This window comes from Porites lutea, chromosome 6 (genome assembly GCF_958299795.1).
Source record: "Porites lutea chromosome 6, jaPorLute2.1, whole genome shotgun sequence".
Classification (NCBI taxonomy): domain Eukaryota; kingdom Metazoa; phylum Cnidaria; class Anthozoa; order Scleractinia; family Poritidae; genus Porites; species Porites lutea.
Genome location: NC_133206.1, coordinates 34,609,823 through 34,678,654, shown reverse-complemented (window position 1 = coordinate 34,678,654; position 68,832 = coordinate 34,609,823). Strand labels below are relative to the sequence as shown.

The following is a 68,832-nucleotide window of genomic DNA, read 5'->3' as shown; positions in this document are numbered from 1 at the left end:
GCCAGATAGTTGGAAGTAGTTCGGCAAAGGTTTCCTTGAAAATAACCCGCTTATAATTTGTGAAACACACGCTCTCCTATCCATTACCACTGTAGCTTACTCCTTCAGAATTGCTATTTTTTCCAGTCACAGTCGAACATGATTAGTTAGTCATATGTACTACTTAAGGCACGTCACTCCGCGCTTTTACTTTGATTAATAACGTATATTACTTTATTTGCATTTTGCAGTATTTTTTTCTTTTTTTTTTGAGTGTGATGTAATAACAGAATAGGTTGCCGAACTCCGCGAATGGCGATACATTATCTTGTTTTACCTTCTTTTGTGCTGATTTACTTTTTTCTGAAGTCAAAATCTAATCAACATAAAGTTACATAGCCACTTGGTGCACATAACCGGACGCTGACATCAAAGTGAACACCATCTCTCCTTTCTGTCAGGTAGGATGCAACTACATGTAGCATACACAGTAAAACTGTAATATGAGTTTATGCAATGACTTGAAAGCCTTCCGAGTCCCAATCCACCACAAATAGCCGACGAGTCGATGACTCTTCAGACTCTACAGTACAACATTTCCAGTTAATAAGACGTGAAAGGCACGTGATGAAGTGTATTTGTATTTTGTATTTTACTTTTACTCCATCCGATAAGTAATACATTAGTTGTACAATATTAATTAGTACAAGGTTGTTTAAACTACGTATACATATCGATACATAAGAAAAAAAAAGAAATTATAGAATGGAGAAGGGTACTTATAGTAAACCTAATTATGGCCCTTTAACAAGATTGACTTTATTCTATTATAGCTTTGTTATTCACTGAAAGACAAACACGCACGCACGCACACACACACGCGCACACAAGTCAATATTGAGCAAGATAATATTTTTTAAGTGCCTTTTTGAACATAATTTTCGATGATTTATTGCGGATAGAAAGGGGGAGATCGTTCCTTTTTTTTTGACATATTCAAATAAAAGACACAAAAGGGAACTCTTACTCGAAAAACTAAATTATTTAAACACACAAAAAAGGCAGCAAATAACACTAAACTAGCCAGCTTCAAAAGACGCAGCCATCATCATCGCTGACCGCTGACCGCTTTCAGCTTTCGTGATCAAGTGGTACAACAGGCGGGCGACTTGAGAAAGTCAAATTATTCATGATACGATACAGTACTTAAAGTGGATGACTGATGTAGGAGAGTAGTTTGTGCTTTTCTGGTAAGAAGCCACTTTTTTAAACGTCCTGTTGTCATTGAGTTTTGTAACAGCCCATGCGCGTCATCTTATTGACTTGGCGTAATTTGAACGTTAAAAAATGTTCTTATTATAAACGAGTCTTGTTGACGTTTTATGATTCACTTCCTCTTGAGGCAAATAGATAACATTCCATGAACACGTGACAGTCTGATCATACAAGGCTGGGCACAACCAGCATGGCTCTTGGCAGGGGACAATATACTCACCCCACCCCGTAAAATATCGAGTTTTTGATGGTAAACTCATAGTTATAAATTGTTTTGGTTTTGTTTGCTGTACTCCTCACTCTAGAACTGAATTATACTAAGGATACTTCAATATGATATATTTGCAGACAAATAACAAGCCCACAAATCATTTAAAAATAAGATTCGTATTTTATGTTGAGTGCTTCGCGACTTCTGATCACAATACAGTGTCTGTATTGAACAAGGGCAATTTGCAAGATTTTATTACGGGGTTACCCTGGCAACAGCGATCCTGTGGTACAATTTAAGGTTAGTTAGCAGCGTTTGGTGCATGAATGGAATATCAGTCTTTTATTAAATACATTCCTTGATACCAATTTTCGTTTCACCTTGAAGGATGGTTACCTTCACGGAACGCTGGGGGCAATAACCCGCTTCAGCGTTAACAGGAAGTATCTATCACAATAGAAAGTTGGTTGGCGAAAAGGCCGAAATGAATGAAAACTAAATTTGAAGATGTTTAGGAATGTTACACTAGAATAATTTCCCAAATGATTAATCAAATAAGTAAAAAATGCATTAAGAGTACACTGGAAATTGAAGAATGATTCTCGGTAAAACCAATTAGCAATGGTGGCGCACAAGCAGCTTTAATTTAGCTAGCTTTATTTTCACATAATAGCTTATATCACAATGCCGGATCCAGGCCTTGAGATAAGGGGGGGGGGGGGGGGGGTCATCCAGACCCTTAAAAAAGGGGGGGGGGCGGTCTCTCAAAAAAACTTTTTTGGCCCTCCTTCGGGCCTCATTTTGGTCTAAGAATAAGGGGGGGCGCCCCCCGGGTGCCTCCCATGGATCCGCCACTATATCATGATATTCGGTTCACTGCTGTTGGTATTGATCGCGGTTTGGTGGTGCATGGGGTAGGCCAAGTCAGCATGCAAATACGCGGCACTAGCAAGGCCCGGAAAGCTTAGGACTTAGCTAAAGGTTAAAGTACTGATTCAGCTGCAGAATGTTTAATCACGACCCATGAAAGGTTTATTTTGCAAATATGAAGCAGCCCAGATGAACTTTTTACAAAAATGATAATAAAAAGCTGTGGCTTTCTTCTTTATTTAACGAGGGGTACATTTGGTCAATTCTCATGGCCCTCGACATTAAACTACAACTAAAAAATTTTAAAAATCACAAAACCGTAGACAAAGTACTACTATAGAATTAAAATAAAGTTGACTTCGTGCAATAGGAATTAAAATTACACTGCGTGAAAAACTAAACTAATTTTTAATATTTATCAGAAATACAGTGTTTTATCAACTGAAGGGTTGACTAGGCATTTTATTACTATATAGTTTTGCCTGACTACACGATGGTGTAGCACTCTTCAGATAAAATGGCCTGTCATCTGAAGAGTGCCTAGTCAAACCTTCAGTTGATAAAACATTGTACTTCCGGTATTCTCGCTCTAGTCCCTCTATTGAACACTCTGACAGCAGTTCTGCATCAGCTGAAATCAAGTATTAATTAATATTTATATTTGTGCAAAAATACGTTTGTAGAAGAGGGTCTTAAAATATATTGAATGAGTTCTTTTTACCCATTCTACAGGAACACTGTTCCACAATCTTCAAAGGCACTTGTCACCTCAAAGATTCTTCCACCTTCAGTCTTTCTTCTGAATTTAAGACACACGCCTTGAACTCTCACGACTAAGACTTAAAAAAAATGTAACTGAACTATTTTAAAAATCCCCCTTCATTTAATATACAGGCAAAAATAACTAGCCTGATAATTTGTAAATAGGTTGGCGAAGGTTACCTTAAAAATTGCCTTAAGCAAAAAGCTTTCTTACTCGCGACACCTGCAGATAATTCCTTCAGAATTACTATTTTTTCCCAGTCTCTGTAGAACATAATTACTTAGTCAACTGATACGTACTACTTAAATCATGTCACTCAGCTTATTTACTTAGACTGATATTATGTGTATCACTTTTTGCACTTTGTACTATTTTTGGACGCTGCCATCAAAATGGACTCCATCTCTCCTATCAGTTAGTTACTTAGCATGCGCGCGCAACTGTAGCATAAACTGTAAAACTGTAGCATATGAGTCTAGGCAATGACTAGAAAGTCTTCCGAGTCCCAATCCACCACAAGTGGTCGAGGTATCAACGACTCTTGAATACAACATTTCCGGGTAATGACACGTGAAAGGTACGTGATGCAATGGTACAACAGGCGGGCGACTTGAGAAAATGCACAAAAAACTACAAGAAGGCACAGCGCCAATGGGGCCAAGCTGAGGAGGCCAATCTCAATCCACTGTAAAGCATAGAAGAGGTCTTTGCTTGGGCCGGAGGGATCTATTCCCTGGGAAATAAAAGTAGCTTCGGTCAAACTGAACATGCAAATAACAACTAGGCTCAACAGAGAAAAGCCTTCACAGATGTTAGCTTTGCGTTCACGAAAAGGCCTGACTGTGAGGTGATGGACCAGAATAATAACGCATGCGCAACTGAGGCAGACAAAGCGTATAGTGGGATCAGTAGCAAATGTATGGATCACCAACAAGATCAATCTTCGTCCAGTCAGTACACTTTCCCAGTATAGGGTGCCATGATCTTCGCTGGAGCCTCCGCGAAATGGGCCGTGGAGAACCTGCTTTATTTCTTCCGCATTGTGCACTTTTTCAGCGTCAAGCATTTGTTGATCATCTTTTTTTCTATATTTACGAAAAAACCAAATGAGAAGACAAGGCAAAGGGAATGCACAAGCTATTAAAAATTCCTTGGCTGTCACTTTGTCTTTACTTAGTTTCAGTGATCCCCAGAAGAGAACCAGGACGAGGGGGATGATGAAAGACATTATGAACGAGATCAGCAGGAACTGCCACCACTGCCAACACGCAATGTGAGCATCAACGAAAAGACGCCAATCTTTTTCAACAGGAACACAGTGCATAAGGTTAAGGGATGTATCAGCAAGTCTTTCATAACCAAGCAACAGTGTTTCTAAAGCAACAGCCAGGTATAGTTTCATTGATGGTGGAGCTGTGTGCAGGGACCTACTGGTGGCTCGATGAATCGCATAGATAAGACCGATGGAAAGCAACGTTCCTAGGAACTTCATACACTTGAACAGTTCCTTGGTTACGACAGTGAGACCAGCATGACGAGCTTTGAAGCGCGAAAAAAATTTATGCAAATTAGCTGGCTGCACATTCAATGTGCAGCCAGCTAATTTGCATAAGTAATTCAAAACCAAGGTCTGACAGCTCTAGGCTCTTGAGGTGTCGGCTGAATACCCTAGGACTTCCGTAAATTGCCCACAAAAGAGTAACTCAAGCTACCATAAATTGAAATGAAAGTAACCGCAATATCCGATTAAAGCAAGGTTTAAATCTTTTTCTGCTCGGCTAACCCTCTTCCGAGGCACTTACTATTTTGGTAATAATGTAACGTCATAAACATTTTACATAGCGCCTTTTTCAGTCTCGGGCAGTAAATTATAGTATGAAAAGGGGGTAAACTCAAGAATTCAGTTTTGTGACTGCCCTGCAACTTTGAAACTATTTAAGCCGCTTCCTAAAAGGCCGGGAAAATGTTTTTCGTAAAATTCGTAAAAGTAGCTCCTTATACTTTAATTTAACATTACCAAATTTAACAAACGCGCTAACTACTTTATGGTCCTGTATCAGTATGTAAAGGCATCAAATCCTTATAAAGCCGACAGAAACAACAATTAACAGACAAGTACTAATATGATTTAAGATTTTTTTGTACTGCTTTTATATCAAGCAAATGAAATAGCCCTGGCGATATGTCATTATCGCAAAATCGCCAAATTCAGAGGTTCCTAGATCACTAACACAAAATACTGCAATACATGTTCTTATACTGCTCTTTTACTCCGCTTTGTTAAGGCAACACTCGTGCCAAAATCAAGTAAGATGGATCGAGAGAAAGCTGTTAATTGACCATGAATATTCAAAAGAGAAAGAGTTGAATAAGATTATCACCTCCATAAGTCAAATAAGTCAATGTTATGTATTTTTCAGCTATACATTAGCCGGGATTCTACAGCATTGATTAGAGTGTTTTTGCAAGTTAACTGTAGATTTCAGGTATACACTACCCAGGATACTACAGGAATAATTAGAGCATTTTTGCAAGTTAACTGTAGATTTCAGGTATACACTACCCAGGATACTACAGCATTGATTAGAGCATTTTAACGAGTTAACTGTAGATTTCAGGTATACACTACCCAGGATACTACAGCATTGATTAGAGCATTTTTACGAGTTAACTGTAGATTTCAGGTATACACTACCCAGGATACTACAGCATTGATTAGAGCATTTTTGCAAGTTAACTGTAGATTTCAGGTATACGCTACCCAGGATACTACAGCATTGATTAGAGCATTTTTACGAGTTAACTGTAGATTTCAGGTATACGCTACCCAGGATACTACAGGAATGATTAGAGCATTTTTACGAGTTAACTGTAGATTTCAGGTATACGCTACCCAGGATACTACAGGAATGATTAGAGCATTTTTGCAAGTTAACTGTAGATTTCAGGTATACGCTACCCAGGATACTACAGGAATTATTAGAGCATTTTTACAAGTTAACTGTAGATTTCAGGTATACACTACCCAGGATACTACAGGAATGATTAGAGCATTTTTACGAGTTAACTGTAGATTTCAGGTATACACTACCCAGGATACTACAGGTTAATACTATGCAACGCAGATAACAAAAGCTCAGGAAACAAGGGGACCCTGCATGACCCAGCGAGACTACTTGTCTGCGAAATTTTTTTGAGAAAAGAGCTGACTCTCTCGAGTGTTGAACTAGAATAGAATAATCCAGAATTATAATTTTAAACATCAAATGTTACTGATATAATTATTAAGTTTTCTTACCTGTCTGGAGTCTCTTCCACTGATGTCAATGATCTGAGCGCCAAACAAACGCACGCGGTACATATTTCCCGCCACAAATAATTAAAAGCACTTTCATGAGACGGTGATCAAAATGCAAAAGCAAAATAGGAAAGCCGGCGCCAAATTGCTAGAGGCTAGCGATTGTTTGTTGGGCGGCGTGTGATAGAGTGAAACTGATAAAATATCGAGAAATCCTGACAGAATCTTTTTGTAATACATTATCAAAAATTATGTGAAATACATCATCAGAGAGCACGTGCGAAAAAAAATAATTTCCGCTCGATATTTTTTCTCGGTATTTTTCATCGACAAAAAACCGAAATATTAAAAATCACAACTTACCATCAATTGCTCGGCTAAACAAAGCTAAACTTACCGAAGTCGATAACCAAGTAAGGATTTCCTACAGAAATAATTTGCCACTCTCGTTTAGCAGTGTAGTGGTCGAACTTGACGTAGGTTAAAACGGATTCTTTTTGCCGGCATCTTCCCGTTAAATTAAAGTAGATTTAACACTTGCCAGGCGTAATTAGAAATCTAGCCATTTTGCTCATAGCTTCGCAAATGCAACCAGCGTTATACAGTAAAGCGACAGAAACTTTAGCGAAATATTCACGTGCGACAGTCGCGACAACCTCATTAAATCTAACAAATGAAACAAGATACTGAGAGAAAAAAAGGGCTTCATTGATTGTTTCCGGCAGGCGGTGACAAGTACTTTACGAGATTAGAAGACCTCCTGGTCAGAATTTTTTTTGTAGCCTAAGCCCGTCATGGAATGGACAGCCAATGCTACCGTCCAATGATTTGACCTGGAAGTTAAAAATTGCAATGATGGGAGGGATAATTGGCACCAGATGAAACGTTTTCTCCGGAGTCTTAATCATTACCAGTTCTACTACTTGATGAAAATAAAAGATGATTTTTAGATACCCAGAATCCTGTTCTTTATCTTCTTCGCATGTTCTCTGCTGATCACTCCGGACGGGTTTATTTGCAAACCAGAGAGTGTGTTCTAGCAGCTTCGAGAAAATGGGAGGCTTGAAGACAATGTAAACTGCAAAGGCAACCACGTAAATCCCAGTCGCCAACCAAAACCAGTTATTATTACATTTATCGTTCTTTCTACACGAAGTTGAATAGAGTGCCTCACTGTACCCATCAGAACACTTGCCACAAAGAACACCTTCCCTTTTTCCATGACAGCTGTTGTAGCTGTGATTATCAGAGTGGGTGGAATGACTTGATCTGCCGCAGTATTCAGAAGGACAGTGAAAAAATTTCAGATTCGGTGGACTCGAAGAATTGTTTTCCAAGCCCCAGAAGTTCTCTTCGGCTTTTATGATTCCGTTTTTACACGACGCTCCATATGGACATTTGAGACATTTATTTTCTTTAGTGTTATTTAAACCAGATATAAATCCTCTCTGTAGACTATAAGATCCAGAAGAACACTCTTCGCAGAAGAGTTTGACATAATTGACTTTCATCAAACACTTTTCGCTTACTTTCGTAAACTTGAAAACCTCGGTATTTTTGTTGATATCCATTTTGAGCCACTTGCCAGACGGACACTTAATCATAGAGGTAGCATCTACTCGTATCAAACTGCTCTTAGTGACAGCTAAGATCGGGGAGAACTTCTTATTCATATTTGCTGTAAATGACGAGTTTCTAATGATGAGCGGACCAACACTATCAGAATACAAAAAGCATCCATCATAAGAAAATTTCCGCTCTGCATTGAAATGTTGATTCAAACGTGACTGTAGGAAGTTGCTGTTAATGATGTTAAGTCTACCGTAACCGATCTTCATTTTAATATGCCCACCCAGAGTTAAACCTTCGTTGTCCTTGAAAGTGCAATTTTTGAAAGTGATATTTCCATTGAAGAAACTCAGTGCTCCTGAGATGGCAACGTTGTTCTCGAATATGCTGTTTTCAAACACCACCGGAAACTGAGGTTTGTTATTCCACAAATTTTTGGCGTTGTGGTTCGTTTTGAGGCATTTCGGAGGGTCCTCCTCATCAAAAACCATCTCAACAGTGTGTTGTTCTACCAAGCGATAAACAAAATTAGAATTATTCAGAAACTTGCAGTTCTTGACGTATATCAGGCCCGTTAGATTCTTTCGCATTTGTACATAGAGTACGCTGTTATGAAATTCCCGAAAAGTAACGTTTTCGAGTTTTACTATGCCTTTGATAAAATTAGGTCTTTGTAAAGAGGGTGAGTGTGTTTCCACTTTTACTCTGATCGCGTCACCGAACGCTTGAGCATCGTTTCCTCCGACGAAATGACTGTTATTCACTACTAATATTTTGCTATCTGGTGGGCAGGTGGTGCTGAAGTTCAGGCAATTAGTAAGTGCCATTCTTATTCCAATTCTATTGTTTAATAGAAGGCAATGGTCCAAGGATAACGATACATCAGGAGCCCTGGCATTTATTTTTGGAGGACCACCGCCCATTAAAGCATAACCATACGTAGAATTAATTGTCACATGGCGTAGCTGTACGTGAAATCCGCCTACCACCGACATGGCATTCTCATTGCGTAGGAAGGTACTGTTAGATACTAATAAACGTCCAGTGTCATAGATGCCATAAGACCGAAATGATAATGCAAAGCTATTGTCCTCGTGACCAAGGTCTCGAAAAAGACAGTCAGTAACTAAGCCGTCTGCGAATACCGTGTTTGTCGGGTATCCTCTGTACTTGATGTATACCGCTGCTTTTGTTAGTTTATTACCAGAAGCTCCATTAAAACGTCCTTTCGTGCCCTGATAGACACACCTCGAGATTCTTAAGGTGAACAACCCATTAAACAAGATGGCGTAGATGGACATCTTATTGAACAAGAATTCGCTGTCGGTGACGACGATGGAAGATTCTGTAAAGTTTTTCGATTCTTTCTGTAATATAAAAACTGATGCTTTGGAGCTGGAGTTGTTTATAAACCTGCAGCTTGATATCGATACATTGAAATAGCTCAAATAAAATAGATCGACTCCATAGCTGTGGAATACAAGGTTGTAGAGAGTTAATTTAAAGAGGCGATTCTCAGGATATCTAAACATAAGATTGCCATAGCGTGGATCACATGTAATGTGCGCCTTTGTGAACAAACCGTATATTGCGACACTTTTGCCAAACTCTCTCAAAACAATCCCTCTGAAAAAACAACTGTAAGGATGTCTTTCACTGTTTCTTCCATCCAGACAGATCTTTCCTCCATCCCCCACCAACAGCAGTGCTTGTGGCAAAGTTTGGCACGGCTCGGTCCAAGAGCCGCACTGAGGTGTGTCTTGGCCACTTTGGTGCGAAACATTAAGACAATCAATTGGTGTTGTATCACCGCCTATGGAATACAAGTGAAAATATTAGTGAACAAATTGTGCCTGCCTATAAGCTGTATGCACACGAAATGAAAACAGTTGTCAAAGGCTTACTACACTGTGAAAGATCGGCTGCCGGATGAAAATAAGCTGCCCGTTGGGGACTCAGCAATTATCTTTGCTTATCAGTTAATAATTGGTAAAGCGACGAGTTGTAGTGGACTAGTGTAACTAAAACTATAACGTAGGTACGGTAAGCATATTCATTAATTTATGACTAACTCCTCAAGTGATCCACCAAGTCGTAAAAACTTAATGTTTTATGATATTCCAAAACAATGGATGAAATAGATCAACAATCTACTTAAGAGAGGATGGAAATGAAACCTCTAACTTACTGATTTTGTTTATAGTGAGTACCAACAGTAAAGAGAGTAGTTTAAAGAGCCACCAGTAGCAGCGCAGATGAGAATTCATGTCGACGAACATAAGATTACTACGATGCGCAATGCTGCGCTGGATAATTTGTAGTAACTCTTATTTCAGAGCAAGGGACGCTTAAAGTATTTAATATTTGGCCACAGCACTAAGCACCACGTCATTGTTGTTATTTCTGGAACCACTGTATATCGCTTCTAGTGTTAAAAGTACTTTGACCGAGATTTTGAATCGTACATATAGTTTAGAGAGCAAAACATTCTTCACATGGAAACAGTTCTGTCACTAGTTTTCCAACTTCATAACGAACTAAAAGGAGTGCAGAGTTATGAAATAAAAAGTGGTTTTGTAGGAGTGACGCGTCCAGAGATCATTCATCAATAAACACACTATTTTCATGATTAAATATTAGCTCATTTCAAAATGATTAAAATAATTGTTATATTAGTTCGATACCCTATATTTTTCCGTGCACGCGTTTGCTTATTTAGGACCAACATATACAATACCTAGACATCATATCTAGCCAAACTAGATTGCTTTTGATGGCAGGATATTGTCCTTAATAAAGCGGCTGTTTAATGCGGAGGATAATGCAGAGGGCCCTGTGCTTCACCCATAGGGGTGCTACCTATAATGACATATACACGGAAGTTCCGCCCGAAAGGGGTACCTTTTTCAGACACCAGGTAAATGAAATAGTAGGGGTTTCACAGTTTAAAGAATTTGAAAGGGTGGCTTAAGTTAACCCTTATTAAATGTTCTTATTACGTAACAGTCTCTGTAACGTTTCCTAATTCACTCGTCAACATTCCAAGAACACGTGACAGTCTGATACAAGGCTGGGTACAAACAGGGGGCATTCTTCTCCCCCCCACTCCTTCCCCCCCAAAAACGTATTGTCTTCGTCATAAACTGGTACGAAGTAAGGTCCATGTTGTTTTTGTTTTGTGCGAGCTCGGCTTGAACGGCTGAATACTAAAAATACGATATATTTGTGGTCAATAATGAGCTCGCATAAATCAATAATCTTGAATTTCAACCGTAGTCTTGCCGTTTAAAACTAAGACTGGTCGTGTTACATAATGAAATAATCATGATGACTGGTTGACCTGTTATCACAATACAGTGTCTGTATTGAACAAGGACATAGTGCAAAATTTGATGTCGGGGCTACCATGGTAACAAGTCAAACATTGCAAAACAGACTATTCAGTGAGCTCCAGAATTGTATTGGCTTTTATATAATATTCTTCCTAATTTTTACATCTTCAACTCTAGGTGGTTAATAATTTAATTTTTCGAATGGAAATGCGATTAGCTGTTACTTTTAGTGCTTACCAGGAACGGTTGTCAAAGCTGTTTGCAGTACAGTTCAGGCAGACATGAAATGTACCGCCCCTGTTATGATAGTCATCCCAGGGTCTGCGCTTCATCTTGCAAAACACGTATGTTTTTAATTTGTCTTGATAATACCTAGTAGTAGCAGTAACATGAAACTAACAAACAACCACGTCAAATTAATTATGAAGTACTTATAAGCGAAGATTATTTCATTTGCTGATTGAGGGAAACTGGTTACCTCTGGATCTCGGATTTACAAATAGTTTATTGTTCTTGTACCAGTTGTTTTCATTATAAGCAAGGGGTTAAAGCGCGAATGCAACGGAACAGTTGAGTTAAAACGAATAACACTTCTTTAGAGGGTGTAGCTGACAAATGATATTCCTGGCCGATTACATTTCTTACTTTCAACGCACAACATGGTTAGCTCCTTTCTCTTCAGTGCTTTACAGCTCACCACGGTAATGGTAGTCAGATTACGTAACTAACCAAATTGAATATCCCTAATCGGGTTAATAAAACTAATCTACCGTTTACATACAGAAATGAACTACATATATCTTACATTTTGGCGTTTTTCCACGATTTTAAAATATTGTGAAAATTAAAGCTTCGGAAATAAAATTCGCGAGAATTTTAACGCGAAATTTAATATTATCTTATTACACCCATTTTGAAATCACTTTTTATCTTTGCAATCTAACTTGCTCTAAGTAGTATGATTTATTTACGAATTTTAGTTTTTTTGTTCTAAATCGCAATATTTCTGTTCAAAATCGCATCATGTTTGCTCTTATATCGCATTATTTTTGTTTCGCCTAGGAAATAAGATATATATATAAAGGTGCTTCAATTTCCGCTTTTTAACCAGCTGCTACATAAACAAGACGCTATGGAAGCGTACAATTCGGCGTCGTGGTTGTACGTTAATTGCGAATGCGGAGGAATAGTAAGAAATCATATTTTCCCGGATACTCTTCCATACAAATACCCTTACTTTTCTCCTTTTGTGTAACAGACGTCTTAATAATAATAATAATAGGTCTATAGGTTATATCCTGAGATTCTCTGTTGTTGGTATTATTGCTCCAGGTTTGGTGGTGCATTGGATGGGCCAGGCCAGCACGAGAACAAGCGACACCAGTAAGGAAAGCTATAACTTAAGTTCAGTTTTAAGTATCATTCAGATGAAAAGTTTGAAAATGTTTTAGCAGTACCATATCTGCGAAGCTTTCACAGCCCCGAGGATGTTTTTGCAAAAACAATAAACGCTGTGGCTTCTTTCTTTTTCGAACGAGGGTTACATATGCCATTTCTCATGGCCATCAACATTAAACTACAACTAAAGATTTTGCAAAAAATCGCACATTTATTGACAAAGCACTACTGGAATTAAAATAAAGCTGACTTCGTACATTAAGAATTAAAGTTACTCTGTGTGAAAAACTAGAATTACTAGATTAATTAACATTTATATATTTGGGCAAAATATGTTTGTAGATAGTAGTCTCAAAATGAATTGAACGAGATTTTTTACCCATTCTACGGGAATACAGTTCCACAATCTTGCACTTGTCACCTCAAAGATTCTTCCACCTTTGGTCTCTCTTCTGAATTTAAGGACACACGTCTTGGAACTCTCACGGCTAAGACTTAAAAAAATATGTACCTCAGCTATACCCCCATTCGTTATTAAAAAACAGCCCTTAACTGATTTATATCACTTTATTTGCATTTTGCAGTATTTTTCTTTTCTTTTTTTTTTTTAGTGTCATGTAAAAAAAAAAGGGGTGCCGAACTTCGCGAATGGCGATACATTATCTTGCTTTACCTTCTTTTGTGCTGCTTTACGTTTTTCTGAAGTCAAAATCTAATCAACTTAAAGTTAAGTAGCAGCTTGGTGCACATAGTTGGACGCTGACATAAAAATGGACGCCATCTCTCCTCTCTGTCAGATAGGATGCCACTCCATATAGCATAAACAGTAAAACTGATTAATTTATGCAATGGCTTGAAAGTCTTCCGAGTCCCAGTTGATCCCCCACAAATAGCCGACGAGTCGACGACTCTTCAGACTCTTCAATACGTGATGAAGTGTATTTGTATTTTGTATTTTATTTTTACTCCATCCTATGGATAATACATTAGTTGTACAATATTAATTAGTACATAGGTTGTTTAAACTACGTGTACATAAGAAAAAAAAAAGACATTATAGAATGGAGAAGGGCATATTATAGTAAAACTAATTATGGCCCTCTAACAAGATTGACTTTATTCTATTATAGCTTTGTTATTCATTAAAACACAAACACGCACGCACGCACACACACACGCACACAAGTCAATATTGAGCAAGATAATATTTTTAAGTGCCTTTTTGAACAGGATTTTCGAGGATTTATTGCGAATACAAAGGGGGAGATCGTTCCTTTCTTTGACATATTCAAATAAAAGACACCAACAGGAACTCTTACACGAAAAACTTAATTATTTAAACACACAAAAAAGGCAGCAAATAATACTAAACTAGCCAGCTTCAAAATACGCGGCCGTCATCATCGCTGACCGCTGACCGCTTTCAGCTTGCGTGATGAAGTGGTACAACAGGCGGGCGACTTGAGAAAGTCAAATTATTCATGATAAGATACAGTGTTTTCAGTGGACTGCTGATATAGGAGAGTAGTTTGTGCTTCTCTAGTAAGAAGCCACTTTTTTAACACGTCCTGTCGTCATTGATTTTTTTCAAGAGCGCATTCGCATCATCTTACTGACTTGGCGTAATTTGAACGTTATAAGATGTTCTTATTATCGACGACTTTCGTTGACGTTTTATGGTTCGCTTCCTGTTGAGGCAAATAGATAACATTCCATGAACACGTGACAGTCTGATCATACAAGGCTGGGCACAAGAAGGGGACAATATACTCACCCCACCCCGAAAAATATCGAGTTTTTGATGGTAAACTCATAGTTATAAATTGTTTTGGTTTTGTTTTCTGTACTCCTCACTATAGAACTGAATTATACTTCAATGTATATATTTGCAGACAAATAACAGGCCCACAAATCACTTAAAAATTATATTCGTATTTTATGGTGAGTGCTTCGCGATTTCTGATCACAGTACAGTGTCTGTATTGAACAAACGCAATTTACAAGATTTTATAACGGGGTTACGCTGGCAACAGCGAGCCTGTGGTACAATTTAAGGTTAGTTAGCAGCGTTTGGTGCATGAGTGGAATATGAGTCTTTGGTTAAATACACTTCTTGACTCCAATTTTTGTTTCACCATGAAGTATGATTACCTTCACAGAACGCTAAGGGCAATAACCCGCTTCAGCGTTAACAGGAAGTATTTATCAAAATAGAAAGTTGGTTGGCGAAAAGGCCGAAATGGTTGTAAACTACATTTGAAGATGTTTAGGAATGTTACACAGAATAATTTCCCAAATGTTTAATCAATTAAGTAAAAAATGCATTAAGAGTACACTGGAAATTGAAGAATGATTCTCGGTAAAACCAATTAGCAATGGTGGCGCACAAGCAGCGTTAATTTAGCTAGCCTTATTTTCACATAATAGCTTATATCACAATGCCCGATCCAGACCTTGAGATAAGGGGGGGTCATCCACACTCTTAGACAGGGGGGGAGCGGTCTCCCAAAAAAAACTTTTTTGGTCCTCCTTCGGGCCTCATTTTGGTCTAAGAATAAAGGGGGGGGGGCGCCCCCCGGGTTCCTCCCATGGATCCGCCACTATATCATGATATTCGGTTCACTGTTGTTGGTATTGATCCCGGTTTGGTGGTGCATGGGGTAGGCCAAGTCAGCATGCAAATACGCAGCACCAGCAAGGCCCGGAAAGCTTAGGACTTAGCTAAAGGTTAAAGTACTGATTCATAGGAACAGCTGCAGAATGTTTATAAGCACGACCCATATAAGGTTTATTTGCAAGTATGAAGCAGCCCAGATGAACTTTTTACAAAAATGATAATAAAACGCTGTGGCTTTCTTCATTATTCAACGAGGGTTACATTTGGTCAATTCTCATGGCCCTCGACATTAAACTACAACTAAAAAATTTAAAAAATCACAAAAACCACAGACAAAGTACTACTATAGAATTAAAATAAAGTTGACTTCGTGCAATAGGAATTAAAATTACACTGCGTGAAAAACTAAACTAATTAATGTTTATCAGAAATACAGTGTTTTATCAACTGAAGGGTTGACTAGGCATTTTATTACTATATAGTTTTGCCTGACTACACGATGGTGTAGCACTCTTCAGATAAAATGGCCTGTCATCTGAAGAGTGCTACACCACCGTGTAGTCCGGGCAAAACTATATAGTAATTTAATGCCTAGTCAAACCAAGTTCAGTTGATAAAACATTGTACTTCTGGTATTCTCGCTCTAGTCCCTCTATTGAACACTCTGACAGCAGTTCTGCATCAGCTGAAATCAAGTATTAATTAATATTTATATTTGTGCAAAAATACGTTTGTAGAAGAGAGTCTTAAAATATATTGAATGAGTTCTTTTTACCCATTCTACAGGAACACTGTTCCACAATGTTCAAAGGCACTTGTCACCTCAAAGATTCTTCCACCTTCAGTCTTTCTTCTGAATTTAGGACACACGCCTTGAACTCTCACGACTAAGACTTAAAAAAAATGTAACTGAACTATTTGAAAAATCCCCCTTCATTTAATATACAGGGAAAAATGACTAGCCTGATAATTTGTAAATAGGTTGGCGAAGGTTACCTTAAAAATTACCTTAAGCAAAAAGCTTTCTTACTCCCGACACCTGCAGATAATTCCTTCAGAATTGCTATTTTTTCCCAGTCTCTGTAGAACATAATTAGTTAGTCAACCGATACGTACTACTTAAATCATGTCACTCAGCTTATTTACTTAGACTGATATTATGTGTATCACTTTTTGCATTTTGTACAATTTTTTTCTCCTTTTGAGTGTGATGTGATAAGTTCTTGAAAAAAAATAGGTTGGCGAAGAACTCCGTGAATGGAATTTAACTGATTGTCCCTTTTTTGTGCCGAGTTTCGTTTTTCTAAAGTAAAGATCTAATCAACATAAAGTTAAATAGTAGCTTAGTGCACATAGCTGGACGCTGCCATCAAAATGGACTCCATCTCTCCTATCAGTTAGTTACTTAGCATGCGCGCGCAAATGTAGCATATACTGTAAAACTGTAGCATATGAGTCTAGGCAATGACTAGAAAGTCTTCCGAGTCCCAATCCACCGAAAGTGGCCGAGGTATCAACGATTCTTGAATACAACATTTCCGGGTAATGACACGTGAAAGGTACGTGATGCAATGGTACAACAGGCGAGCGACTTGTGAAAATGCACAAAAAACTACAAGGAGGCACAGCGCCAATGGTGCCAAGCTGAGGAGGCCAATCTCAATCCACTGTAAAGCATAGAAGAGGTCTTTGCTTGGGCCGGAGGGATCTATTCCCTGGGAAATAAAAGTAGCTTCGGTCAAACTGAACATGCAAATAACAACAAGGCTCAACAGAGAAAAGCCTTCACAGATGTTAGCTTTGCGTTCACGAAAAGGCCTCATTGTAAGGTGATGGACCAGAATAATAACACTTGCGCAGCTAAGGCAGACAAAGCGTATAGTGGGGTCAGTAGCGAATGTATGGATCACCAACAAGATCAATCTTCGTCCAGTCAGTACACTTTCCCAGTATAGGGTGCCATGATCTTCGCTGGAGCCTCCGCGAAATGGACCGTGGAGAACCTGCTTTATTTCTTCCGCATTGTGCACTTTTTCAGCGTCAAGCATTTGTTGATCATCTTTTTTTCTATATTTACGAAAAAACCAAATGAGAAGACAAGGCAAAGGGAATGCGCAAGCTATTAAAAATTCCTTGGCTGTTACTTTGTCTTTACTTAGTTTCAGTGATCCCCAGAAGAGAACCAGGACGAGAGGGATGATGAAAGACAATATGAACGAGATCAGCAGGAACTGCCACCACTGCCAACACGCAATATGAGCATCAACGAAAAGACGCCAATCTTTTTCAACAGGAACACAGTGCATAAGGTTAAGGGATGTATCAGCAAGTCTTTCATAACCAAGCAACAGTGTTTCTAAAGCAACAGCCAGGTATAGTTTCATTGATGGTGGAGCTGTGTGCAGGGACCTACTGGTGGCTCGATGAATCGCATAGATAAGACCGATGGAAAGCAACGTTCCTAGGAACTTCATACACTTGAACAGTTCCTTGGTTACGGCAGTGAGACCAGGGAATGGACAGCCAATGCTACCGTCCAATGATTTGACCTGGAAGTTAAAAATTGCAATGATGGGAGGGATAATTGGCACCAAATGAAACGTTTTCTCCGGAGACTTAATCATTACCAGTTCTACTACTTGATGAAAATAAAAGATGATTTTTAGATACCCAGAATCGTGTTCTTTATCTTCTTCGCAGGTTCTCTGCTGATCACTCCGGACAGGTTTATTCATAAACCAGAGACTATGCTTGAGCAGCTTCGAGAAAATGGGAGGCTTGAAGACAATGTAAACTGCAAAGACAACCACGTAAATCCCAGTGGCCAACCAAAACCAGTTATTATTACATTTATCGTTATTTCTACACGACGTTGAATAGAGTGCCTCACTGTACCCATCAGAACACTTGCCACAAAGAACACCTTCCCTTCTTCCATGACAGCTGTTGTAACTGTGATTATAAGAGTGGGTGGAATGGCTTGATCTGCCGCAGTATTCAGAAGGACAGTGAAAAAATTTCAGATTTGGTGGACTCGAAGACTTGTTTTCCAAGCCCCAGAAGTTCTCTTCGGCTTTTATGATTCCGTTTTTACACGACGCTCCATATGGACATTTGAGACATTTATTTTCTTTAGTGTTATTTAAACCAGATATAAATCCTCTCTGTAGACTATAAGATCCAGAAGAACACTCTTCGCAGAAGAGTTTGACATAATTGACTTTCATCAAACACTTTTCGCTTACTTTCGTAAACTTGAAAACCTCGGTATTTTTGTTGATATCCATTTTGAGCCACTTGCCAGACGGACACTTAATCATAGAGGTAGCATCTACTTGTATCAAACTGCTCTTAGTGACAGCTAAGATCGGGGAGAACTTCTTATTCATATTTGCTGTAAATAACGAGTTTCTAATGATGAGCGGTCCAACACTATCAGAATACAAAAAGCATCCATCATAAGAAAATTTCCGCTCTGCATTGAAATGTTGATTCAAACGTGACTGTAGGAAGTTGCTGTTAATGATGTTAAGTCTACCGTAACCGATCTTCATTTTAATATGCCCACCCAGAGTTAAACCTTCGTTGTCCTTGAAAGTGCAATTTTTGAAAGTGATATTTCCATTGAAGAAACTCAGTGCTCCCGAGATGGCAACGTTGTTCTCGAATATGCTGTTTTCAAACACCACCGGAAACTGAGGTTTGTTATTCCACAAATTTTTCGCGTTGTGGTTCGTTTTGAGGCATTTCGGAGGGTCCTCCTCATCAAAGACCATCTCAACAGTGTGTTGTTCTACCAAGCGATAAACAAAATTAGAATTATTCAGAAACTTGCAGTTCTTGACGTATATCAGGCCCGTTAGATTCTTTCGCATTTGTATATAGAGTACGCTGTTATGAAATTCCCGAAAAGTAACGTTTTCGAGTTTTACTATGCCTTTAATAAAATTAGGTCTTTGTAAAGAGGGTAAGTGTGTTACCACTTTTACTCTGATCGCGTCACCGAACGCTTGAGCATCGTTTCCTCCGACGAAATGACTGTTATTCACCACTAATATTTTGCTATCTGGTGGGCAGGTGGTGCTGAAGTTCAGGCAATTAATAGCTGCCATTCTTATTCCAATTCTATTGTTTAATAGAAGGCAATGGTCCAAGGATAACGATACATCAGGAGCCCTGGCATTTATTTTTGGAGGACCACCGCCCATTAAAGCATAACCATACGTAGAATTAATTGTCACATGGCGTAGCTGTACGTGAAATCCGCCTACCACCAACATGGCATTCTCATTGCGTAGGAAGGTACTGTTAGATACTAATAAACGTCCAGTGTCATAGATGCCATAAGACCGAAATGATAATGCAAAGCTATTGTCTTCGTGACCAAGGTCTCGAAAAAGACAGTCAGTAACTAAGCCGTCTGTGAATACCGCGGTGTTCGTCCGGTATCCTTGGTACTGAATGTATACCGCTGCTTCTGTGTGTTTTTCACCAGAAGCTCCATTAAAACGCCCTTTCCTGCCTTGAAAGACACACCTCGAGATTCTTAAGGTGAACAACCCTTGATACAACCTGGCGTAGACGGACACTTCATTGTGCAAGAACTCGCTGTCAGTAACGACGATGGAAGATTTTATAAAGATTCTCGACTCTTTCTGTACTATACCAACTGCGACAGTGGAGCTGTTTATAAACCTGCAGCTTGATATCGATACATTGAAACGGGCCACATTGAGTAGCTCGACTCCATAGCTGTGGAATACAAGGTTGGAGAGAGTTAATTCAAAGAGGCGATTCTCAGGATATCTAAAAATAAGATTGCCATAGCGTGGATCACATGTAATGTGCGCCCTTGTGATCAAACCGAATATTGCCACACTTTTGCCAAGGTTTTTCCAAACACTCCCTCTGAAAAAACAGCTGTAAGGATGTATCTCACTGTTCCTTCCGTCCAGACAGATCTTTCCTCCATCCCTCACCAACAGCAGTGCTTGTGGCAAAGTTTGGCACGGCTCGGTCTGAGAACCGCATTGAGGTGTGTCTTGGCCACTTTGGTGCGAAACATAAAGACAATCAGTTGGCGTTGCATCACCGCCTATGGAATGCAAGTGAAGATATTCGTGAACAAGTTGTGCCTGCCTATAAGCTGTACGGATCAGAAATAAAAACAGTTGTCAAAGGCTTACTACACTGTGAAAGATCGGCTGCCGGATGAAAATAAGCTTCCATTTGGGACTCAGCAATTATCCTTGCTTATCAGTTACTAATTGGTAACGCGACGCGTTGTAGTGGACTAATTTAACTAAAACTGTAACTTAGGTACGGTAAGTATTTTCATTAATTTACGACTAACTTTTCAAGTGATTCACCAAGTCGTTAAAATTTAGGTTCTATGATATTCCAAAACAATAGATGAAATAGATCAACAATCCACTTAAGAGAGGATGGAAATGAAACCTCTAACTTACTGATTTTGTTTATAGCGAGTACCAACAGTAAAGAGAGTAGTTGAAGGAACAACCAGTAGTAGCGCAGGCGAGAATTCATGTCGACGAACATAAGATTACTACGATGCGCAATGCTGCGCTGGATAATTTGTGGTAACCCTTATTTCAGAGCAAGGGACGCTTAAAGTATTTAATATTTGACCACAGCACTAAGCATTACGTCATTGCTGTTATTTCTGGGACCACTGTATATCGTTTCTAGTGTTAAAAGTACTTTGACCGAGGTTTTGAAACATTATAACATATTTTAGAGAACAAAACATTCTTCCTATGAAAACAGTTCTGTCACTAGTTTTCCAACTTCATAACGAACTAAAAGGAGTGCAGACTTATGAAAAACAAATGTGATTTGTAGGAGTGACGTGTCCAGAGATCATTCATTAATCATTCACACAGAATGAGTAAAATAATTTCTATATTAGCTCCATACCCTATATTTTTCAGTGCACGCGTTGCTTATTTAGTACCCGCAGATACAATATCTAGAAATCATAGCCAAACGTAGATTGTTTTGATGGCACGATATTGTCCTCAATAAAGCGGTTGGTTAATGCGGAATATGAGCTGGGCTCTCTCCCATAGGGCTAACTACCTACAATGACATGTACGCGGAAGTTCTGCACGAAAGCGGTACCTTAATTTGAAAGGGTGGTTTAAGTTAACCCTTATTAAATGTTCTTATTATATAACAGTCTCTGTAACGTTTTTTAATTCACTCGTCAACATTCCAAGAACACGTGACGTCTGATACAAGGCTGGGTACAAACAGGGGGCATTCTTCTAACCTCCACCCCCCCCCCCCTCCCTCCTTCGTCAAAAAGAGGTCTTGTCTTGGTCATAAACTCGTACGAGGGAAGGTCTATGTTGTTTTTCTTTTGTGCGGACTCGGCTTGAAAACTGAATACTAAAAATACATGATATATTTGTGGTCAATAACAAGCTCGCGTAAATCGATAATGTCGACTTTCAACCGTAGTCTTGCAGTTTAAAACTAATATTTGGCCACAGCGCTAAGCATCACGTCATTGCTGTTATTTCTGGAACCACTGTATATCGCTTCTAGTGTTAAAAGTACTTTGACCGAGATTTTGAAACGTAAACAAGTTTTAGAGAGCAAAACATTCTTGATATGAAAACTGTACTGTCACTAGTTTTCCAACTTCATAACGAACTAAATGGAGTGCAGACTTATGAAATAAAAATGTGATTTTGTAGGAGTGACGTGTCCAGAGAGCATTCATTAATCATTCACACAGAATGAGTAAAATAATTTCTATATTAGCTGCATACCCTATATTTTTCAGTGCACGCGTTGCTTATTTAGTACCCGCAGATGCAATATCTAGAAATCATAGCCAAACGTAGATTGTTTTGGATGGCACGATATTGTCCTCAATAAAGCGGTTGGTTGATGCGGAAGATGAGTTGGGCTCTCTCCCATAGGGTTGACTACCTATAATGACATGTACGCGGACGTTCCGCCCGAAAGGGGTACCTTTTTCAGACACCAGGTAAATGAAATGGTAGCGGTTTCACAATTTGAAGAATTTGAAAGGGTGGCTGAAGGTAACCCTTATTAAATGTTCTTATTACATAATAGTCTCTGTAAGGTTTTTTTATTCACTCGTCAACATTCCAAGAACACGTGACGTCTGATACCAGGCTGGGTACAAACAGGGGACATTCTTCTCACCCTAACCCCCCTGCCCCCTAAAAAAGGTGTTGTCTCGGTCATAAACTCGTACGAAGGAAGGTCTATGTTATTTTTGTTTTGTGTGAACTCAGCTTGAAAACTGAATACTAAAAATACATGATATGTGTTGTAAACAAGATAGGACTGGGCCGAGATAGCTCGAGAACACGTGACAAATAGGCGTGAGAAGATGTGTAATCGGATCATTCATTCATTCAGTGTTTTCCTTTATCTAGTTCGGAACGGATTTCAGTATCTCGGAATGGATCTCAACTTTTAGGCGGAATCAGTCTTGTATGGAAAATTATCTGTTATCTGAATAAAGAGCATGGTCATTTCATCAATATGTTTGTTGTCAATAACAAGCTCGCATCAATAATCTTGACTTTCAACCGTAGTCTTGCCGTTTAAAACTAACATTTGGCCACAGCACTAAGCATCGCGTCATTGCTGTTATTTCTGGAACCACTGTATATTGCTTCTAGTGTTAAAAGTTCTTTGACCGAGATTTTGAAACGTAAACATATTTTACAGAGCAAAACATTCTTCAAATGAAAACAGTTCTGTCCCTAGTTTTCCAACTTCATAACGAACTAAATGGAGTGCAGACTTATGAAATAAAAATGTAATTTTGCAGGAGTGGTGTGTCCAGAGATCATTCATTAATAAACACGCTGTTTGCATGGTTAAATATTAGCTCATTTTCAACGGGTGAAATAATTTGAATATTGGTTCCATACCCTATTTTTTTCCGCGCACGCGTTGCTTATTTAGTACCCATAGATACAATATCTACACATGATAGCCAGACCAGATTGTCTTTGATGGCGCGGTATTGTCCTCAATAAAGCGGTTGGTTGATGCGGAAGATGAGCTGGTCCCTCTCCCATAGGTTTCACAATTTGAAGAATTTAAAAGGGCGGTTTAAGTTAACCCTTATCAAGTGTTCTTAGTACTTAACAGTCTCTGTAACGTTTTTTAATTCACTCGTCCACATTCCAAGAACACGTGACATGGGTACAAGCAGGGGGCATTCTTCTCATCCCATCCTTCCACCCCAACTTCCAAGGTCTTGTCTTGGTCATAAACTCGTACGAAGTAAGGTCCATGTTGTTTTTGTTTTGTGCGAACTCGGCTTGAAAACTCATTACTAAAAGTACATGATATATTTGTGGTCAATAACAAGCTCGCATAAATCAATAATCTTGACTTTCAACCCTAGTCTTGCCGTTTAAAAGTAAGACTGATCGTGTTACATAATGAAAGAATCGTATTATATGATGACTGGGTGACCTGTTATAACTAAATAGCGTCTGTATTGAACAAGGACATTGTGCAAAATTTGATGTCGGGTTTACCATGGCAACAATTAGCTGCAAGTCAAACATTGCTAAACAGTCTTTTGAGTGAGTTCCAGAATTGTATTGGCTTTTATATCATGTTCTTCCTAATGTTTACATGTCCAACTCTAAACGGTTAATAATTTAATTTTTAGAAGGGAAAATGCGATTAGCTATTACGTTTAGAGCATAGCAGGAACGGTTGTCAAAGCTGTTTGCAGTCCGGTTCAGGTAGACATGAAACGTACCACCTTTGTTATTATAGCCATTCCAATGTGCCCTCATCTTGAAAAACACGTATGATTTTGTCTTGATAATACCTAGTAGTAGAAGTGACGTGAAACTAACAAACAACCACGTCAAATTAATTATGAAGTTCTAATAAGTGAAAGATCATTTCGTTAGCTGATTGAGGGCAAACCGGTTCCCTATAGGTCTTGGAATTACAAATAGTTTATTGCTCTTGTAACAGTTGTTTTCATTACAACAAGGGCCGAGATTAACGCGCGAACGCAACGGAACAGTTGAGTTAAAACCAAAAACATTTCTTTAGAGGGTGTAGCTGACAAATGATATTCCTCGCCGATTACATTTTAAAGCACAACATGGCTGTATAGTTCCTTTCTCTTAAGTGCTTTGCAGCTCACTACGGTAATAGTAGTTAGATTACGTAACTAACCAAGTTGAATATCCCTAATCTAGTCGATAAAACCAATCTACCGTTTACAATACAGAAATGGACTACATAAATCTTACATTTTGGCATTTTTTGACGATATAAAAAAATCGTGAAATTTAAAGCTTTCGGAAATGAAATGCGACAGAATTTTATCGCAAAATTTAATATTTTATTACACCTATTTTGAAATTACTTTATATCTTAGCAAACTGACTGGCTCTTAGTAGTATGACTTACACTGTTTACGAATTTTAGTTTTTTTGGTTCTAAATCGCAACATTTCTGTTCGAATTCGCATCATGTTGCTCTTATATCGCATTATTTTTGTTTTGCCTAGAAAATAAGATATATATATACGGATGTTTCCATTTCCGCTTGTTTAGCAAACCGGCTGCTGGATAAATAAAATATTGGATTTGGCAACTTAGTTGATAAAGTACATTGCCTGTTAATGGAGGATTGAAAAGCTGACTTTTGGAGCGCTTCGTCAGAGCCAATCGCTTTTTCATTGTCCCTCGCTCTCATCCAGTCATGTCGCCCCATGGAAAGGAATCCGAGATAGAAAAGATAGTCTTTGGATTCCAGATTCCACTCCGTGGATTCCGGATTCCAGGTACTTGATTCCAGTCTTTTTCATTGGATTTCAATCGTTAGTGGGATTCCGTATTCCTTGAGCTGTATTCCGGATTCCAATGCTCACGATTCATATTTTTCCGGGCTCCGGAATCCGCATTCCTTTACATACGGCTGATTATCTTAACAATGTTTTTAGTAACAACAATTACAACACGGACTTTTTTAGACGGAACGCTCACAGTAACACTGATTCCAACACTCAGACCAACTCTGGCCCTGTTACGACAGCGACTATACCGTACATCAGAGGCACCTCTGAAACTACTGCACGTATATTACAACCTTACAATATACGTGTTGCACACAAACCGATAACCACTTTACAGCGACTGCTTACTAATGTTAAGACAAACCAGAGGACAGATAGGGAGCAGTGTACAAGATCGAATGCTGCGACTGCCAGGCTTCTTACATTGGTGAAACCGTCAGAAACCTAAGCACGCGACTGACCGAACACAAACGAGTCAGGAAACGAGCGACGAGGAATGGTGACGTCAACAATCACATTGCTGAGCACCATTTAAAGACGAAACATCAAATTGACTGGGACTCTGCGACATGTATAACGTATTCTACAGACTACTATCAACGTCTTACTTTAGAAAGCTGGTTTACTAACTTAGAACAAACGCCACTGAATCGTAGCCAACAGTTACCAGCGCCGTACAAACGACTTATTGACGAGATCAAGCAAAACTAACTACGAGAGAACGACTGGAGAACTGACAATTTGACCAACAATAGACGACTGTTTAACTGTGACAATAGACGGATCGAAACGCACCAATTACTGATTACGAGTCTTCATAGCCAATAACATCACGGCTTAACTGACAAACGACCAGTAACATCGCGACGTAATTGACCAATCAGATCAATAACCAGAGTATAGTACCATCAACTGACGTGATACAACTCACTTGACTACCGCACAGGTTGTCGAAACGTCAGTTACTGTCATCAACAACGGTCCTATTCAGGACTACGTTCACCCGGACGATCAAACCCATCCTACTTTTGAAATAATAATAGTAATAATAATAATAATAATGATAATAATGATGATCTTTAAAAAGATATGTACATAATTTACAGAAATATCTGAAGTTAGAATTAAGCACTATATAACATTGAGAATTATATAAATCATAAAAATAGCAGTCACTGTGTCAATAACGATTTCGCAAATACATTCCTTGCGGCTCAGATGCGGTCAATGACTCTTGCAGGCAGTCCAGAGTTTTAAATTAAGTAATTATAAAAGAGAACTATCCGTCTCTGATATTAAAAAGAAAACAAGTTAAAAATAATAAAATTCCGTATTCCCAAATTCCTAATTCTTTAATAATAATAATAATAATAATAATAATAATAATAGCGAATATTTTAACAGGATAAAATGCCATCAGTGTATAAAAACACTGTTGTCAATGGGGTCCTGTAATGAACAGACAAATAAATAAATAAACAAATAAAAATTAAAAAAAAGATAAAAATAGGATACGATAGAATGCTGTTACCATAAGATCAAGTGCTAAAAGATTGTAACTATGGAGCCTTTTCACATGACGTCACGGCGGCCATATTAGTGTTCCAAAACAATGAAACGGCGGCCATGTTGGTGTACAAAGAAAATCCTTTGGAAGTTGAACTCTTTTCTCATGTAAACGCCTTCTTTTGTCCCAATAAATTTGCTTAGATGCTTGCTACGTGAGTGAAAACGCTCTATACTGTGGTTAAAACGATGAACGTTTCATAGACTAAATAAAGTGTGCTTTAAGTGCTTTCTTAAATACAATTCTCGAAGTTAAGGATCGATCCAATCGGGAGTTCATTTAAAAACCCTTTTCCCAAATTCGAGAAGGACTTCAGGCAATTTTACTAAAAACCATTGTTTCTTGCAGTCTTTGAATGATCCAGTCTTTCAAAATACGACTTAAAGGGGAAGCAAACATTATCTTGAAGACAGCCAAAGAACAGTTGATTGCTTTTGCACTTAATTGCGTTTTCTACTGAAGTTTCAGACTGTTGCCAATGGTTCTTAGACTTTCAATGTTCTTTATCAGAGATACTAACACTTTCCGGTTTAAGAACTTCATTTATTCGCACTTGCCCAGGTCAAGAAACAATTAACTACAATGTGGAATTAAACCATTATCTTCATTTTGTGTTGGTAAGGGTTCCTGCACCTTGTCGAAACCCGTAACCTGTTGGTCCAAAGTTCTTGCCAAGTCTCAGAATTTCAGTTCTTGGAATAAAGTAAGGGAGTTTTTCTAGACTGCAAAACAGTCGGTTTTTTTCTCAAAATCAGTAAAGAAATCGGTAAAGCGTGGCGTAAGAGTCTTACGAGCGCAACGCGCGCGCGTCTCAAGCGTCTCTCCCCAGTTGTGCGCTTTTTTGCGCATTACAAGTTCTCTTTATTCATCATTTTTACGTAGAGTATGAGGCACCTTGTTGGCCCCCCCTTCCTCCCCCCCCCCCCAAAAAAAAGGCATAACCATTGTCTTCGATTTCTCTTGGGACGACTTTATACATTACATCCAATTGCAAAACGACGCAAAACAAACACCTTGACTCTTTTCTACCCCTCTGAGCTCTAGCTCAGTTGGGGTCAATTTAATGAATGTAATTTACAAGTCTAGCCATTGTTTTATAGTCTAAAAACAGTAGCTACACTTATAAAAAGTTTTATAAAATTGACCCCAGGTTTGCTTGTTTTCCCATTCCAGGCCACGTGAAATGACGTTTCACTGCATGGAAAGCTTGGTGTAAAATCACCCAAATATTATTCAAATATCATGAAAAGACTTAAAAAGAGTACTATTGAGAACGTCACAAGCGGAAATGAAGCAAGTCATTAATGTTTGAGTCTATGGTCGAAATACTATGGTGCAGCCATTCAAGGCTTTTCAAATCAAACCTCTTCAGTAATATTTTTGCATAGTATGATCCGTTACTAACTATGGGAGTATTTAGTTATTTATGTTGTGTTAACTTTTGAGTCTGTAAACGAAATCCTATGGTATGACCATTCAAATAAAACCTCTTCAGCAATAGTTTCACGTGGTACTATTTATTATGTAGTTCCAACTGTTGAGTCTGTGGATAAAATCCTATGATGTGATCATTCACTTGAAACCTCGTGGGCAGCTTTCACATGGTACCATCTGTTTTTGAGCACTTTACAAAATAAAATTTGTTCGCTATCTTGACTCTATTTTCAAATTGAAAGGCGCTATTGGGAGTAAATAACAGCCTGGCAACCCACTGACAACCTTTGCTTTAATATTGTTTTCATGCATGGAGAATAGCTTTATTACTTTTTATTTTCCCATTTTAATTTCCATTACAAATTATTGAAATACGTACATAAATTTAAATCGCACAAAAAACTCTAACTTGTATTAAAATGAACGCTGACAACAATGAGATGAGGTTAATTTAGGAAAAAAAAAAGAGCAAGAGGAGCAATTATTCAAGTTGTAAATAAAGCGATACAAGGGAACGAGTAACGGATAAACAGAACTCTTTAGTTCGTGAGTTTGTTTTCAATGAACGTCACGTGATATAATATTCAAGAGGAATGTTTCTCTTCAAATTCTGGGACCTTCATTGAGCGAAAAACAAAACATACGAGCTAATATAAGGAGATCTGTTACGTTCATTTACGGGTCGCTTACCTTAGCTATCTTTTGCCGAAATAAAAGGCAAGTTTATTCCTCTTGAATGTTCGAACGGCAATATTGCTGTCATTCTTAAAACTAACAAAGCCATTGACGCCAACAGATGTTCGCTTCAATTCGCCTTCAATAATCATATCCTTAGCAGAATCAAAAAATATAACTAGAATGATTACGTGAATAAACGCCAGTTGCTTATGATTACGGATTAAATTGGAAGGCCAGATTTAATTCTTAAAAAGTGTGGGTTTATGCCTGATTGCGTGATATTGTGATCGCGTGAATTGACGCAGTTTGTGGGCAGAGTTGAATGAGACCATGTTTTGCATTTTAAAAAAGGTTAATTACGTTAAAAGGCTGTTGTTGTAAGTTATTCCCATAGTTCTAACTCGGCTAGAGCCTGAATATACATCTTTCCATTTTGGTAACACGGGCTGCCTTTAGAATCCTTTTTATTCGACCATGATAACTCATTGTCAATAAAGCTCTTTAAACAGGCTGGCAAAACAGCAGTAAATCCCGCCCAAGAAACTTCTAAAATATAAAACACCGAGTTCAAAAGATCGATCTCAACGAACGATCTTCCGCCAGGAAACAAGTGTTCTCCGGCCACGAATCGCACGCCTCGAACGGGCAGCACAAAGGTTATAACAAGAAAGGTCGCTAAAGTAACGACGTTTATGTTTTTCAGACCGCATTTCGGTTGGTAATCGCCGCCGCTGTTGCTCAACAATCGTGTTTCTTCTAAATGTTTCGCTACTGCACGAAGAACAGCAGTTAGTAGAATTATTGCTGGAACCACAAATTGTAACATGATTACCATATAACCATAAAGCCACACGTCGAAATTAGCCTCCCAGCTAACCCCTGGAGAAGGACAGTAACATCCGTTGCATTTTAACACTGGCATTTTATGGTACAAATTTCTTAGAGCTGGAGATAACAATAGCCCAGATGACAGCACAATTCCCGCAAATGCCAGGGCGATTTTGAACGCCGGGAATGTCCACCGTCGTTCTGTTTTTAGGTAACGCACGACAACAAATGCCGTGAGGTTAAACACTGATAACGATGTAAAACACGCAGTGATATTTGGTAGTATATCGCAAATTGTGTGGTCCTCAACACGTGTAAGATCAGTTACAGGGTTAAGCTCATCTCGAAGCAGCAAGACCAGATGAACAAACAGATTTCCAGTGTTAACAATCGTTTGAAAGACGATGAAGTACTTTAAGTTATTAAGGGACCGCCATCTTGAACATTGATAACAATAGAACATAACATAGAGGTTGAAGAACGCCCCACAACAAAGTATTAACGGTGACACGATCATATTTCGCTAGCTTAGATTCTCCTCGTGAAGCTTGTAATATTTTTACTCTTTGGGCTCCTTGGAGCCTCGAGTATTGAAGATAAATGTCATGTGATGCCTGCAAGCATGCAACGTTCATTACATGTCCAAATTATATGCGCGGTCGCTCAATCGTGTCCAAAATTAACATATGGAACGTCACGTATCATGTTAACGGAAACGCGGCACTAGAAAATTTTGCATTTTTTCCGCGTGTGACGAAAGCTATTAAGGTCCTTGAAAACTCGGTATGGAGGGGAATACTGGACAAAATGTTAACGGATCGTATCGTAAGGTGCATTATATCGACTTGTATGCTGTTGTTTCGTACTCGGTAACTTGATGTCGTAACCTGAATGATGTTGTATCGTACCCCGTAAATTTACATCGTAACCTGAATGTTGTTGTATCGTACCCGGTAACCATAGATGGTATCCAGGAAATATATCGCTGTAAAAATGTCGCGAAAAATGTTCTGGTTTTCGAATTATCTCGTATCTAAAAGACAGCGCATTTACAGCAGTTGAAAGGAATGCAAAGTTCTAAACTAGGTTTGTGAAAAGGGCATCATTTGTCAATAAAAAAAACATTAATATGAAAGTGGTACATTTTCTGTCAAAAATGGGGTTAGTGTCTCATGTAAGGCTCCATAATATGTCCCGAATATTCCTTAGTTTGCAAAGCACCACAAGCAAGTAAAAAAAACCTCAATCAAGTAAGGCACCTCAAACAAGAAAACCCAAGCACCCCCTCAAACAAGTGAAGCATCCGAAGCAAGCAAAGCACCTCAAGCAATGAAAGGAACGCAAGAAAGTAAAGCACCAGAAGCACGTAAAGCACCTCAGGAAAGTAAAGTACCTTAAACATATATTAAAAGCACCCTATGATAGCAAGCTCAATATATATATATCTAGCCGGATTTATGAAAACCGTACCATCGGACTCCTGGAGCGCACACACCTTAAACTGACTCAACTAAAGCAAATATACCCATGGTTCTCTTAAGGTGACTCTCTTCTTGGTTCCTGATTAGGAAAAGAAACATTCAAGTCCATCAAAAAAACACTCTGGCCTTGGCCATACACTCTAGCTGCTTAAAGGCCCTAAGTGATGGGGGATGCTTGAGACTTAACCAAATTCTAAGCAGAGAATTCAAGGTTAAATCACCCCCCTGACTTCCTCCACCCCCCCAGCCTAGCACGTGCTTGAGGGGAATGCTTTCATTGGCCAATGGGCCTCAAACATTACAACAATTTGACATGACAAACTAAAGGCAGACATGACCAGGTTCCTGTGCGAATAATCTGGCCCTTTTTCAGGTATGTTTTCAAAAATTCGGCTAGATATATAAACAGTCAATGGAAAGCCACTGACCATATTTTCACCTTGTACGACTTGAAAGATAGTTACGACATCGTCAGGTACGACATACCAGCATCCCGGCTATAATATACAGTCGCGGTGTACGACATAACAATTTCCTGGATACCATATATGGTTACAGGGTACGATACAACATCATTCAGATTACGATATAAGTTTACCGGGTACGATACAACAACATTCAGGTTACGATATAAGTTTACCGGGTACGATACAAGATCATTCAGGTTACGATATCAGGTTCCCACGGTACGAAACAACAGCGTACAAGTTACGATCTATGGCTACTAGGTGATACATCAGCATTGGACTACGATACAATACTATTCTGGTTACGATATTAGGTTACCGAGTACGATATAACAGTGCTCTGGTTACAATACAACATCACCAAGTACGACATAACAGCATACCGGGGACCATAAGATAGTATACAGACAAATTCGATATATTAAATGATCTAATAACATTTTTGTCCAGTATTCCCCTCCATAACTCGGACTCCACGCCATCGTAAAGGCGCCAAAACTCAGATAAAAATAATTAACAAGGTTAACAGTCTGTTCAATTCGCGTGTCGTTCATCGATAATTGTAAAACAAGCTTCTCGACAAATTGTTGTTAACAGGGTTAAAATAGTCCTCATTTCCGGGCTAAAGAAGGTCCAAACAATATAATCTGGGCAGGGACACCGACTGCGGACAGTCTAGATATGTGGTACAATAGCCTGCGAAAACAGCTTTTTCTCCTTGCCGCTGGGAAAGCGAAGAGCGAGGAGAAGGCGGCTGTTTTCACAGGCTACACATATGCGGGGTCTACTTTTAATTGCGAAGTGAAGAGGATACGAGAGGGTCTTTATGTCCTTAAAAGGTTAGCTCAGCCCAAGGTATACAACTTAAAAGGTTCCCCCAGACTTGAATCCTGGTTACAGAGGTTCTCTAAATTTTTTCCCTTGAAAAGAACTTCATGCGTTGTTCTGACCCAGTTGTAACTTTACCAAGCAACCAAACCAAAGCGACAAGATTGTAAAGTAGGAACAATAACATGGAATTTTAGGGTCGAAGTCAAACATCAACCGACCGCCAAAAAGCGTCGTTTCCTTCTCCAACCTTTGTCTGTTTTGTCCAAGATTGAAGATCCATTATTTTGCCTTTTTTCTTTAAATAAATCGTTTTTTTCATCATGTGATTGGTGATAAAGTAAGAAAAACCCCATATTAACTTTAGCCTAATTTTCTCCCATGTTAAATGATAAAAATTGCTAGCGATGACAAATATTCGTAGGTATTTATTTCAAGTAAAAAACAAATTGTTAAGAGAATTTTATTTGGTGTTTGGAATTTATTTCGGATATTAAACTTGAAATGAGATATATCTTATGTGTGTCATTGGGAAATAATTTGACGCTTTTCTTGCAATGGTTAACTCTCACAGAATAATGCTGATGAAGCCCTATCCTCTCCTGACGTGAGAAAATAGTTGGTTTCCAGTTCAATTCCCTTGTCACTTCTTTAAAGAAACTGGTTGTTAAGAGAGTTGTGTTCGTTAAATAGCCACTTCCGCGATTGCCGCAAAAGTACAATTTAACGACCAAGTTGGTTTAGTAACTCTGATCAGTAGCTTTGATTTTTCTCGTTCTTTAATTTCATGATCTTTATGTTTTAATCTGGTTACTTGAACTTGTGATTACATAGATACCTTGTTCTGACATGAATTCGGTGTAAAGCGGATGTTCCATTTTGGTGCATCTCCGCTGTCACATTTCTTTATTGAAACTATTTTTAATTAGAGTTTTTGATACATGACAAAGCCTGGATTGAGTTGCGCACTTTGTTCAGCTTATCATTTTTTGACCTCAATTTGGCCCTTCGTCCATGTTTTTCATACAATGACTACCTTACTCATATTTAACAATTTTTGGCGCGTTTTCTTGACTTTTCTTACCGGATTTCATAGCAGTGGATAACTTTAATTAGACTTAAGTGATTTTATAGGTGTTTTTGTAGGTAAAGAACTATTGTTCTAAATTCTGCCTTGCACTGTGAACTGCATTTTTAATTTGTCCTCTGAGTTTGTCGATGATGTCCGTAGTTAATTTATGGAAAAGTTTTAGCCAACCATTATCGACAAAGAAACCCCCTTTGTAAATCGACAGCAACGTTAGATTTTCAAACTGTAAATTTAGTATTTTCCTTTCTGTTATTATAAAAAAATTGTATACAAGCAGGTACTTTGTAATTTTTATAATAGTCACCTCGTTTTATATTGACTGGTCAACCCAAGCTTCATAGTGAAAATTCGGGTTAAAACTCGAAGGTTCAAAGCAAATGAGTCTTCTTTAACCAATCACAGAAGACTTACGTAAGCATTAATTTGAGTTAGGAAGATGGTGTTGCTACTCGAGTAAAATCAAGGTGTGACAATGATATTCAGAGAGTGCTTTCCCGATACTACAATGTGAAGTTGTATGAGCCTAGTTGGAGATTAAAGCAAGCCCGCCTTTACTATTTAGCGCTCCCAACCTAAACCGCCATGCTACGCAGGCTAGCGAAGAACCGGCTAGTTCCCCATAAAAAGTTCTTCTCATACCCAGAAGGAAACGGTCGCATTACAACCCTCTTCAAACTGTGCTACTACTTTTATCGACTTTTTTACAGTACAAATCGGCTTGAATCACTTTTTATCATTACCAGTTAATTAATTACTTTTCTTACCCAAATTATCACCACAGTTACGCACTTTTCCGGGGTGTTATTTTAATTATCGTTACGTTCAGTTGTAAAAGGGACCTTTAGGTAATGTAATACTGATTTAGGCAAAGCCATATTGGCTCTTAACAAATGGTTAAGGAACGGTGTCATTACAATAACACTAATATAAATAGTTGTAATTATATAATGTACAATATATATTCACTCTGCATTCATTGGCTGAGAGTGATTTTGGCGCTTTTAGATTGATTTCAGTAACACGCTGTGATTCACGTACTCTGTGAACCATGTACTCTGTCTCCGGGCTGGTGGGGATACTGCGGAGTAGAGGATAGCTATGGACAGGAGCACAGGAATCACCATTTTTCTACAACTCCGACTTTTGTGGTTTCTTTGGAAAACCATTGTTACGAATAATCTCTTTATATACCTCTGCAGACCGCTTGGGAGTGCGGGGTCGATTAGGATCGTCAAAATCTACGTGGTGAATGCCAAATCGAATGTGAAATCCTTCCATCCATTCAAAATTATCGAGAAAAGACCAGTAGAAATAGCCCTTCAGTCGCACCCCATCCAAGCGGATTGCCTTTAATGCTTCGTTGGTGTAAGAAGTCAAGAAATCCACGCGTAGCGTGTCATTCAAGGCGGCTTCACCAGTCAGTTGGTCTTCTCCATCGATGCAAAAACCATTTTCCGTGACAATGATCTCAGGGTCATTATAATGATCCTTTACCCATTTTAGCAGCTTGCGTAGGGCCCATGGAGTGCTGTACATCCATACAGTGGCACCTACAGAGGAAAACGTTGTCCTTATGTAGAGCCAAGTGACCACGATAAAACCAAATATATTTTTCACGCAAGCTGTGAAATAATGTATGCATCGAGCTTCCCCCCGTCCCCTTCTTACACATACATACACAAAAACAGTAATACATATTTTCCCACGCCCTTTCCCACTCCATGAGTGAGCTTGTTATACTGCATGAGGTTCTATTGTAAGCCATGATCCTTTGTATAAACGACTTGAAGAAGTCAATTAGAAGGTGCATGAACTATCACTTTTGAATCACAATAGTTAACTGAGAGGCAGAGCCTACAGTAAAGTATCAGGCCAAGTTTCGACAAGAGAAAGCGATGCTTCCTTGTTACATTTAAGGTTACAGTTTCGAAACTTAAAGTTTCGAACCTGAAAACAATTTGCCAGTATCTTCAGTTAACTACATGTACATATGTAAGCTTAATTGAAATAATGGGAAAAAGAAGCCCTCGTTGCAGTTATAAGCAGTTTTACAATGGAAAGATGACCAAAGGGTATTTTGAATTGCGTATTTTGTCGTTGAAATTGCTTTTTACACAAAACAATGCTAGGCCATTTATCGAATTATTCAAGCCTCGTTTTCAGGGCGAGTCCTGGTACTTATCCTTTCATATGAGAATAAGTTTCCTTACACACACAAATTATACTTATTTTCTTTCAACGGTGGTGCCACATGCCTCGCTTAACTGACACAACTGCTATCATTTGTTCAGGCTGAAACCTGAACCAAGCCATTTCTTCGTGTAATTGCGCTGCACACGTACCATTCCACTAACTGAGCTATAAAGCCGACTAGGGTATGGTTATTGTGTGCTTGCATTCACACTTCTCGCAGACAGCAGTCAGATGAATATGACTGGAAATCAGGTTCTTTTGGCGAACGCGTGACAGACTTCATTGAGTGGGGTTCAAACCATTATTGACTGAAGAGATCTTGAGACACGTATCTGCATCCCCTCAGATTTCGCAGGGGCGAATGACATTATCAACAACTTACCAAAGGGGAGAGGGTCTGGGACGATAGATATAGTTTGAACGCACTCCCTTACACTGGAAACGGGAAGCAGGCAAGAAGAGCCCATCTTGCCCCTCTCAGGTAGCCAATCACACCACATGATTGACTCATCTTGCCCGCTCGCGGATCCAGTCATATAATAATACCAGTTACATATTGAAAGGGACTTAATCGTTTGTGCGTGTTGGAGTGCGAAGCTTATTAACAGTCTGAATGGAAAGAAATGAAATGGATCAATGAGAAATGAAATGTACCTCTTTGCCAAGATGGATCAGCAGTGGTTTTCATTCTCTGATCAGTCATGTAGTTCCAGTCCACATCAGGTGGGTATTCCTGGTTTTCGATAAGGAAAGCACTATAGGCGTTCAGAGCGAAGAAATCTGCTGTCCCTTTGATAAGCAGCTTCTCTGCCTCGGTAAACTCGGGAAGTCTGACATAACAAACATTTGAACGGGCGATTAAAACCGAAGCAGGTGACGTGGAGAAGAGTAAAATCTTATGTTACAGACCATGTGGTTTATTAGCTGCTTCAAATACAAAGTGTTCAAACCTCGTCCATGGCAGCGAAGCTGGGAGGTATACTGGGGTGCCCGCGAACCCCTCCAACCTTTTACTTTGTGAAAGGTATCCCTTCTTTTTTTCGCAAAAACGCCAGAAAATTGATCAACTAAAGTCCAAGCTAAAATTATAAAATTCACTCACTTTGAAGCACGATACCTCTCTCGGTAAACCAAGGTATGAGAGCACTTGGTTTAAAATTTCCTTGTATATCAACGTACGTATTTTCGTCAGAAGCTCTTGTATAAGCTAAAATATGGTTTATACTGATAACGCGTTCGGTCCCTCTCGCCGCTTGACTTATCTATATATACATTTTGTAGGCTCCTCTCGCTGATTTCGGAAAGGAAAAGCCACTTTTACGATCTGACACAGCATGAATGTCGCCGGGGGGAAAGGGGGTTTACTCCCCTAGAAAAATGATGGGGTGCTCGTCGTACCTTTTAGGGGTTTTAATTTTTGGATCCGGGTACCGCTTAGGGTGCTTAAACCTAAAATGACTGCTGCCAGAGTTGTCTCGGTAAGATTTATCACAAAACTTTCAAAAAGTAATTGAGAGGAAAGTGTTCGAAAGTTATCTTTATTACTATTAAAATTTTCAGTGCCAGTTATATAATTTGCTGCTGCTGAATTGGTACCTCTTAGGGGTGGAAATGAATTTGGGACACGCCCATAAAACAAGATTCTAGTACCTTTTAGGGGTGCTCTCGAAATTTTCCGACGAGCACCACCGTCACTTTTACAGGGGAGTACCCCCCGAGGAATATCGACATGACAATCTGGTAACCACTGCACCCCCACTGGAAAAATTCTAGCTACGCCCAGGATATCTTTAATACCTGTTTGGAATTCCCTTAGCTTCACTGTTCTTCTTGACCGTCGTCTTCATGATGTCAGGCCAGTCTCCATTTACGTAGACAGGATGAGCAAACCATCCGAGCCACCACTCAAGACTCCGTTCAGCAGCGTCTATGTCAGCTTGCGTGTTCGTCTTGGGTTCCCCCCAGTGCACGTTTAGAATTATTGACACTTTCCCACGCTGCGTGGGGCGGAATTCATTATCATAGGTGTGCCATGCTTTGGCATGAGCAAGAAGCATGACATAAGAAACTAGCAAGAAAATAGATGAATAAATAAACCATATCAAATCATTTTACAGCGTTTATCACCCAATTATCAGGGCTAGGCTAGGGCGTTTAGGGCTAGGGCTAGGGAATTTTCTCTGATAAAGGACTGGCCCTCGAACACGCGAAACGCCACGACCTCGTCCGTAGGGCTTAAGCGTACAGCCCTGTGGGCGAGCCTTTTCAAGCGCAGTGAAGGTTTAAATTCACTTTACAAAATCAGTTGATAAAACCAAATCTTTGTTTTCTCGCAAGCAAACTCTGCATTTGGAAGATATCATGTTAAGTCACGCGCGAGTGGCACGCGAAAGGCGACGCGCGTGCTCTCTCGTGGCTCCCTCGCTTCTGTGTCGAAGCGTGCGTGACCCACCGGCATTTTCGTGCTGAGCACGAATGTATCTCTTCCTTTGTCTCTTCCTGTATTTACATTTTTTAAAAATCTGTTTTTCTCGTCGGTCAGAGATTTGAAATAACTTGGAACTGTTTACATGTGAAAAAAAGATATAAGCAATCGGTTGTAGTTACCTTTGTAAACGGTTGAGCGAAGTTCTTTCTTTCCTGGGGGAGTCATTCCGAAGCCATGTGCTAACAGTGCCGCCTCCCAAGGCTCGTTTATTGTTATCCACCACTTGACTCGGTCCCCGAATGTTTCAAAACAAAATCTAGCGTAATCATTGAAAATATCGGCCAAATCTGCGTTCAACCAGCCATCATACTTGTCTTGTAACACTTGAGGTAGATCAAAGTGATACAAGGCCACCATGGGGGTGATGTTGTTCTCTAACAGCGAGTCGATCAATTTGTTATAGTATTCAACTCCGGCATGGTTTACTTGATCAACAGTTCCTTTGGGCAACACTCTGGGCCACGATATCGAGAACCTGTAATAGCCTACACCGAGATTTTTCAACAGCTTTACGTCTTCGTCGGTTTTGTGGTACGAATTGCAGGCTATATCTCCTGTTTGGTTCTTAAAAGTATTCCCACCAGCTTGCGTGAATTTATCCCAAATACTAGGACCTTTGCCGTCTGCATTCCACCCGCCTTCGATTTGGTAGGCCGAAGTCGACGTTCCCCACATGAAATCTTCGGGAAATTCACCATAGAAGAACTCGTTTGGATCCTCCGCCATAGCTGCCACACTTAATGATAGGAAGAGGAAAGAAACTATTAACGATAATTCGGCCATATCGACAGATCGCGTGACTTTGACGTAAATACTGCGGGCTCCGAACGATGAATTTCAAATGCATGAATCAATTAGCAACAATAAAAGTTGGTTTTGTTTCTTTGTCTTTCAACAGTTATTGTCCACCCGCCGCCTGCTGGAATCAAGACAAGATCACGGAGGATATGCTGATCTTAGAGTAGCCTAAGGGTACGAAAGAACTAAAAACTCATAACAAATCCAGGAGCCCATGATAAATCAGTATCCTCAATTGTGAAAAAAATGAGGCCAGCTAAGTATCGTTTGATTCATGGGCCTCCTCCGCTCCCCTTCCGCTACGGAACAACTCAAGCTGTAGCCTGCGTACTCAAGCTGAGATCTTGTGAACTTTTAATATCATTCAACACCAGTCTCCTTGCGTGATAACACAAAGAACAGCTGTGTTTAGCATACTGTCAATGTTCTCAAAGAAACTATTCCTTATAACCTTTCTAAAATTCACATGCATTCGTAAATTCGTTGTTTTGATGGCAAAGTTGTTAACATGGGGAAAGAGACAAATTTCCTGAGCGTGAAACATAGGCCGCCAGTTTCGTGACAAATTCGCGGCACGAAGGAAAAAACCAGCGTATATGATGATGTGATCACGAATATCACTTGTTTGTTGGTAGGATATTAGATAAAGACAAAGCGAAATTCTTTCTCCAGAGCGGATTTCCGCAAAATATTTGGTCTTCTAGATTGCCCGTTAAACTTGGTAAACCACATAATTTGCTTCTATTTTAATTCTGTCTAAGGTTTTGAGGCAATAGTTCGGTTTTTCATCTCCACATTTTTTCACGTGTTTGAGCCACCGCGCCAGAGAGGGGTACTCCCCTATAAAACTGACAGGGGTGCTCGTCGTACCTACGTAGTTTCTGTGCCCCTCGACAGTTTACGATTGACGTCAATGGTGATTCAACAGTAACCATCCAAATTTGGTAGCTGATTAGCTGGGAATTTATTAAAGCCAATCAGAAAGGGAGAAATATGAATAATAATATTAATTATTAATAAATATTTACGTTTTCCCGCCAAAGCACGAAATCTTCCCCATTCCTTTGTTATTTTCTGTCCTTTGTTCTCCGCTGGCTTAGAGGATCGAATGTTGTGGGTCAAGATCTTCAAATTTTCATTTTTAGTGGAACTGTTTGTAGCATTCACCGAAGTAGATGCCAAAATGTCGGTAATAATTCCGTAATTTTTGGGTGGATTGCATTTCGTTCTGTGTCCTAGCGTCTTTTAAAACAATTGAACAATCCGAAGAAATGAATTAATCATTGCGTGATATTTAGAACAAACTTTTAACAGGCACCCAACAGCAGGCCTTCTGACCTATTTTTTTCCTTAAATCTTTAGTTTCCTTTAGCTGAAGGGGACGATAGCTTCGTTCGAGGAACTTTTCCAGATGATTTTATTTGGGGCGCAGCAACAGCAGCTTATCAGATCGAAGGCGCTTGGGACGAAGATGGGAAAGGACCAAGCATATGGGACACTTTTTGCCACATCGGAGGGAAAATTCACAACAATGACACTGGAGATGTCGCATGCGATAGTTACCACAAAATCGACGAGGATATAGCCCTTTTGAAAAACCTCGGAGTAGGTTATTACCGATTTTCCATCTCCTGGTCCAGGGTTTTACCCCTGGGAACAACAGATAAAGTTAATCCCTTGGGAGTCGAATATTACAACAACCTAATTAATGCAATGTTAAGCAATGGGATCAAGCCGGCAGTTACACTCTATCACTTTGACCTGCCTCAGGCTTTGCAAGACAAGGGTGGTTGGCGTAATCCCAACATACCTGACATTTTCAATGATTATGCAAGATTTTGTTTTAAAGAGTTTGGAGATAGAGTTGGAATATGGATCACTATTAATGAGCCACATGAGGAAGCACTAGATGCATATGGGCTTGGTGCTTTTGCTCCAGGTATAAAGGAGATGGATGCAGGACCATACCAGGGTAAGCTTTATAGAGGCAGTCACTGGCAGGATAAATTTCTACAAGTGACATGCCCCCCCCCCCCTTCCCCCCATAAGGGAACTCCCATATTAGGCAAGACAGATATGTGCCACTGAACAGGGTTTATGCTTTTCAGGGTCTTAATTCTTAAACAGGGTGTGCAATTACACTATTTGGCATCTTTAACAGGGTGTGATTTTGGCCCAGAAGCCTTTAAAAGAATTTTAAGGCTGCAAATGAGCGCTCTGCATTAATTTTGTGTGGCACCAACAATTTTTTCCAAAAATTTAGTCCCATGATGTTAGTCTGAAAATTTACCTCATTACTGTATGCAAAATGGAATGAATAATCCACAGGGTAGTGATATCAGCAATTTTTGTCTTAAACAGGGTCAGGTTTTGAAGGCTTCTGCGGCCAGCTCTACCTAAACTTCTTTTGAGTGCAGCCTCTGGGGATGGCCCCTTAAAACCATGATGTCACCAAAATTTTGACAAATACCCAATGCAGATTATTCTGACCGAAAAGTGCTGACATTCTTCTACTGCAAGTTGAAAATATTTGAAGTACAAAACAGGGACATATGTATACTTCATTGCTTGCCCCTTTAACAGAACTGTTACACCAGAAAAAGTTTAAGCAATCTAAATATACAACTTTTTATGGATATTGTAATAACATTTTAAGGTGAAATGTAACAAGCTTTCAAAACAAGCTGATTACAACAGATACTTTATTTCACCCAAAGAAAAAATTTGGATTTCTTCCCTCATGTAACCAGAGAAGCATAGAGACATACAGATGGGCCAAATTATGACCCAAGGGATATAGGGTTATGAAATGTGGAACTTGTATAAACAGGAATAAAGTTTCTGTTCACAAGCAGATGGGCTTTTAAGTTGGGGTGCGCATTACTGGGTGTTTTAGGGTAATTTCTCAATTCCTTGCTTTGTTAGTGGTAAAATATTAATCAAAACCCCTGCTACTGTCTTTGATTTGATACAGCTGGCCACAATATGCTACTTGCTCATGCAAAAGCCTGGCATACCTATGATAAAGAATTCCGAAGTGCCCAACAGGGCACAGTAAGCCTTGTTGTCAATGCGCAGTGGTATGAACCAAAGACAAACAAGGAAGAAGACATTAAAGCTGCGGATCGTGGTATGCAGTGGTTTCTGGGCTGGATGGCACATCCCGTGTTTATTGGAGATTATCCTGAGGTGATGAAAACACGGATCTTAAAGAAGAGCAATGCAAAAGGGATTCCTTCTAGGTTAGTTCATGGAGGAAAACATCCCCCAAGGTGCTTTGAATTCAAAAAACCCAAATTTCATGATCAAGAAACAGCTTTTATTTACTTTGACCCCCAGATGGTAAAAAACAGCATTTTTAACTGACAAGTTAAGAATAATTATGGTTTGTTTAAACTGTTCAAACCCCCAGCTGTACTTGTCTCTCAACAGAAAAAAAAAGATAATGGTAGCTGTGATCCCAAGGGGTGGGGAGGCTCCACCCCAAGTTCAAACCCCTCACTCTTTTATATGTCATTTTAGACAGGAAAGGTACCCCTTTGATATACCTTCCATTGAAAAAATGGTACCCCTTTAATTTCACATACCTTAACTTAATAAGAAATAAGTTGAAATACCTGAAGCCCAAAAAGGGTTCCAGGGCCATTATAGCGAGTGCAAACTGCTGCCATGTCTCTGCCAAGCCAAGTGAAGCTGTTGAAATGGTTCTTACCTATAGCCTGATAAATTAACTTGAAATTTTTTGAAGTATTAATCTAAAAAATAGACTTTTATTGTTGGCAATGTTTGTTTTATTTATCTCCTTAGGCTTCCAGCATTCACAGAAGAACAAAAGAGGTCATTAAAGGGAACTTCTGACTTTTTGGCCCTCAATTTCTACTCTGTTTCATATGCTGAGCATCATGACCTGTCTAAGGATGAAAATGTTACCTGGGGCTACTTTACAGATCAAGAAATGAAGGCTTCTAGAGATCCCTCCTGGCTCAAAGGTCAGTGCACCTTTTCATTACCTACCTGCCAGTGTCAGGGGCCACTGGGCTCTACTAGAGCACAGCGGCCTGCCTTGTATAATGAGAGTGGAAACATCACTGACTTCAATAAAGTGAAAAACTATCCCAAGTTGACAAGAGTTCTTTTAAACTCTCCCTTGCAAATGATTAATAATTTGTTGAGTGTATAATGTGTAGTAGTAAAAGATATGATTTGATTTAGTGTGCTTGTTTATAACAAAATGACAATAGTGCCTAATGAGCCAGGACCACCCTTCATTAGTGACAGATCTTCCTAATAAGTTTCATTTTAAATTGACTCATTAGGTGATCCGTCTTGGTTGTACTGTGTTCCCTGGGGCATGCGCAAGATGCTGGTCTGGCTTAAAGAGCAGTATAACAATCCCGAAATCATTATCACTGAAAATGGCTTCAGCGTCCATGGAGAACATGATTTAGAGCTTCCTGTTGCTCTTGATGACAAAGACAGGGTCACTTACCTCAGGGGATATATTAATGAGGCTTTGAAGGCTGTAAAACTGGATAGTGTTAAACTAAAAGGATATTTTGTTTGGTCATTGATGGACAACTTTGAATGGGATGATGGCTATAGGTTTAGATTTGGTATTCATCATGTAAACTTTGATGATCCCAAACGCCCACGCACTCCAAAAAGATCTGCACAGGTCTACAAGGAGATTGTGGCAAATAATGGATTTCCTTGAATTGAATACAGTGATATATTTTTTGCATCCAAAGCTTGTAAGCGCGGTAGACGTATTTTACATCAAGTGTGGTAAACTTAAAAAGCCATAAGGTGACTAATGTAACTTAAGCCTATCTTGTTTTAAGCATGACATGGCTCATTTAAACAACCTTTAACATGCAGTCTTTGTTGAGCATCATCCCTTAAGTAGTAAATTCATAACGTTTTCAGAGTTAAGGGTAGCCGGCACAATAGATGAAAAGAAGTAAGGGGGCAGGCACAAGATAAACATAATGATTTCGACAAGGAGGACAGGCATCTTCTTAACATCATATATACTGCTACCGGTATTTGTTTCCCTGATGCATTTGTTAAATAAGCTAGAAGATAAATCAATCGTTTTTTTTTTTAACTGCATATGTTTTGACCTACTCGCTGGAACCAAACTTTTTTTTAGCACCCCACCACAGTTGATAGTAAAATATGCCCCTGGCTGAAGACTCCTTTATAGTAAATATAATATTTAGTATTTGCCATTTTGTAACGGTTATGGGACTGAATGAAGTCAGTCATCGTATGAGTGATGCAAGGTGATCTGATTTGTTTAATCCTGAGTATGATTAATATTACAGACACAATCTTGTTCTGCTGCCAAATAATTGTTTTATTTAAAATCTCTTTCTGCCCATGCCTCTTTTAAGAAAATTATTTTGTTATGCTTGAGCTAGTACATTACATGTAACTTGAATTGTATGATCTTCAACTAATCTTTTTGGGAAATACTTTTAAGTGTACTATGACTATAGTAATAATTATTCTTATAGTCACTTACAATAATGTTAATTCCTTTTATACATAAAAAACATAATGAATAATTTTCATCAATTATATGAAACCAGACTGACCTATGCAAAATCTTATCATTTACCCAAAGTTTGGCCTAACTATGGGAAATTAAATAGCCACTTTAACAATGCATAACTCTGGAGTTCTATTAAACAAGATCCACCAATCACTTTTTAAAACTAATGAAGAAATTATGGGGTCTTACCATTCAAATGAAAACCCTCTGGCCGAATTTATTTTTTGAATATTGTGCAAAAAGAAATTTGATTCACTATTTTTGTATTACATTTTTTAATTTGGGTAGTATGGGGAGTGAGGAGGGTAGTTAAAAATCTCTATAAAGAATAATCAACACATGCCCCTACCCAGCCATATGTTGAGGTGTGGGTATTTTCATTAATCTGTCATGCATATTCATATACATGTCTTCTTTGCGACGAGCATCTGCTATATCATTTTCATCCCAAATGCTGTGATACTTGTGGTCAGCAAGCTCTTCCTGTTCAGATAACCTTGCAAAGTGAAGCAACAGCTCGAAAGTTCCTCACTGTCAGACTGTGTCCCCCTCCTCCTCCAGCGTTTCTCATAAACCTGTAGAAATCTCCAGGTCTTGCTTGTTTAACCACCTGGTGGTTTTCAATCACAACACTTGCCGGTGTTTCCATGTGTTCTGCGATGCCAAACAATCGCCGATGTTCGGCTACAATGTTCTCACCACTGCCATCTCGTCTGATCAATTTCAAGAATAACTCACCCTTTCGATTTCCCCAGCCTTGGTCGTTCCAAATAACCGACAAACTCAATTTCTTGACAGTACTAGAAAGATCCGGTCCGTCAAAGTACAATTCAGGCCAGAAATGACCTCCTCGAGGGCCGTCGATCTCAAAGTCTTCTCCTCGCCATTCCTCGTCATACAAAACAACTTGAGGCATTACTGAGTGCATTCTCTTGCATGTTCTACCTAAGTTTACGATGTCTTCAGGGTTGAGAAATGCAGCTATGTGTCTCAGGGCCAAGTCGTCTAATCTTTCCATAGCAATTAAAAAGACAAGTCAATAACTTAATAGGTAAATTTTACCAGAAGTTAAGACAGACCTCACCGACCGACGAAACTGAAAGGTTACAAGCTTTCTCTGTACTGAAGTTGATCAGCTGACCCCAGAAAACAAAGGCTCACTAAAAATGTTAATTTCGTGCGTAAACAATTTTGAAAACACATAAATATTAAAAAAATAGTTTAAAATTTACAAACGCAGCTTAGATCACGACCAAAAGTTCAGGAACCTCGGCTGATGTTGGTTTCACGGCTCCTATCGAAAGGACCGGTTTCCGTGACACTCAAAGAGACCAGGATGTCACGCAACAAAATAAGCTCCACGTGTGCTACTTCAGTCAAAACGCTTTTATTTAAGAGAACATGGTAGGAACATTTGTATTCAAAATGATTAAAATTAGTTGCCGTGTATTCTGTTGCTTACTCGACTTAATACACGAGCGAGTTTAGCTTGACAAACAAAAAAGTTTCTTGGTAAGGTTATTGTCATTCTACAGTGTGGCGACCACTCGGAAGTTCCACACCTTCAGACTATGCCCTCCTCCTCCTCCAACGTGTCTCATAAACCTGTAGAAATCTCCCGGTCTTGCTTCGGTAACGACAGGATGATGTTGAATCGCTGTCTTAGATGATTTTGTGAAGTGCTCTGCAATCCCAAACAACGGCCGATATGAGGCTATCTGAGCTGGTTCACCACCGCCGTCTTTAGGTCGTCTCATCAAATTCAACCACAACTCGCCCTTGCGATTTCCCCAACCTTGGTCGTGCCAAGTGACTGACAAATTCAGTTTCTGGACGGTATGAGAAAGCTCCGGGCCGTCAAAATACAATTCCGGCCGGCAATAGTATCCAGCATTCACCTTAAAGTCCTTCCCACGCCATTCCACAACTCGGGGCATCGCTGAATACATTCGCTTGCATGTTCTGCCTACCCGGATGATGTCTTCTGGGTCGAGGAATCGTGAAATATGTCTCAAAGATAAGTCGTCTAATCTCTCCATGAAACTACACAATCATGATAATAATTAGGGTGTGTTCTTTTCAGCGCTTGATTCATTTTCATTAGGACCTTTAGATATTCTTCATGCGGAAAAAATACCAAAAAAATTGCGTTACTTCCGATTGCCTCCAGATTTTGGCCCATGGGACGTTAAAGAGGAGCTCTCGCGCGCGTAGCGGAGTACCATCTATGCATCCAAGAAATTTTGGTTGTGGGAAAATCGTCAGCTTGAGAAAACATCCCCTGGTTTCAACGCAAAATGAAACCAGTGGTGGCATCGCGAAATGTCATCTGTTTTCTCCGCCCCATTCATGTTAGCAGGAGAAAAACTTGCTGTTAGGCAGCTGTTAAAAAGGTATCTGCTAACCAGTCTCCGGACTTTATCGTGGGCTCAGGTATACAAGGGTCCCCAATAGGGTTCTTCAATCCCGTGATCCCGACTTTTTTGTGCAAACCCATACCTGCCAACCTTTTAACATTTATAGGCGTGACATTTTTTATTTTAAGAGTGCCAAGATTTTTCGTAGGGGTCCGATAATATCCGAAGATGTCCGAAGACGTTCCAAAGACTTCCGAAGATGTTACGAAGAGTTCCGTCTAACACGAACACAGGAATACAAAGGAACATTGACTTCCCTACTTAAAATAGAGAATTCGGACAAAGTAGATCATCCACATAGACTTTTCTTTTCTCTCTTTGGTTCTGGTTTGTTTAAATAATTAATATATTATTCAAAATGTGTCAGTTAATGCTGCAATGGCTCAAACTTTTCTACCAGGCATGACAAATGGTAACACAGGCCTGAGTAGGCGTGAGATCCAAGTTTTCGATCCGCAGGCGTGACAATCACGCCTAAGGCGTGACACTTGGCAGCTATACAAACACTTAATCTCGAAGGTTATTTTTGGGATCCAACCTAATGCACATACATTTCAAACCTGAATCTTGCCCCCATTTTGATCCCGAATCCCAAGTGAAGTTAAGGGAAATCCTCATTGAGGTGACATGCTTTTTTAAAGATCCCTGGTAACCAAAGTTTACCACCCAAGGTGCTCCGTGGATATGGCCAGTTTAGTTTTGGAACTAACTGGGTACTTTTAAAATTTTTCACTTATAAAATCATCATTTACCGGTATTTATTTATTTATTTTTTTGTATTCATACTCTTTTTGTTGACAAAAATGCTTACTGGTCAGGTCTAGCATAAACATTTTACAGTTACTGCACTAAGTCAAAAGTACCATCAATTTTTTGTTTTCTAAAAGTTTTAAAGATTTTTGCAATGGTAGGCAATCCTTTCCAACAAATAAACTCTCAAATCTCATTCTCTATTGACAGTCAGCAATGTTGACACTGAGGTCAGCAATAGTTTTAGCTTAGTCTGCATGGCAGGCATTAGAAGGGAAATGAAAAAGGGATTTTGAGCAGGGCACTTCCTCTCTAACTAACTAGCTTCATTCTTTCCCCCCTCACAATCCAACGGAATATGGGATAGACTGGCATTTTCCAAACATATCAACAAAATCTGGGATGATCAGGAAACAGTGAATTCGCTGATATTTATCAAAAATTTTTAAGAGTATAGCAAATTATGAATAAAGGAAAGAAACAATGACTGCGGTCATTATTCTGAAAGATGTGCCTGAGACAACACTTCTTTGCATAAATATAAATTTAAGATGGTCACTTTTATATATTTTACGATTAATAAACAAAAAATTGGATGAGGGTTTTGTGATATCTGGAATAACCGAGGTTGAGGTAGGTTTTATCAGCCGAGCCGGAGGCCAAGGCAGATAGCACTTAACGAGACCTTGATTATTAGGATATCACAAAAACTGAATCTAATAATTATTGTTTTATTATAAAATGTCTGGAAGAAAATAACAAAATACACACCATCGCAAGGAACCTGACTTAACCCATTCGCTCCTAGAGATTTTGCCGAAAAACGTGTTTTGAAGCTAGTCGAGTGGTTTTCTGGTCACTGTCGTGCTATAAAGAGCTAAAACTTACCACAAACTGGTTTATAGGTCGAACACTTCGCGGTCTTCCGATCCAGATGCAAAATATCAGCTTGCGAAGTTCGGGCATGCGCAGAAAGCAAAATTTCGACATAGTTTTTGGGTTTAAAAGTGACACAGCAGTCTTGACTTTTACTTTTCGCTTTCTCTCCTCCCTTCTTTTTTTGCTTTTCTTGCCTCATTTTTTTTTTCTCTTGCTGGGCATTTAGTAGGCTTGATTTTGGTGGGAAGAGTTTTTAGGAAAGCTTTTAGGATCTTAGGATTAGGCGAAAGGAAAGGTAGGTGGGTAATGGGACAAGATTTTCATGGAGATTTTCAGGTCAATGTCACGTGGTTTTTTGCTTGTTTCTCCGGTGTCCTTGACTGAATTGTGCTCATTCTGGTATGGTTTGAAAGATCTCTTCACTCTGCACAAGTTAGTGAAGAAAGTTGTCCTTGACCGTTAAAACTGATGACGTCACAATGGGTAGAAAGGACCTGGATCCGCACGGGCGGTTACGGGCGGTTCAGGGGCGAATGGGTTAATATTGCTATTGGAAATCACGCATTGCGCACAATTCCTACAGATGAGCCAGTTGTCTGCTCGCAGATAACTAACTGCGCTTTTCACATGTGAAAATAACATGCTATCTTCACATGTGAAAATATCACTGTTGCTTTGGCTTCATAATAAACTGCACCTTTCAGACCAAAAAACTATTTAAATAAAATGGTTTGCTATTTCATTGGTGTTTATTTAATAAATAGAACATTACATGGTTGATGGAGATACGAAATTTCTCTTCTTGTGTTGAAAAAAATTTCACTCGTTCACTGCGCTCACTCGTGAAATATTTTTCAACACTCGAAAAGAAATTTCGTATTCCCGAGTGACCTTGTAATACCCTCTATTTATTACAATTCAGCCAAGGCAATTCTGGTTAGTGCAAATTAAATTTTGACAAATAAAATTTAATATCGATGCTGAGAAAAACAGTACCAAAATATTTTGTCTTTTGTTTGAGCACTGTCTCTGAAACAAGGGGAATGTTACTTTGACATTTTTAAAATAATTTCTAACAGTATCCCACACCCAGCTGCCCACACCATTTGCTGACTTTACTTCTCATCAGCAAAATTCTGGAAAAATGTCCTGAGTTAGACAAGTTAACTTTTGTTTTGATTTTAAATCACCTGCTGTCAATGGTTTTTTTGAGCTCCTACAAAGTATGGTAAGTGTGCTAGAACCCCAGACAAAAACTGCTGGGACAGTTCCATCTATTTTGTAACTTTTGCACCATATTAACAGCATTCTTCTCCTCTAAACAGAAAAATTAAGAACCCTCCCCACCTGCTATTCAAAGTTGTTTTGGTCTATCAAAAAACCAACATGTATAGCAAAATTGGATAAGGGGGGGGGGGGGGGGGGCATGCAAACGGCTATTCATTTGGTGATGGTTTTCATTTTTACCAAGGTGACGGGAAAAAATAGGTATTTTTGCGATGTGCCTCAACAGGTTTTGTCTGAGGTTGTAGTTTCTGACATTTTTTTTAGAAGAACCATAGTTAGGACTTAACAACAAACAATATTGTGATATTTGCACCATATTAACAGCATTCTTCTCCTCTAAACAGAAAAATTAAGAACCCTCCCCACCTGCTATTCAAAGTTGTTTTGGTCTATTAAAAAACCAACATGTATAGCAACATTGGATAAAGGGGAGGGGGATGCAAACGGCTATTCATTTGGTGATGGCTTTCATTTTTGCAAGGGTGACGGGAAAAAATAGGTATTTTTGCGATGTGCCTCAACAGGTTTTGTCTGAGGTTTTAGTTTCTGACGTCAAATTATTAGAAGAACCATAGTTAGGACTTAACAACAAACAGTATTGTGAATTTCTGGGTAGTATTCCTGAACTCCCTGAAAGGTGAAGAACACTCCAGCTTTTATGATTTCTTAAGTAGTTAGTTATGCCTGGCCCAGAAACCAAAAATTGAGGAAATTAACAGTAATGGCCTTTTTGTCCTTGTGAGTATAAAAAATTTCAGAACATTTTTTATATTAACCAGTTAATGCATATTTTGGAGGGGGGGGGGGGGGGAGGCAAATCTTGATGCGCCTACTCTAATATTGAAATACTTTGTAAATAGCAAATACTTCTTTTTCAGCTATTATTTACTTTCAATATGATATGTAAATTGTGCCCAGTATGTAGAAGTATGTTCTCTTTGCTTTTTTCTGTTCAATCCTTGTTACTGTAACTCTTACTTTGCATTACTTCCTGTCATTGACTAGCACTATCTTATTTTGTGGGTAAGGACTGTTGTATGGGTATAATTTGTATAGGTAATAGCATGATTTGGAGCGATATTTGCCATAAATACCACAAGTGATGTTTCGAAATTGTTATAGGTAATTTGAAATTTGTGACAATTTTGAAATATCTCGAGTGGTATTTATGCCAAACAACATGCACAAATCATGCTATTATTTGTTTATACTACTACCCGCAAAAGGTTTGTAATTTTCACATGTAGGTATTTCAAATTAAGTTGAAATACCACTGCTCTAAGCCAATCAAATTGCAGAAATTTCTCATGTAGTGGTATAAAAATATTAATCAGTAAAATTGAACTCTAACTTGAACTTGTCAGTCCACTGGACTTTAACTTCCCATCTATGAATGCATAACACAAATTGAAGTTACATGTACATGTTCAAAAACATAATTTTAAAAGATTAGATCAACATTAACAAAAATACCAATCCCAAGAAACACTGTCAAGTCAACACCTACCGCATTTCACCAACAAAGACTGTCAACATCACAACAAATCAATCATCCTCATCAGCATCATCAAACTGCCCTGCAGTATCCTTATTTGATGGGCACAAAAATGGCATGGAACAGGCAGCTGACATAGGCGAGCAGTAAACAGCAGATTCATAATTTGCAGTCTTGGTAAATGCCTGACAAGCTGGAGGATATGAATACAGCAAGTTTTGCAGCTGGTTTTGAAAAAACACCTTGTTTCGTCTCCTTTCTTTAAACGTTTCCAGCACAACATTGTACGCCAAGGAGTCCTGTATTTCTTCATCCCAATCTTCTGTTACATCCAAGTTTGAATTTGAGCTTATTTCATCATGCTGGGGTACAGTCACATCTGGATGGTTTTCCTTCTCATCCAAATTCTCCAGATTTGATTCTTTGGTAAAAGAAACATCTGCATCTTCAAATATTTCACTGTAAAAGCCTTTAGAGCGCTCCATGATAGTTTCTTCTCTTTTCTGAGATGATGTGGATTGATAAGTTGTGAAGGATGGAATTGATGTGTTTGTGATTTGATTCCTGTTTTTCACTTCCCTTTCATCTGGACCTAACAAGAAAACACATCTGTAACAACTTCTAAAAATAAAAAAATCAATATCAAAGCAGCTATAAGGTTGTGCTTTTTTAGACAATTACTCTCAGCACTTACCAAATCCACAGAATTGACAGAAGTACCAACCTTTTTTAAGTGTAGGAGGACAGAAGAGTAATAAAGAAAAGCCAAAAAGGAGCGTGGGTGGGAAGAACTCAAGGATATTGAAAAAGATTGCATTCAGGTTGCAAAGCACAGACCAAATTTGTCTTAATTTCAGGGAAGACAAAACTGCTGTTCAGTGTTCTAAGGCTATTGGAGCAAACCATCACGTTACCATGTTTTAATTACAAGTGACCAATGGGTGAGCTGAAATTTGCAAAGGTAAGTAAATATTAGTGACAACGGGGGTGGTAAGGTCCCATTTTGTATAATTTACCTCTTGCGTTGAATTTGCATGAAGGTGCCAGGAAATCACCTACCGGGTGGTATAATAAGTAGCTGCAATGACACTGATAACAATGCTTATCATAATAGTATTTGTCGCATAAAAATAACTGACATGTTGACAGTTGTCACTCACAAGGTTGAGAATGAAAATTTGCATTGTTTATTGTTTGTACCACAACAGTCAACAACAACAACAACAAGTCAATTAGATATTGGTCACCATTGATTTGGCTGCTAAATGCTGGCACCACGAGAGGATGGCATACATTAGCTGTGAAGGACTAAATACTAAGCAGTCAGGAAAAAATGACTACTGTGAGAGATGAATCCAGACATCGTTCTATAAACTAAAGGATATAATTTTCAAAAGGTCCAGATAGCAGCAATGGTATAGATAGCCACATAAACAAAACAACTCTTTCCTTAATTTACCAGACACATTTTGACAGTACAACCATCATCCTCAGTGTTACATAATTTTATTTTGAAATTGCCGTTGACTTTAAATCACGAGCAAGGCTACAAAGTTTATTCTCTCTCTGCCCAACTGAGGCACTCATGGGGGTTCCCAGTGGTGCCAACAGTCAACCTCCATGCACTTCCAAGCTTTGTGGTCCTGTGCCAAAGTAGCGATGACAGGGGGATTTTCTGGATTGATTAGCTTTGCAGCATATTCATGGAATAGAATTTTATGTCCACCACGTCTTGGTTTACCATGTGTTGGGTACTACATACTTAAAAGTTGAAATTAGTGACGTTAAGGGACTTACAGGGAGAAAGTAAGGTTTACGTGTTTCACCTGCTGGTTGAGATCGGGTTGCTATCATTTTATGAACATGGATTCCTACCTTCATGGGATTTCCATATTGACAAACTTCTCTTCATAGCAAATTCCAATGCTGCTTCACTGTAAGTTATCTCTTCTTCATCCGTGTCATCATCCTGGTAATCCTCCTCTTCTTCATCCACCTCATTTAATATCTGAACAGTCTTCTCTTCATCTGGCTCAACGTAGTCCTCCCTCGTCTTTCCACGCCAGTTGTTTTTGAGATTTGGGTCTCTAGAAGGATATTTCACTTGTTTTGTTAACTTAGGTACTTTTTCAGCTTTTAATTTAAATTGATTTTTGTCCAAGTCTAGTCTTAAGAGCTTTTTGAGATTCAAAAGCTGCTTGGGAATCTTTGTAAGTTCATTGTGGAACAAATCTAAGGTTTGCAGGTTTGTCAAATTTGCAAAAGAACTGGGGAGTTCAGCCAGGTAATTGTTGCTTAATCTCAACTCAATAAGATTTGTCAGGTTTCCAAAATCTTCAGGAAGTCTTTCCAAAAAGTTTTGCGACAGCTGCAAGAACCATAGTCTGGTAAGGGAGCAAAAAGATTCAGGAAGTTTTTGTAAGCGGTTTTGTCCAAAATCAGCCCACTCTAAATTCACTAAGGAGCCAAAGTTTTCTGGCAGTTCAGTAAGCAGGTTTTCATCTAAATGCAGCTTTTGGAGGTTAATCATCCAACCAAAAGAGTTAGGCAAACTGTGCAGCCAATTTCCATTCTGAAATGCTCTTCTTTCCAGTTCACAAATCGTACTCCCAAGTTGTAGCTTTTCAAGATGCTTCAATTCTCCCACGCTATCTGGTAATTGTGAGATGTTATTTCCTGACAGATCTAGAGTTCTTAATGATTTTCCAGATACTGATCCAAAGTTATCTGGTAGGGGGTTCCCTACCAACTGATTGTCGGCCATTCCAAGGTTCACAATATTACACAAACTTCCACACCAAGACGGCAGTGTTTTGACATAATTTTTCTCCATGAAAAAGCTTTCAATGACCCCGGCTGATTGGAAACTTTCTGGTAAATCTTCAATATGGTTGCCACTTAAATCAAGTATCTTTAAACTGGGAAGATCTCCTATTGATGCCGGTAACTCTGTCATGTTGTTTTGGCTCAAATTCAAAATCTCGAGTTTCATCAATGACCCAATGTCATCTGGAAGACTTGTAAGATTGTTATCTCCCAGCTCAAGCACTTTGAGGTTCTTCATACAACTTAGTGACCTGGGTAAAGTCGACAATCTATTCTCATCCAGCCGTAATTCTAATAACTGCTCCCCAAATCCTTTTTTCCAAGAGTCGATTCCATTGCCCGTGGCATCCACGATTTCCAAGTGACGAAGCTTTGACAAGAACAGAGGCAGTTCACGAAGACAATTTTCGTTTAGGTGAAGACACTGCAAATTTTCAAGCTCTTGGATTGTTTCTGGCAATTCTTTCAACTGGTTACCCGTAGCAGATAAAACTCTCAATGCAGATAAACGAGAAATTTCCGCCGGCAAGACTTGGAAGTCGTTGTAGTCGAGATTCAAAACGGTGACATAAACGAGAGTTTCTGAGAAAAACTCAACAGGTAAAACATCCAGCTCCAAAGAGGACAGTTCTAGAGATGTTTCTCCATTCAAAACAGCTTTCTCCACGATCTCCTTTGCTTCTTCCATTAAAAATGAATACGACGACAAAATACTACAATGCTTCTCTGACAGAACATGTGCGTTGTGTTTGACCTCGTCTTGAAGAGGCGACACAAGCCCTAGGACGAAAGACGAGGGGAGGGGACCCCCGACATCCGGCCCCGACTTAAGCCCCGACTATGGTTCTCGCTCAGCCGTAAATAATGCAAAGCGATAACATCTTTGACACAATTAAAATCGCCATAGCTCTTATTGGGTTTTCTTTTTAGTACAGTCTTCGCTACCCTGGCTACCGGAGGTTTTTTCTCGCTTGCGGTCATTGCGGCGGAGACGGTTCGGGGTTTAAAGTGTAGATACAGGCCGACACGTCTCCGGCCGAAGCCCGAAGACAAACGGAAGTTTCTGGCACCCCGGGGAACTCTCCTTGTAGATAAAGGCTGACAACTTGGTCTGCTTTGTTTCATGAAACACTCTACAAAGGACACCGGCTTTAACTTTCAGTGTAGACCCAAAAAAGTGCGACACAAAGAAGTTAATTTGAGCAAATACCCTGTATGGTCAAAATCTGGGGAAAAAGATGCGTCTTCACAAGTCAAATTAATTGGGATAAGTGTTTCCAAATTTGTTCAGATTTAATGTAGTATGGTCAGGATGTCAAAGAATCTTAATCCTACCTCGATATTTCCATTAAGGAGTCTTTATTTAGCTCTTATCTTTTCAAAGATAATAATTTAAGTATCAATGTTTAGATGGAACCCCCTCTCCATCCAAACATTGATACCTGCATAAATGGATATTTCCCTTCATGCTGACTTTTTATGTTGAGAATAAGGTGGAAATTATTGAGTAGGGCCAGGTAAAAGAGACACTTTTTGGGGGTTCCTAAAGAAACTTTTAATGTGCCTGGAAGGAGAACTAATGAGCTGAAAGCCATAACAACATTCTTGGGTGTAACTGGTTGTTCACCTCTTGCCTGCGTTTGAAGTTGATTTATTTAGTTGTTCATTTATTTATGGCAACATGCTCTTTATGAGATTAAGTAGACATAGTTAAATCCCAAAGTGATCTTATCTCTTTGAACTTTTAAGAAACCCGCAGTCCTAATTTTATGCCTTGTAAGAAGTACTTATTTTGGTTTTTAATTTTTGTTTGTTTATTTCTTTTCACATAAACTTATCATCATCATCATAATCATTCTCATATGCATTTTAGCTGGCAATTATAGAGACACTGCATTTATTCTTGAGAAATGTCAACCCCAAAGAATTTCTTTTGGTAAAGTGTATCAATTCTCATGCCAATTTCATAAATCCATCATGACAGGTTTTTAGCACCATATTCTTGTCCAATCTGCTTCGCTGTTACTCAGCGCTGATTAGCTACACTTTTTTATTCCCAAGACTTTGAAGAAGACTCACAGCCATTCCACACCACTCTTCACATTCTATATTCACCATGTTGTTTCCACGCTGAAGCATTTCCTTCACACAAAGCTTTGACTGCTCTCCTATAAGCTTCATCTGGGGTGAATCCCACTAGTTTTGTTCCATAAAGGTTGACACCTTTTTTTGCTGCTATTTCTCTTACGCTGGCTTCTATTTGATCTGGACTTGTGTATTGAAAATTTCCCTCACTTGAAAGTTCCTACAAAGAAATATCAGTAACACAGGGAGTTGAATCAAATATTATTTCTTTACACCTACAACATACTGGATTGTAAGTCTCTCTAAAGAAACGAATTTCTGAAGTTGATTTTTTAGATATTTTTCTTTGACAAGTTACACCTTAAGGAGCTTAAGCAACCAAGGGGATGACTATAAACATGTAGAGTAAGAAAGTTTCATGTCCTTCATGAAGCCATTCATTAGACTTGGGGTAGAAGACCTCAAAGAGATGTACCAAAAAGTGTGATAGACCTGCAGTGCTGTTTTACTTTTTAGCTCATAACACCTATTTTTTATTGCTGGGCTCATTTACCGCCATGTGCCACTTACTTAAAGGACTTGTGTGTAAATGATTTATCCCATTTAGAGCAGCACTTGTTTAAGGATGGTGCCATTCAAGTCAAGAATGGTCCTTTTTTAAGTACATACCTTTGAGGCCTCAACATTACAGGCAATTTCCACTCTCCCCTCATGCTCAAATGCCATTGACTGTACACCAGCTAGTCCACCAGGCGTTGATGCACGAACAGCCTTGGCGATTTCCCTGCCGAGATTCAGGTCTTGACAGTCAATAGTGACATTACAGTTGGTCACATATGGGATAGCCCCCACCCCTGTGCAACCATACCTTGGGGAGGGAGGGGTACCAAGATCCCACCCTACCCTACTGAAATCCATTCCATGTTTACCATCGTACCAGTTGACTGCTTTGCGTCTTTCCACTAATCCTCTCAACAAGGGCTGATCAGCATAACCAAACAGAAACACAGAGGTGCCATCGATGGCACTGACCAGCCTTCTTGCTAGGTGCAGTGCTACGTCCCCGCATTCTGCTACAGTCACGCTAGTGGTTATTGTGTGAATTGGGATGAGGTCAACAGAACCCAATCTCGGATGTCCCCCAGAATGTTTCTCCAGGTTAATCTCACTGTAGGCAACTTCACAGGCTCGGAAGACACTTTCTTCGATGTTTTCTACTGGTGCTGCAATAGTAATCACAGATCTGTTGTAATCGTAATCGGAGAATATGTTTAAAACTGTCGACGAACATTTCAAAAGACTGTTTTTGCACTTGGAGGGGAAATTAATCGCGGCATTGGCCACCGATTCCACTAAGGCTCTGTTTCGAGCTTCGGAAATGTTCAATAAACATGCCACAAGACGAAAAGACGGTACAGAACGACTAATCTGGTTCATTTCTTCCAAACCAAAAAAGTGCTTTTTAAAGCGTTGTTCCCATTGGTTGTCGTATTTCGCGGGTAAAATTAACCAATCGAAAGGCTTGACAAAAGAGAACGACTTCACTTCATCAGCGGTTTTCGTTATAAAAGTAATGGCGAACGAATGAACAACCATTCGACTGCATTGAAAATGTCTAGTTTTGTTCGAATTCGTCTTAGTTTTCAACGTTCTTTGCCCTTAGCTGAGGCACAGAACTGCTGGTTTCTCTTTGATACCTCCACATGCAGTACGATCGCTGATTTAGAGTATTTAATCAAAGAAAGATTTGGAGGGCAATCCAAGAGAGAAAGATCATTTCAAGTGATAAATCTCTACCTGGATGACTACCTGCTGCCGTCACAAGAGAAGATTGAGATTATCCAGCAAAATGATAACATAAGGTGTGTGTTTTCGATCTGAACTCTTTAATTTTCGACTTTTATCTAGATTTCGAAAGTAGTCAGTACATGCATGACCTAATGTATATGCATCAGTCAATTCTAGCTGCACCCTGTCTGATGAGCCAGTCTGCCAATCTGCTTGTGTTTGGATTTTGGGTAAAAACTACCTGTATGTAAAAAGCTTCGGGGTGTCCCCAGGGTTGGCAAATGCCCGACCCCTGGTTTTGCAAAATTTGCTTATACCCCCACTCCCGCCGCTAACAAGGCATTCAGATGCCCCACATTTCCCTGGGGGTGGGGATGGGTATAGCTGGAATTGATTGATCCGTTATGGCACTTATAATAAGTATTCAAATTAAGAAAAAATTACTATTGTGAACCAGTTTTGCTGGCTGGTCAATAGAAAATATTTTGCCTCTTGCTTTTTGTAATGAATGCCTCTTTGATCTCAATATCATCCAATTCATCATCATCATGTTGCATCGCACCAGTAGGTTTATAAAGCCAAAATCATCCAATTACCTGATTGATTTTTAAGCCCTTATTACCATCAGGACAACTTTCTATGTCTAAGAAATAGTAACTGTTGAAATTTTAATTTGGGATGTCCATGGCTGTCTTTTGTTAATTTGAGGGGACCATCTCTATATATAAATACTCAAGTTAGTTAAGTGCATGCACAAAATAATGAGTTTTTTAAAAAAACTAAAGTCTTTTTTAAGTTTATAATTTGTACATCAAATAACAGAGTGGAATTGGAACAAGCCAGTAAAAAGCATTCAAGAGAAAATGAGAAGAATTTCAAAGGTGAGAGGAAGTTTCACACTGTTAATAATCATTATGTATGAGACAAACTCTTTATTGTAATTATAAGCAATTATTGTTGGATGAGGGTGCAGAGCAAAGCATTGGTATTGTAAGTGGCATAACACTTTGAGAGATGCTGACAAACAGAGATGTTTATTGTTGACATTGCTTATGTCCTGTGCTATTTTTGAATTAGTTAGTGCCAAAAAAGGTGTATTTTTGACTGCAATAATATGACAAATAATACAGACACCTGTTAATACCTCACTTTCTATGGCTGTCCTCTCAATGTCCCTTTTGGGGTAGGACTCTACTTACATGTTGCTGATACTTTGCTTTACTATCTACAAACTGTATGTGTTTTTTGTTTTTATTTTAAGATGTCAGAACAAAGGTTAAAAGAAAACAGAAAACCACTGTCTTGCCAGTCAACAGGTAGAGTATTAACTACTCTTTACTTTATTGAATTCACCAGGGTGACTAAACATGGTGACAGGGGATGAAACAGGACTAAGGTCCCAACTGATATCAACCCCTTTATTACCTACCCATCCAATGAAAGGTTGTACCACACCACCAGGGTTTACACCCCCTACATTTTACAGACAGCAGTGTGAGTTCTTCTACGTCCCACAAGAATCAGAACATTGAAAGAGCTGTGAGACGGGACCTACAGTTTTTCATCCTTATCTGAGAAGACTAGAAATATATCTCAATCCATTCTGGATGTCACATCTAAGGCAGCACATTTTCCTCAGTTATTTTAAGACCTTAAGTGTTTTCTGGCCAGGATTTGAACCTGCAACCTCCTGCTCATCAGACCAGCACTTATCCAATTGAGCTAATCAGGCAGCAGTTGTTTTTGGTAAAAAATTGAACACTTATAGAGGGTGAAGTGGAGTAGCAAATTAAAATTATTGTGGCTAACATCCTAATGTTATAACAGATAAGCAACCCATTCTAACTTGAAATACTCCAGATTAAAAGCACAGTGCTCTGACCACTCAGCAGCTCTCCCTCCCTTAACATTGAGTACCGATGATCGGTAGTTTTTTGTTTGCCATATATATATTTAAGTGACAGTCTTCTTGATTTGTTGTAACAGAAGACACCTATTGTATGTTTCTGTGAAAATGTCAGACATTACCAGTTATAGTGAAGAAGTTGCTGATTATGTTAACTGTTGATTGCAGACAAATGTAATTATGCTTTAACAGCGCTAGCACTTTGGACAATTATTGGATTTTAGCGCTATATAAATAAAATTATTATTATTATTATTATTATTAACAATAGTTTCTTTACTTTTTTTCCCTCAAGGGACAAATCAAAGAAAAAATTAAAAAGAAAGAGCTCCTGTCCTTCAACAAGTTATACTGAAGCACAAAACCAGTCAGATGAGTTGCCCAAAGGAAAGAGCAGTGTGAAATACAAAAACAGCAATCCATCTGAGGCAAAACTTGGGAAGTCAAATGTAGCCAAGAGAAAAAATGATGCTGAGCCTTTGAAAAGCAATGGGAAAAAAAGTAAGACAAGTACAAATAGAACAGGAGATGTTCTTGTTAGTAAGGATGTTGTTCCAAGAGGAAATTTTTCCTCTGAGACTTCCATTACTACAGAGTCATTGATGGAGTCATCTAAAGATTCAGGACCTTCGATGTCACATTCAAAGTCTCATACCACTCTGAATGGAATTAAATTAACAGCCTTAAAAGCTGATGGCAAAAACAGCAAACATTCAGGACAGGGAACAAAAAGCAAATCATTGCCACCATCAAAAGGAACCAAAGGGAAGGCTGCCAATACTGTAACATCAAAGTCGTCAGCATTACAGGAAAGAAGTAAAGGAAAGTCTGTGGCAAAGCCATCATCATCATCTTCGACATCTTTATTGTCATCAATAACTCGTGAAAGTAGACAAACTGAAGAGTCAGAAAGGGTGTTAACAAAAGCTGCTAATAAGAAGTATGTGTCAAGAACATCCAATGAAAAGGAACATGCAAAATCAGGGAGACTTAATGCAAAAAAATCTAATGGTCATTCAAAGATGGAGAAAATGTCTTCTTCATTATCATCGTCGTCACTATCATCATCGTCATCATCTTCATCACCAAGTTCAAGTGAAAATGAAGAGGATTCTGCCTCAAGGGGAATTTTCAAGGAAGCTGACACATTACCGTATCCATTATCTTCACCACCGTTACAACTGTCATCTTCTTCGTTAATTAGTTCTGCACTTGGCAGCAATCAAGGAGATAATACTGTACCATATGTCAAAAAATCTTTAGGTTTTAACTCAACTGAAAAGACTAAAGACGCTGAAATGGTGAAGAATTTGCAAAGATCAAGGAGAAGCCAAAATGGAAAGTCAGGTTAGTCAAGTTCAAGTACTACTACTAATAATAATTAGTACAACAATAATACAACAATGTACCGGTATATCAATATAGAGATTGCTTTGATTTTCAATTGTCTAAATAGATTGTTTGTATCTGTCAATGCTGGTCAAAGTGATAACATGGTACAGTTGAAGCTGTTCTGGTGACCTCTTTCATAAGCAACCAGCTTTAGTTACAACCAGCATTGTGAAACTCTATATGAACTGTGACTTGAGCTTTCTAATGAAAAGGTCTTGTTGGCAACCACCCAGTCAACACTTATATAAAATGACTTACTCCTTGATCAAATTTAGTTTCTTGTTTTTTTTTGTTTAAGATTATGTTTATGGTGAGTTAACCAGTTTAAAAAAATATCAAATCAAAGAAAAGTATGAACCGCAACATAATTATTTTCATGCACCATTAACTTTTTTAATTAGTACAATTTTATTTTAGGCCCTGGGCACATAAGGTTTGATTCAGAGGATGATACCTCTGAAAAAGAAGAGGAAAGCTGCTCGGAGATTAACATCACAGGTTCTCTTGATAGCTCAGTACCTTATCAAACTCATTTGACAGCTAGCTCAAAGGATGATCAGACAAGTTCCATATTAATTACTGATAAAAAACAGGTAACTATGTTTGTTTAGTGCAACGTTTCATTTTGGGTATAGTTATTTATGATAATGTCAGTTACTGGAAGTACCCGAAATCTCATTGGGACAAGCCCAAGTTACCTTAACAATAGATTGTGGATGCTTCAAATCTGGTATCTTTATGGATACCTCAATCTATAACACCAACCCCTCCCTATTATGCAGTCATGTCCTATATACTCCACTAGATTATGGTGGACATAGAATGGAGTCCACTGGACTTACTAGAAGTCTAGTTGTGAAAATGAAACTAGAAATTAAAACAAATTTAACCTTCCCAGTTGTTCGAAGGCCAATATTAGCGCTAACCTGTGGTTAAATTTTATTCTGGGTTTCTTTGTCTGTTGTTCAAAAGCATTTTCTTGGATAATTTTCTCTTTTATTTTTCAAGCATCCAATCATAAAATTGTAGACAAAAAGATTTCAACTGAATTTGTTTCCTAAGCTTTCTTCTGAATGAAAATTTTGCACTAACTCTAAGTTATATTAACCCAGCTTTGAACAACCCGGCCCAGTAAAAGAAAAAAATCGTCCAGGGAGATTCGAGTGGTAAAAATGGAGTTACCGGAAATCAAAGTCATGAAAAGAAATCGAAAGTAAAACAATTTAACCTTAGGTTGGGTAGAAAAGTCATCCAATGGAGTCCATCAGAGTTCACGGGAAACACATCGAGTGCATGGAGTTACCCGAGGTCTAGTCATGAGATGAAACCAGAAGTCTAAACATTTTAACATCTGTGAGGCTAAAATAGTTGTCCAGTGGAGTGCATTGGAGTCCACTGGAGTTATGGAAAGTCTGTTGGCAAAATACCTTGTTCTGTTAGCCATGACCACAAGTGTATTTGCCTCTTTTTTTGACGAAGGAGAACAAACTTTTTTTTATTGGTGCTGTATTTTTGTCACCTTTTTGAGTCCTCTTGCACGTGTAGAGTCAGAAGTTAAAATATAGTCAACGACAACAACAACATTTAAAGACTTTATCTATTCTTGCCAGCGAATAACCAAGATTATGAACCTTTTGTTATCTAGTTGTTTGTAAGATTATACTTCCTTTTTTGCTTTCTTTGTTAACAGGAACCATCTCGGCGAGATTACAGTCTTTGCACTCCACTCCACGGTCCACCCCGAAGTGAAGACAAGATAGCCTACAAGGTTAGTGTGGGCTGGCAGAATAAGAAACTTTGGTACTGGAGAGGTTTGAGTCACTTTTACGGCAAACAGAAAACGGCAGACACAAGTTGAGAATTTTTCTAAATAGAACATGAGCATATCAATAAAAACAGTACACTTACCGTAAGTATGCTTATTATAATGAATAAAGTTCGCATTTACCTCAGTCTACTTTACTTACATCCTGAAAAAAGTGGCAACACAGCTGTCGAACATTTCTGGCGGGATTTCAGTTGGCTTGTTGTTTCGAAAACGTGGATCCATCTCGGTCTTTTCAACACTGGATAGCTGTTGCTCTAACTTCTTTGTCCGTTGTAGTCCGTTTGATTTCGTTTGTATTACTTTTGTAACTTTGACATCCTAGAAGTCCGAATGGAAGTTAAAACTAGGGTTTTATAGTGTTGTAAAAGTTTTGGCCGTCGGTATCTGCTTTATTTTTCGGCGGGAAAATGTGAAGTAGGCCGCAAGCATCGCCGGGGTTTTTCGTTATGCAGTGGGTTTTCGTGCTTTCTGATTCGCTGTATTAAAAAGTGTTCAAAAGTATTCATCTAACGGGGAAGTCGTGAGATACTTTTTTATGCCTTGTTTTCTATATATGTCTAAGTCATTTTAGCGGACTGATAATTTTCATTTAATACTAATTTGAAAATTCTTCCCTTTAACAGGTGCTAGAATTATCAGCATCCTACACACCTGAAGTTTCAGACTACAAGGTACATATAAGATTCTGGGAAAACTGTGTCCACCTACCCTTCCCCTAACCCAACATTTTGTTGTAAGTGAGAAGTTAGTGTTAACGTTGGATTAGGGGAGGGGTAGGTGGGGACAGTGCCACAAAAAACATGTCCATTAAACATCAGACTGCTTTCAAAAGTTTAGTTTTATCGGCCGGTAGCCTCAGTAGAAATTCCGTACTGATATCACTACCCAGATCTGGGTGGAGCTTCTGATTGGTTGAAGCAAATTTTCGTTTGTGCGTCGTTTTTCCCTCCACCTGCTACGCAGGCTAACGTCTCTCCTGCGAGACGTCCCTAACGGCGCGTGGCGAAAAGAGACGGCAATATTCGCAGGCTATACTACTCAGTCGGTAGAGCGCTTGACTGCGGAGCGGAAGGTCGCGGGTTCGATTCCCGGGGCCGGACAATTACTCAGCGTGTTAAAATAACTGAAAAATGAAGGTACTCCCTTTGCACTGTAAGCGGCTAGACCTTCGCGTGGCTCGGATGACCACGTAAAATGGCGGTCCCGTTTCCACTAGGAGACGTTAAAACTACTGTCCCCAATTAGTACTTCCGTGCTAAATACATTGACACTCAAAAACGCATTTTTTTAGACTAAATTTGGCGAGCGTCAGTTGCGCATGCAACAGTCTGAAACAGTGTTTCATTTGGTTAAGATTAGCCAGCGCAGTATGCAAATTTAATTGGCCCTATCCTCTCTTTTCCATGAGTGTCTTTACATTTCCCTTCCGTATGTACGTTACTTCATTTATTTGGATCCTGCCAAAACCTGGTTATCTCTCTTCTGTTTTGTTCATCATACAGGAAGGTACTGTTCTTTCTTATGACCCAATTAGTGGAGCTGTTAGTGTTGAACTTACAAAGGAATCACTGAAAAAGACCCAAGGTAAGTTTGGTTTGGTGCAGAAAGTGAATGATTAAGTGAATGTCAACAGCGCTTTCAGGCTACGGATGGAAAATTCGTGCGTTTAAGTGTTTCGTTCAGACGGAACCACTCTAAATGTACGAAAGTTTAGACACCTAGCCGTTCAGCCGTTATGGTCAATAAAAAAATTTGACCGGCGCGGTATGAACACCATAACGGTTTAAAATTTTTGTGTGGCAAAGGCGTGGTTGCATGGATGCGTGGTAACTCAGCTGGGAGACGCCATTTTGGATTTGCTAAAGTAGTGTTCTGCGCATGGACAGATACTAAAACCTCAGAGAATAATTAAAATTTGCCTTATCCGTCAGTTCCGTGTGAACGGAGTGAAAGCATTGAACGGTTCCATGTGAACGCAGCGTTAGGTGCAGTCACACCACTGCAACTGCCGAATAAGTCAACATCTCCTATCTTGTTTTCTTCCCACTTCATTTGGGGTAACGTGACGTGATGATATGCCGACGGCAAACATAAGCAGCTTTTTGCTGTTTGCTGTAAACGTGGTGCTTAACCTCTCTTTCTATTGCATGCAGTTTTATTTTTCCCGGTAAAAGGCTCATTGCAATGCAACACTTACTTCGTCCAATCATAAGTCGCAGACAATAAAATGAGCCAATCAGAACCAATCAGAACCGATGCAAATGCCAGTGCTGTGTAAACTAATGACAGTTGATTTTGTTACAGCCGACTTTTGACCAAAGGCAAATAGGTCAGCGCTATCGTAGCCGCTATACATTTATCTTTTTAATAAAACGTATACAGTATTTGATATTGATGTCCGTTCTTTGGATATTCTCACTGTTGCTAAATATGACAGTGAAATTCATCTTCTAAAATGTTTTCTTTTGTTTACTTCAGGCGATGGAAACGTTTCCAGAAAGTTTGAACTTGATGATGGTGAAAGTGAAGAAGCAGACTCGGAGGTACATTTTAAATTTGGTAGACAATCAGAGATGGCGTTAGCCTTCAAATACAGCCGCTTCTCTGGCTCGCCTCTCTCGCCAAACAACCCAGCAACGAAAGACTCAGAGACGGCTGTATTCGCAGGCTTCTGATGGCGTAGCTTACACAGCGAAAACAAATAAAAGGTGTTGCATATAAATCAGGCGCATCTGAAGGAACGCAAAGAAAAAAATAAATAATGTTATGCACACCAAACTGTTTTGGTGGTAATCGTCTCATCTTATCGTTTTTTAGGTAGTGGTTCAATGGTCTTCTATGCTAGATCCCGTGTTAATCAGCGACTGATATCGGATTTACTACGGGATAGAGGCAGACGGGGACAAATAAATTGTTCACAAGACGCAGATTCAGCATGATCTTCTGCAATGAAAGGTTCCTTGCGTAACCTTTAATTCCTCATCTCTCGGATACATCAGAGGATATGTTGCACAGACCTGACCGGCTCTGCAATACGTCTCGTTGTCTGCACTGTAGGGGCAGACTTTTTGTTCCCCGCAAAATTTTGTTTTTAGTTTTTCATTTTAAAAAACAGTGTCGCTTAAGGGAGCTTGTGCCTTCATCATTCTACTACTTATTACACTAATCTAGCTGTCCTGACGTTAGTACTGGTAGGCATTTAGTTTCTTCTGACAATATTCTAATGTCAGAACAGTTTGACAGACATATTAAAGGATATTTCAACTGTATTATGCAAAATTAGAGACAGTGTTCCCCGTTCTCGTTACACATGTTTCCTGAGCTTCTCTCTAAGTTAGTTTTGAAATCAAAACCAGGGAACGATTTCTAGTAGCCTGTTTCGCAGACACTCTAATTTTAGTACCTTACCTTTTTTAAGAAATCTCTATGTTGTGTTAAGTTTCGGCAGAAACTATTTTGTTGAGGTGAGGATCTGAAGTTTAGACCGCGCAGATGTAAGAACCGTCAGTTTCACTACTGTCACGTGTCAACTATTGGACATCCGATCTGTAAGTTGTTTAGATCAGAATGATTTATCCTCGAACCATCCCTTTTGATTTCAGCTAAACAGCTAAACTACGCCTTGTAATGGTTGTTAGCAATGAACCCATTTGTAATGTAACTCTTATGTAACCATATAAGTGAAAACATTTTTTTATTAAACACAAAATTTTCTAGCTACCTTGCGACCCATTGTGTTTGTTTTAATGCACGCGTGCTCATGTGAAATCTATTTCAAGTTTTTCTTTGACGAGCAAATAAAAACTTCTATATTTTCCATGTACCCTTCCTAAAAAAACCTATGAAGAGAGAGTGCTACAAAGCGTAAATCTTATTTTCGGGAGGTAATTGAGCGCATGTAATTTCTTAGTTAAGACTGCCTCATCACCAGTTGCTCACGATCGCATATTTTGGAGATATTTTAGTTGGTAGGGAGCTTAGGCAATCATAACGGCCACGGCGGCGAAAACGCGAAATGATGGCAAAGGAATGTACAAAAAAAAGTAATGCGCGTGCAAAGTTTGTTATTCTGTTTATCTAAATCTAGTTGCTGACAGATGCCCATCACGTGCACGCGACTATCACGCGTTGTTCGCGCGCCTCCGGGATCCCGCTTTTACTGTCTCTGCTCCATGTTCAGCCAGGAGAAAGCCGTGGGGGAGGCAGTAGATTTAATTGTAACCATTTGTATTCTCTGAGTCGGGTAGTACTGGTTAGTACATGCACAGAACCGGGGAGAATGCGTCAAGTAGTTGTTTACAAGGGTGTTTTAAATGGTAATTTTGTACAGCTTGCAACAGCCCCTATAATAAATACGTGAAACTGAGATCTTTCAGATTCCATTTCTTGGAAACTAATGAAACTGAATCTCATTTCTGGGAGCTGCCAATTACTTTAAACGTAGGATCCAGAAATGGTAGTTTGTTGTTTTCTTAGCCTGTGAAACGTCATCTCCACTTTTTTCGTCTGATAAAAAAAACTTTATTGCTTAGCTGTCAAAAATGTTTGCAATTCTCAATTGTGTTTATTGAAATGTGTACATTGCGTTTACTGAAACCTATTATAGAACTATCCTGCTTGATTCACACTGTGCGGAAATAAAGTCTTCTTAATTTCCCAAGAAAAACTCTGAGCTAAAGACTCTGACGCTTTTCTTGTTTATTATAATTATGTAAAAATAATGTTTCTTCTGATTTTGCCCTTTCCTTAAACGTCTCTTTAACTTATGTTTCTGCCCCTGTTCATCAAAATTTAGTTAATCGAAGATCACCTTCGTTTTGCAAACTTACCATTATTTTTATTTTGGGAAGGGGAAGGCAACCCTCTGAGACTGTCGTGTGTTTTTGCAATGTTTAGTAAAAAAGCAGTTTTGTTTATTGAGTTTAATAGCACGATAATCGAGACTTATTTTGATCGGCAAGGAACACCTTTGATCTATAGGCCATTCGGATTCTTTAAAACTTAAGCCCGTTGACCCAGATAGAGAAAGACGCCGTTTAAGGCTACTTCTGAAACGATTCCCGATTTAAAGTTGTTTCAGTGCTTTTTATGTTTTGTCTTTGTTGTTTTTTCTGGTACAAATTAAATACGGCGGCATTCCACTTTCTCGAAACTACTCAGTGGGGGGAAAAGGAAATTGGTTTGAATTCATCACGGCAAAGTTACAGTATTTGACTGGGAAAGGGTAGTCTGGCAGTTTTGGCTTCAATTGTTAGGAGTTAAAGTAATAGTCACCTAAAATCGGGATTCTAATGTGTGCATAATTTATTTTATTATATACTTTATGCAACTCTCCGACTTCGGACATGCGCATATGCATAACACAGAGCATGCATGCTTAGCTTTTCCTCGGCTACCACTATCATTTCATTGGTACGTGATCCTTCATTATTCCTCTCGCGGCTTGTGTATAAAAAGAGAGCTAGGAAACGGTAAGACCGGTCGGAACCCTGAACTGAGAGGGGCGAAATATCGAGCCTCACCTCCGAGCCTCTCCCGAAAAGGGACCTTCACCAACCTCCCTAACTATTCCCCAACCACGCAAGACTGATTGTGTCTGTTCTTAAATTTCTTT

The 68,832-nt window shown here is 39.1% G+C and overlaps 12 protein-coding genes across 12 annotated transcripts in view; 3 read left to right on the top strand and 9 right to left on the bottom strand.

Moving 5' to 3' along the window:
- LOC140942217 (uncharacterized) overlaps positions 1-3,372 on the bottom strand; it is a 10,845-nt gene extending 7,473 nt beyond the window's left edge. Inside the window, exons 1-2 of the mRNA XM_073391182.1 lie at positions 3,312-3,372; positions 2,886-2,966 (exon numbers count right to left, since the gene is read on the bottom strand). Coding sequence (XP_073247283.1) covers positions 2,886-2,966; positions 3,312-3,372 — 142 coding nt within the window. The remainder of the gene's footprint in view (positions 1-2,885; positions 2,967-3,311) is intronic.
- Positions 3,373-3,479: 107 nt separating this feature from the next.
- On the bottom strand, positions 3,480-9,304 carry LOC140942216 (uncharacterized). Its single transcript, XM_073391181.1, has 3 exons — positions 7,180-9,304; positions 6,938-7,062; positions 3,480-4,637 (listed from the first exon to the last, which is right to left on the bottom strand). The coding sequence occupies exons 1-3, from the start codon at positions 9,264-9,266 to the stop codon at positions 3,574-3,576; spliced, it is 3,276 nt and encodes a 1,091-aa protein (XP_073247282.1). The 5' UTR covers positions 9,267-9,304; the 3' UTR covers positions 3,480-3,573.
- Positions 9,305-15,527: 6,223 nt separating this feature from the next.
- Positions 15,528-20,936, bottom strand: LOC140942215 (uncharacterized). The gene is made up of 2 exons (XM_073391180.1): positions 20,781-20,936; positions 15,528-20,407 (listed from the first exon to the last, which is right to left on the bottom strand). Exons 1-2 carry the CDS (start codon positions 20,869-20,871, stop codon positions 16,770-16,772), a joined length of 3,729 nt encoding a protein of 1,242 aa, XP_073247281.1. The 5' UTR covers positions 20,872-20,936; the 3' UTR covers positions 15,528-16,769.
- A 7,539-nt stretch (positions 20,937-28,475) lies between these two features.
- Positions 28,476-30,337, bottom strand: LOC140941219 (uncharacterized). The gene has a single exon (XM_073390200.1). It carries the CDS (start codon positions 30,178-30,180, stop codon positions 29,218-29,220), a length of 963 nt encoding a protein of 320 aa, XP_073246301.1. The 5' UTR covers positions 30,181-30,337; the 3' UTR covers positions 28,476-29,217.
- Positions 30,338-32,881: 2,544 nt separating this feature from the next.
- On the bottom strand, positions 32,882-39,006 carry LOC140940059 (cytosolic beta-glucosidase-like). The gene is made up of 4 exons (XM_073388936.1): positions 38,330-39,006; positions 37,520-37,790; positions 36,377-36,552; positions 32,882-35,079 (listed from the first exon to the last, which is right to left on the bottom strand). The coding sequence occupies exons 1-4, from the start codon at positions 38,991-38,993 to the stop codon at positions 34,658-34,660; spliced, it is 1,533 nt and encodes a 510-aa protein (XP_073245037.1). The 5' UTR covers positions 38,994-39,006; the 3' UTR covers positions 32,882-34,657.
- Positions 39,007-40,078: 1,072 nt separating this feature from the next.
- LOC140940056 (cytosolic beta-glucosidase-like) lies at positions 40,079-44,328 on the top strand. Its single transcript, XM_073388932.1, has 5 exons — positions 40,079-40,197; positions 40,371-40,980; positions 41,983-42,250; positions 42,816-42,997; positions 43,325-44,328. Exons 1-5 carry the CDS (start codon positions 40,117-40,119, stop codon positions 43,720-43,722), a joined length of 1,539 nt encoding a protein of 512 aa, XP_073245033.1. The 5' UTR covers positions 40,079-40,116; the 3' UTR covers positions 43,723-44,328.
- A 182-nt stretch (positions 44,329-44,510) lies between these two features.
- LOC140940057 (uncharacterized) lies at positions 44,511-45,662 on the bottom strand. Its single transcript, XM_073388933.1, has one exon. It carries the CDS (start codon positions 45,581-45,583, stop codon positions 45,053-45,055), a length of 531 nt encoding a protein of 176 aa, XP_073245034.1. The 5' UTR covers positions 45,584-45,662; the 3' UTR covers positions 44,511-45,052.
- Positions 45,663-45,720: 58 nt separating this feature from the next.
- On the bottom strand, positions 45,721-46,949 carry LOC140940058 (uncharacterized). The gene has a single exon (XM_073388935.1). The coding sequence runs from the start codon at positions 46,602-46,604 to the stop codon at positions 46,095-46,097; it is 510 nt and encodes a 169-aa protein (XP_073245036.1). The 5' UTR covers positions 46,605-46,949; the 3' UTR covers positions 45,721-46,094.
- A 4,140-nt stretch (positions 46,950-51,089) lies between these two features.
- LOC140941751 (uncharacterized) lies at positions 51,090-54,977 on the bottom strand. Its single transcript, XM_073390765.1, has 2 exons — positions 53,269-54,977; positions 51,090-51,985 (listed from the first exon to the last, which is right to left on the bottom strand). Exons 1-2 carry the CDS (start codon positions 54,905-54,907, stop codon positions 51,444-51,446), a joined length of 2,181 nt encoding a protein of 726 aa, XP_073246866.1. The 5' UTR covers positions 54,908-54,977; the 3' UTR covers positions 51,090-51,443.
- A 662-nt stretch (positions 54,978-55,639) lies between these two features.
- Positions 55,640-57,749, bottom strand: LOC140940834 (uncharacterized). The gene is made up of 2 exons (XM_073389797.1): positions 56,974-57,749; positions 55,640-56,524 (listed from the first exon to the last, which is right to left on the bottom strand). The coding sequence occupies exons 1-2, from the start codon at positions 57,739-57,741 to the stop codon at positions 56,318-56,320; spliced, it is 975 nt and encodes a 324-aa protein (XP_073245898.1). The 5' UTR covers positions 57,742-57,749; the 3' UTR covers positions 55,640-56,317.
- Positions 57,750-57,880: 131 nt separating this feature from the next.
- Positions 57,881-61,268, top strand: LOC140942214 (uncharacterized). Its single transcript, XM_073391178.1, has 5 exons — positions 57,881-58,166; positions 58,915-58,973; positions 59,354-59,408; positions 60,294-61,151; positions 61,262-61,268. Exons 1-5 carry the CDS (start codon positions 57,889-57,891, stop codon positions 61,266-61,268), a joined length of 1,257 nt encoding a protein of 418 aa, XP_073247279.1. The 5' UTR covers positions 57,881-57,888.
- Positions 61,179-66,360, top strand: LOC140941717 (coilin-like). Its single transcript, XM_073390731.1, has 7 exons — positions 61,179-61,345; positions 61,808-61,983; positions 63,081-63,158; positions 63,842-63,889; positions 64,721-64,802; positions 65,697-65,761; positions 66,036-66,360. Exons 1-7 carry the CDS (start codon positions 61,297-61,299, stop codon positions 66,084-66,086), a joined length of 549 nt encoding a protein of 182 aa, XP_073246832.1. The 5' UTR covers positions 61,179-61,296; the 3' UTR covers positions 66,087-66,360.
- Positions 66,361-68,832: the final 2,472 nt, after the last annotated feature.

Coding starts and splice junctions, on each gene's coding strand:
- LOC140940058 (XM_073388935.1), bottom strand. CDS start 46,604: ATGGAGAGATTAGACGACTTATCTTTGAGACATATTTCACGATTCCTC.
- LOC140942215 (XM_073391180.1), bottom strand. CDS start 20,871: ATGTTCGTCGACATGAATTCTCGCCTGCGCTACTACTGGTTGTTCCTT. Junction 20,408..20,780: donor ACTCGCTATAAACAAAATCA/GTAAGTTAGAGG, acceptor TGCATTCCATAG/GCGGTGATGCAACGCCAACT.
- LOC140941751 (XM_073390765.1), bottom strand. CDS start 54,907: ATGGAAGAAGCAAAGGAGATCGTGGAGAAAGCTGTTTTGAATGGAGAA. Junction 51,986..53,268: donor AATATGGAAATCCCATGAAG/GTAGGAATCCAT, acceptor TTTTCTTGTTAG/GTCCAGATGAAAGGGAAGTG.
- LOC140942216 (XM_073391181.1), bottom strand. CDS start 9,266: ATGTCCATCTACGCCATCTTGTTTAATGGGTTGTTCACCTTAAGAATC. Junction 7,063..7,179: donor CCATTCCATGACGGGCTTAG/GCTACAAAAAAA, acceptor TTCATTTGTTAG/ATTTAATGAGGTTGTCGCGA. Junction 4,638..6,937: donor TAGATTTCTAATTACGCCTG/GCAAGTGTTAAA, acceptor CGCGCTTCAAAG/CTCGTCATGCTGGTCTCACT.
- LOC140940059 (XM_073388936.1), bottom strand. CDS start 38,993: ATGGCCGAATTATCGTTAATAGTTTCTTTCCTCTTCCTATCATTAAGT. Junction 37,791..38,329: donor TCGCTCAACCGTTTACAAAG/GTAACTACAACC, acceptor TTTTCTTGCTAG/TTTCTTATGTCATGCTTCTT. Junction 36,553..37,519: donor GCTAAGGGAATTCCAAACAG/GTATTAAAGATA, acceptor TTGTTATGTCAG/ACTTCCCGAGTTTACCGAGG.
- LOC140940057 (XM_073388933.1), bottom strand. CDS start 45,583: ATGGAAAGATTAGACGACTTGGCCCTGAGACACATAGCTGCATTTCTC.
- LOC140942214 (XM_073391178.1), top strand. CDS start 57,889: ATGAACAACCATTCGACTGCATTGAAAATGTCTAGTTTTGTTCGAATT. Junction 58,167..58,914: donor CAGCAAAATGATAACATAAG/GTGTGTGTTTTC, acceptor ATCAAATAACAG/AGTGGAATTGGAACAAGCCA. Junction 59,409..60,293: donor ACTGTCTTGCCAGTCAACAG/GTAGAGTATTAA, acceptor TTTTCCCTCAAG/GGACAAATCAAAGAAAAAAT.
- LOC140940056 (XM_073388932.1), top strand. CDS start 40,117: ATGTTGTGGGTCAAGATCTTCAAATTTTCATTTTTAGTGGAACTGTTT. Junction 42,251..42,815: donor GCAAAAGGGATTCCTTCTAG/GTTAGTTCATGG, acceptor TTATCTCCTTAG/GCTTCCAGCATTCACAGAAG. Junction 42,998..43,324: donor AGATCCCTCCTGGCTCAAAG/GTCAGTGCACCT, acceptor TTGACTCATTAG/GTGATCCGTCTTGGTTGTAC.
- LOC140941717 (XM_073390731.1), top strand. CDS start 61,297: ATGGTGAAGAATTTGCAAAGATCAAGGAGAAGCCAAAATGGAAAGTCA. Junction 63,159..63,841: donor AAGACAAGATAGCCTACAAG/GTTAGTGTGGGC, acceptor TCCCTTTAACAG/GTGCTAGAATTATCAGCATC. Junction 63,890..64,720: donor CTGAAGTTTCAGACTACAAG/GTACATATAAGA, acceptor TTCATCATACAG/GAAGGTACTGTTCTTTCTTA.
- LOC140941219 (XM_073390200.1), bottom strand. CDS start 30,180: ATGATCGTGTCACCGTTAATACTTTGTTGTGGGGCGTTCTTCAACCTC.
- LOC140940834 (XM_073389797.1), bottom strand. CDS start 57,741: ATGAACCAGATTAGTCGTTCTGTACCGTCTTTTCGTCTTGTGGCATGT. Junction 56,525..56,973: donor GTAATGTTGAGGCCTCAAAG/GTATGTACTTAA, acceptor ATTTCTTTGTAG/GAACTTTCAAGTGAGGGAAA.